The sequence below is a fragment of the Aegilops tauschii genome, chromosome 1, assembly GCF_002575655.3.
Source record: "Aegilops tauschii subsp. strangulata cultivar AL8/78 chromosome 1, Aet v6.0, whole genome shotgun sequence".
Lineage (NCBI taxonomy): Eukaryota > Viridiplantae > Streptophyta > Magnoliopsida > Poales > Poaceae > Aegilops > Aegilops tauschii.
The window spans coordinates 136587626-136658184 of NC_053035.3; the positions used below are offsets into that span (position 1 = coordinate 136587626).

At 44.6% G+C, this 70559-nt stretch overlaps 3 protein-coding genes across 14 annotated transcripts; 1 reads left to right on the forward strand and 2 right to left on the reverse strand.

Annotated features, from left to right (window-relative positions):
- Positions 1–15416: 15416 nt before the first annotated feature.
- Positions 15417–36764, reverse strand: LOC109751238 (peroxidase 42). 3 transcript variants are annotated; one of them, XM_020310129.4, is made up of 4 exons: positions 36485–36764; positions 16604–16987; positions 16338–16523; positions 15417–16255 (listed from the first exon to the last, which is right to left on the reverse strand). In XM_020310129.4, exons 2-4 carry the CDS (start codon positions 16865–16867, stop codon positions 15659–15661), a joined length of 1047 nt encoding a protein of 348 aa, XP_020165718.1. In that variant the 5' UTR covers positions 16868–16987; positions 36485–36764; the 3' UTR covers positions 15417–15658. The 3 variants fall into 3 exon arrangements, with proteins under 3 accessions (XP_020165718.1, XP_020165720.1, XP_020165717.1); XM_020310131.4 differs by having other exon boundaries at positions 16604–16927; positions 36485–36759; XM_020310128.4 differs by having other exon boundaries at positions 16604–16992; positions 36485–36749.
- Positions 36765–37145: 381 nt separating this feature from the next.
- Positions 37146–42134, forward strand: LOC109751250 (protein FAR1-RELATED SEQUENCE 5). Of its 2 annotated transcripts, XM_020310148.4 has the most exons (6): positions 37146–38332; positions 38418–38627; positions 38711–38782; positions 38869–38919; positions 39031–41741; positions 41846–42134. In XM_020310148.4, exons 5-6 carry the CDS (start codon positions 39920–39922, stop codon positions 41932–41934), a joined length of 1911 nt encoding a protein of 636 aa, XP_020165737.1. In that variant the 5' UTR covers positions 37146–38332; positions 38418–38627; positions 38711–38782; positions 38869–38919; positions 39031–39919; the 3' UTR covers positions 41935–42134. The 2 variants fall into 2 exon arrangements, with proteins under 2 accessions (XP_020165737.1, XP_020165739.1); XM_020310150.4 differs by lacking the exon at positions 41846–42134 and having other exon boundaries at positions 39031–40297.
- A 348-nt stretch (positions 42135–42482) lies between these two features.
- Positions 42483–51540, reverse strand: LOC109751239 (uncharacterized). 9 transcript variants are annotated; one of them, XM_073509940.1, is made up of 23 exons: positions 50957–51540; positions 48767–48934; positions 48607–48666; positions 47807–48484; positions 47563–47679; positions 47326–47445; positions 46967–47204; positions 46784–46875; positions 46578–46670; positions 46066–46347; positions 45836–45938; positions 45622–45702; positions 45280–45491; positions 45167–45197; positions 44895–45020; positions 44642–44755; positions 44363–44476; positions 43819–44253; positions 43564–43677; positions 43327–43459; positions 43116–43216; positions 42798–42985; positions 42483–42716 (listed from the first exon to the last, which is right to left on the reverse strand). In XM_073509940.1, exons 1-15 carry the CDS (start codon positions 51218–51220, stop codon positions 45016–45018), a joined length of 2544 nt encoding a protein of 847 aa, XP_073366041.1. In that variant the 5' UTR covers positions 51221–51540; the 3' UTR covers positions 42483–42716; positions 42798–42985; positions 43116–43216; positions 43327–43459; positions 43564–43677; positions 43819–44253; positions 44363–44476; positions 44642–44755; positions 44895–45015. The 9 variants fall into 9 exon arrangements, with proteins under 9 accessions (XP_073366041.1, XP_040256411.1, XP_020165728.1 ...); XM_040400477.3 differs by having other exon boundaries at positions 46572–46670; XM_020310139.4 differs by having other exon boundaries at positions 44363–44433; positions 45135–45197; positions 46572–46670; positions 50957–51539.
- Between the last annotated feature and the right edge of the window lie 19019 nt (positions 51541–70559).

Below are 70559 nucleotides of genomic sequence, written 5' to 3' on the forward strand. Positions count from 1 at the left end.
GGAGTCCAAACACCGCGAAACTTTTTGGAGATTTTGTATGGACTAGAACATCCAGGATGGGCCAGAGCAGCACCTGGGGGTGCCCTGAGGGGGGCACAACCCACCAGGGCGCGCTTGGGCCCCCCAGGCGCGTCCTAGTGGGTTGTGCCCACCTCGGTGGCCTCCTGCACCCCCTCTTTACCCTATAAATTCTCAAAAATTCCAAAAACCCTGCGGTTAACATAGGCCAGAAGTTCCGCCGCTGCAAGGCTCTGTAGCCACCGAAAACAAATCTAGACCCTTTCCAGCACCCTGCCGAAGGGGGGAATCGTCACCGGTGGCCATCTTCATCATCCCGGCGGCCACCATGATTAGAAGGGAGTAGTCCACCCTCGGGGCTGAGGGTTTGTACCAGTAACTATGTGTTTAATCTCTCTCTCTCTCTCTCTCTCTCTCGTGTTCTTGAGATGTCACGATCTTGATGTATCGCGAGCTTTGTTAATATAGTCAGATCATATGGTGTTCAACCCTCTCTATCTTGTTGTGATGAATTGAGTTTTTCCCTTTGAGATTTCGTTGTTATCGGATTGAATACTTTTATGGATTTGAGAACACTTGATATATGTCTTGCAATTGAATACTCATGGTAACAATGGGGTATCGTATTGATTCACTTGATATATGTTTTGGCACTCAACTCGCAGATTCCTGAGGTGACATTGGGGTAATCTATGCATAGGGGTTTATGCACGTTCTTGTCTTTGTTTCTCTGATAGAAATCTTGGGGAACCATTTGAAGTTCTTTGTGTTGGATTGAGTATTATGAATATGAATTTGCTTTGGTGTTATTTTAGTACTAACTTGGATAGATCGAACGGAAAAAATAGCTTTGTGTTATTTTAGTACGAACTCTTGAATAGATCGAACGGAAGAATAGCTTTGAGGTGGTTTCGTACCCTACAAACAATTTATTCTTATGTTCTCCGCTAGATAGGAACTTTGGAGTGATTCTTCATCGCACTATGAGGGATGATTATATGATCCAATTATATTAGCATTGTTGAGAGGTTGCACTAGCGAAAGTACGGACCCTAGGCCTCATTTTCAAGCATTGCAATACCGTTTGTGTGCCCGTTTACTATTTGCTACCTTGCTGTTTTTATTTATTCAGATTATAAAAATATATTTCTACCATCCATATTACACTTTTATCACCATCTCTTCGCCGAACTAGTGCACCTATACAATTTGTCATTGTATTGGGTGTGTTGGGGACACAAGAGATTTCTTGTATTTGGTTGCAGGGTCGTTTGAGAGAGACCATCTTCATCCTACACCTCTCATGGATTGATAAACCTTAGGTCATCCACTTGAGGGAAAATTGCTACTGTCCTACAAAACTCTCCGCTTGGAGGCCCAACACGTGTCTACAAGAATAAAGTTGCGTAGTAGACATCAGGGCCTGAACTCGTTAAACACAGAGTGTTACACATGCGCCGTAGCATACACCGTAGCTAGGCTCTGCCCCTCTTTCTTACCCCTAGTACTCATTGTCAGGATCGTATCCCCGACAGACGGAGATACGGTTCTTCTAGACATGGCGAGAGGTCAAGGGGAAGGCGGTGGGGTGGCCTCGGTGGTTCCGGCCATGGCGTGGAGAGTGGGCGAGAGGCGGGGAACAAGGGGAGAGTGAGAGGGTTGGGCTTGAGGACGTGTTTGGCATCCTTAGCCAGCTCTAGGAGGTCGGCGGCAAGTAGGAGGCGGTCAGGCGAGTGCCAGCGCGCCGCGGCCACACACTCATGTCCTCCTGGCACTATGGGCCAGTGGGCCGCACAGTGCTAGGCCAGGTAAGTTTTCTTCCTTTTTCTTTAATATTATGTTTTTCTAATTTTGCAGTCTGTTTTGATTTAGTTTTAAAACCAACCATTTTGTAATCTATAAATTATTGTGGATGCTTAGTGAGTTATTCCAGAGCCCTACATAAATTTCAGAATTATCAGAGCTATTAAATATTTTATTGTAATTTATAGCTCCAACTCAAATACTTACTGGACTAATTCAAAGCCCATTTATGTCTTGAAAAATATGCATCATTTTTGGTTTAGGTTTTCACCTTGTGCCATAAATCATGAACATTTTTAGGGACATTTTGGGTTCATTGAAAATTATTTTAGTTGAACCTAGTTTATTAATGCGGTGCTAGGGTTTATTTAATGGGAAACATTTACCTTTAGCCGACTGATCCTGTGTGAGCATTCGCCGCCTCCCTGTCCGTTGGATGCACTGTTGATCAGACGATGGAGAGAGCGCCCTTTCGTCTTCATGTTCTGCAACTGGTGCTTTGTTTCTGAAATGACGGTTGCAACTAGCCTCTTGTTACAAACCGAATAGAGCTAGATCCCGCATCGCAGGACTGTGAAGGGCAACAGCGGCCAAGCAGAGCGCCGCCGCATGTACGTTGTCATCATGTGCATCCATGTCGGATCTCCGTCGCCAAGCGCCACCTTGCCGACCAGATCGACGTATCCGGCGAGATCCGCCGTGTCCGTCGTGGAGCACCATGAACTTCGTCGCCCTCCTGTCACCACCAACACTGGCTGCAACCACATCATCGCGCACGTACGTCTAAGTCCACTACGTGCTCGGCCCTGAGTCGCTGTTTGCAACAACACTTCCTATACATGTTTTCTGCAACAACGGCGTTGTTGCGGAACGGTGATAGCGAATAACGACTATGCAAGTGCACGGCGCGGCCAGATATGTTGTTACAATTTTTGCAACAAGCGTCTTGTTCCAGAAAATTAGACGCTGTGGTGGGAAATGTTGTTGCAATTTTTGCAACAAAGATCTTATTGCAGAAAATTAGAGAAGTGGTTTTGCAACATGGGTCTTGTTGCAAGTAATTAGAGAGAGTAGGTTTTGTAATAAAAGTCTTGTTGCAGAAAATCAGAGAAGAAGACATTTTGCAACAAGGGTTTTCTTGTATTAATCCCCATTTCAAGTTTTAAACAAATTTAAATACGATGAACACATGAAAGGCTAGTCTAGTGCATACCAGAACTAGGGATGTGACAAGATAAATACTAACTGTTATCTCATCGATTACGATTAAGGTGTTGTAATCTCTTGTAACTCGATGGTGTTATGCCGTCTGATTCCTCTTTAAATAATCGCCCTCTCATACTTTTACAGAGAGGATCCTCCAGAATGCCAAGAAATTTTTACAAAGCATTTAAAAAAAAGATAACCCCAGCCACTGCATCATACAATAGAAAAAATCCTATACGACCGGGTCGTTCGCTGCGGCTCGAACGACCCCGTCTATGTAATGACGTGTGGCATGCCAATTTACAAGAAGACCCTACAATATAAGGAAATCCTTTTAGCGATCTACTCATCTACTAGTACATACTTATCCCGGTGAGGGAGACGCCACCGGCGAGCACGTTCACCACGGACAGGCAGAGCACCGTGAAGCGGCCAGCGCAGTCGCAGCAGACATCGTCCAAGCAATGGCAGCACTCGTCGCCAGACCAGGCGATGCGTAAGATGGCGAGGGCGTGAGATTCGCCATGAAGGGCATGTCTTGTTCAGCCGCAGGGCCAGCCATGTCGCCACCGCAGCTTACGCCGCCGGCGAGCGAAGTGCCAAGAAAAGAGCCGCAGGGCCAAGGAAAGGAACCGCCACCGCTGAGCTTTTCTCCATGGATTAAACAGTCAGGCCAACATCAACTCCTCGAGGTCGCCGGCGAGCTTCACGGTGCCATGGACAGCCTACCGGAGGTGACTCACGCGGGGGACGAGTACAAGCCGGTACGGCGAGCAGCTGCGGCGCAGGAACTAGTGATGGCCCGATGGGAAAGATGGGATTCAGTTGATTGCTTTGAGATTCAATAATCCGTGTCGTTCAATCCATAGGGTCGCACCATCCGTAGGTGAGACCCGGTCGTATAAGATTTATTTCCCTCATACAATGCACACAACCATTTTATTAATCATAAAGCACATCCATTCAGGTCATCAAGTATCAAAACGTTTACAGAATGACTAACTCACATCTAGATTTTTTTAAGGATGTCTCATCTAAGTTCTTAACCATTGGATCTACACGCTATAAACTTCGTGCAAACCCCCGATCTGGCGCTGTGTTTTCTGTCGTTCTCCCATATCTCTCGTTCTGTTTGCCCGCGTTTCCATTTTATTTTTTGTCGGCCCAATATGTCATTGCTGCATGAGGGGGCACGGCCCGTTTGTTTGTTTTCGTTGTGTCTTTTATGGGCTGGTGGACGTCATGCTGAGGATGTGGCGGGAACGATGGACTTGTGAGCGTCTATTTTTTCCTCTTTTTTTGTTTGAGCGTTTTTGTGTTTTCTGTTTATTTTTTGAATGTCTGTTTCTTTGTAAAAACTATTACTACATTCTTTCATCTTATTTTAAGTTTTTCATTATTTTCTCTATTATTCCTATCCGGTTTCCTTCCGTCTTTTTCTTTTTATATCCTTTTTCATTTTATTTCTTCCTTTTTCATTTTCATTCTGTATTTTTTAATTTTTATCAAAAAAATTAATAAATTTTCCATGAATAATTCTTTTTATAAATTTGGGAATGTTTTTTAAAGTTTGTGAACACCTTCTAAATTCATGAAATGTTTTTATACGGAATGATGTCTCATCTAAGTTTGCCACCGTTCGATAGTTTCTATAATTTTCAAGCGGTCGATCCTCCACCTTGTTGGTCGTTGTTTGTTTGTCGTGAATCCTTTTTGTTGTCCTATTTGGTTTCACTTTTATCAGCCCATTATCGCGGCACAAATTCACCACTGATACGCAACTAGGGCTGACCTATTTCGTGTCTAATTGCAAGTCCACCCTCGACACGTAACTAGGGATGGGTGACCCTTTTGTCCCAGTTGCAAATACACCCCTGACATGCAACTAGGCCCATTTTTTGTTTTAGTTGCAAGTCCACCCTCGAATACGCAACCAGGGCCTGACTCTTTTTGTCCTGGCTGCAAGTCAACTTTCGATATGCAAGTGGGGGCGAGCCTTTTCGTCGAAGTTGCAACTTCTCACATGATATGCAACTGGGCCCGTTTTTTTCATAGTTGCAAGTCCACCCTCGATTTTGCAACTGGGTCTCACCCATGTTTTTGTCCAGATTGCATGTCCACACCTTGACACCCAATTGGCGCACGCCCGCCCATTTTGCTTTGTCCTCTGCTAGTTACTGGGATCGATCTTTGTTCAAGCAAAGAAGTGATGGCGGTCAATGATGACGTAGTGAGTGTCTTGTCTCTTCATCATTATGATTCATTTCTGGTGCTACTAAGCAGTTGTTTGTTTGTCGAGGGTCCCCAGATGCATCTCGATAAGCAACTCGCAACTAGGGATGTGTGTGTGTGTGTGTCGAAAGGTGCCCAGTTGCGAGTCGATAACCGACTCGCAACCAGGGAGGTGTGAGTGTCTTTTTGTCAAGGGTTCCCAGTTGCATGTCAACCATCGACTCGCAACTAGGGGGTGTGTTTGTCGAAGGACCCCTAGTTGCAAGTTAAACATCGACTCGCAACTAGGGGGGTGCATGTGTGTGTGTTTTTGTCATGGCCCCCAGTTGCAAGCCGCCCATCGACGTGCAACTAACGATATGTGTATATGTGTGTTTGTCGCGGATCCCCAGATGCATCACGAATAACCAACGCGCAACTAGTGTGTGTGTGTTTTGTCGAGGGTGCCCATTTGCATGTCGATAACCGACTCGCAACTAGGGTGGGTGGGTGTGCGTCTTTTTGTCAAGGGTCCCCAGTTGCATGTCAACCATCGACTCGCAACTAGGGGGTGTGTCTGTTGAGGACCCCTAGTTGCAAGTTGACCATCGACTCGCAACTAGGGGGTGCGTGTGTGTGTTTTGTCGTGGCCCCCAGTTGCAAGTCGTCCATCGACTCGCAACTAAGGATATGTGTGTATGTGTGTTTGTCGAGGGTCCCCAGATGCATCTCGAATAACCAAGGCGCAACTAGTGTGTGTGTGTGTGTTGTCGTGGCCCCCAGTTGCATGTCAAGCATCGACTCGCAACTAGGGTTGGTGCGTGTGCGTGTTTTGTCGTCGCCCCCAGTTGCAAGTCGTCCATCAAGTCACAACTAAGGATGTGTGTGTGTGTGTGTCGAGGGTCCCCAGTTGCATGTCGATACCCCGACTCGCAACTAGGGGGTATGTGTTTGTTGAGGACCCAAAGTTGCAAGTTGACCATCGACTCGCAACTAGGGTGTGTGTGTGTGTGTGTGTGTGTGTTTGTTTTGTCGAGGGTGCCCATTTGCATGTCGATAACCGACTCGCAACTAGGGGGGTGGGTGTGCATCTTTTTGTCAAGGATCCCCAGTTGCATGTCAACCATCGACTCGCAACTAGGGGGTGTGTCTGTTGAGGACCCCTAGTTGCAAGTTGACCATCGACTCGCAACTAGGGGGTGCGTGTGTGTGTGTTTTGTCGTGGCCCCCAGTTGCAAGCCGTCCATCGACTCGCAACTAAGGATATGTGTGTATGTGTGTTTGTCGAGGGTCCCCAGATGCATCTCGAATAACCAAGGCGCAACTAGTGTGTGTGTTTGTTGTCGTGGCCCCCAGTTGCATGTCAACCATCGACTCGCAACTAGGGTTGGTGCGTGTGCGTGTTTTGTCGTCGCCCCAAGTTGCAAGTTGTCCATCGAGTCACAACTAAGGATGTGTGTGTGTGTCGAGGGTCCCCAGTTGCATGTCGATACCCCGACTCGCAACTAGGGGGTCTGTGTGTTTGTTGAGGACCCAAAGTTGCAAGTTGACCATCGACTCGCAACTAGGGGGTGTGTGTGCGTTTGTTTTGTCGAGGGTGTCCATTTGCATGTCGATAACCGACTCGCAACTAGGGGGTGGGTGTGCATCTTTTTGTCAAGGATCCCCAGTTGCATGTCAACCATCGACTCGCAACTAGGGGTCTATTCGTTGAGGACCCCTAGTTGCAAGTTGACCATCGACTGGCAACTAGGGGGGTGCGTGTGTGTGTGTTTTTTCATGGACCCCAGTTGCAAGTCGTCCATCGACTCGCAACTAAGGATATGTTTGTATGTGTGTTTGTCGAGGGTCCCTAGATGCATCTCGAATAACCAACGCGCAACTAGGGTGTGTGTGTGTGTGTGAGTGTGTGCGTGTGTGTTTTGTCGTGGCCCCCAGTTGCAAGCCGCCCATCGACTCGCAACTAAGTGTGTGTGTGTGTGTGTTTTGTCGTGGCCCCGAGTTGCAAGCCGCCCATCGACTCGCAACTAAGGGTGTGTGTGTGTGTGTGTGTGTGTGTGTGTGTGTGTGTGTGCGCGGGTGTGTTTGTGTTTGTCGAGGGTCCCTAGTTGCAAGTCAACCATCGACTCGCAACTAGGGGGTGTGTTTGTGGAGGACCCCTAGTTGCAAGTTGAACATCGACTCGCAACTAGGGGGGTTCGTATGTGTGTGTGTTTTGTCAAGGGTGCCTAGTTGCATGTCGATGACCGACTCGCAACTAGGGGTGTGTGTGTGCGCGCGCGCGTGTATGTGTGTTTTTGTCGAGGGTCCCCAATTGCATGTCGATAACCGGCTCGCAACTAGTGTGTGTGTGCGCGCGCCTTTTTATCAAGGTTCCCCAGTTGCATGTCAACCATGGACTCGCAACTACGGGGGTGTGTGTTTGTTGAGGACCCCCAGTTGCCAGTTGACCATTGACTCGCAACTAGGGGGTGCGTGTGTGTGTGTTTTGTCGTGGCCCCCAGTTGCAAGCTGACCATCGACTCACAACTAAGGATGTGTGTGTGTGTAGGATACCTAGATGCATGTCAACCATCGACTCGCAACTAGGGTGTGTGTGTTTGTCTAGGGTCCCCAGTTGCATGTCGATAACCGACTCGCAACTAGGGGGTGTGTGTTTGTCGAGGGTCCCTAATTGCATGTCTACCATCGACTCACAACTAGGGATGTGTGTGCATTTTTCGAGGGTCCCTAGTTGCATGTCCACCATCGACTCGCAACTAGGGGTGTGTGTGCGTTTCTCGAGGGTCCCTAGTTACATGTCCACCATCGAGGGTCATCTAAGGGATGTTTGTGTTTTGTCGAGGGTCCGCAGTTGCAAGCCGACCATCGGCTTGCAACTAAGGGGTGTTTGTGTTTTGTTGAGGGTCCCCAGTTGCATCTCAACCATCAACTCGCAATTAGGGTTGTGTCTGCTTTTGTTGTGGCACCTAGTTGCAAGCCAATCATCGGCTCGCAACTAAGGGGTGTTTGTGTTTTGTTGAGGGTCCCCAGTTGCATCTCGACCATCGACTCGTAACTAGGAGGGGAGTGTGTTTTTATCGAGGGTCCACAGTTGCATGTTGATAACCGACTCACAACTAGGGGTGTGTGTGTTTTGTCGAGCGCCCAGTTGCATGTCAACTAGGCGGGAGGAGTTTGTTTGTACAAGCCACAGTTGCTAGCCGAGCATCGACTCACAACTTAGGGGGGAGGGAAAACTTTGCTTTTGTACAACCCCCTATTTTTTTGCAAGTCAACCATCGAACTCGCAATTGAAGAGGTGCCGGTGTTTGTGTGTGTTTTTTGAGGAGCCCGATTCAACCAGTTGCAAGTCGTTGCTCGGCTTGCATTTTGCTACTATTCCATTTTTTGATAGAATTTTCTTGATGGAACAAAAGTTTACAAGGTACTTTTTCATGAAATCCATAATAGAAAAAAGGATTTCTACTTTGTTTTTAATATAACTGCAATTTTTAAAAAAAATATTTTTCCTAACCCCTATTGTTTGCTGTGGTCAATATTGTACAATCATTATTTTTTACACAAACAACCTAACTCTATTTTTGTAGGAGCATACAGGCCAGTTTTTTGAACTCAACCATATTGTCTATTTTTTTGAAGGGGTTTTCTGCAAAATGTCCAAAGCTTGCAACGGATAACACCAGGTTCAGGTTGTGCGGCTCTGCTTGTGTCTTTGGCTGCCACTGTTTGAATCGGTGGGAGGGAGAGCTGGGCAGAGACGGGGGCGAGTACATCAAAGACGATGGCCTGCGATGTCGCCGCCGACGAGCCACCTACCATCCCCACAGTACAGGAGCTTCACGCGCCCGACAAGCTACCCGTCATCCCCAGCGTACAGGAGCTTCGTGCGCCCGACAAGCCCCACGCCGTCTGCACCGTACAGGAGCTCCGCGCGGGCGACGCGTCCTCCGCCATCGGCAAGGCCCCCGATCTCTGCGCCGATGACGCAGGCCTCGCGGCACACAAGCGAGTAAGACCAAGTCAAGCTCACGCTATGTCATTTTTTCTCGTTTGTATGCGGAGTTCCACTTCGGTTCCCCTCTGTTCAACTCAGCACCACGAATCGAACTATAGAATGTGTCGGCTCGCTGGTGAAATTTTTGTGTAGGTCACGTTGGGGACTAGGGGGTTGGGCAGCAGGGGGTTGAGGATTTTGATTCATTGAGCCAGGAATTTTTATTGATACAGACTGTATGTATTAGAGAAATTTGTACAGTAAGACTGAATTTGTTAGATTCAGAGTACCATAGCATTTGTGAACTTCTTTTAGAGCGTGGTTATGTGGCAGGAGGAGGTGATTTTAGGTGTTTTTCCCTAGGAGGGGCTTTTTATAGTGAAGCTTTTGAGCAGGGGAGACACAGACTTCATTCATTTTTTCTGAATTTAAAAGTGTGCTTGTTGCACAGACTGAATTTGTTCATTCATGCACATTATAAACTACTCCCAGGGAGTTTTTTTGTTTGTCCCTGTGCTTTGCTGTTTTATATTGCTTGTCCCACATCCTCAGGAAGACCATGCATGCTTCTTCTTTTTTCTCAGTCAGCTTGGGGTATAACAAACAGTGCCAGCTTACTACTTCAGCTTCACCTTAACGCCCCACTTTTTTTGCCATCCTTTTTCTATCAGCTTGCTTTACAAGCAAAGTGGCCAGCCTTTTTTTAGACAAAAAATGCCCAGACCTGGAGTCGAACAAGGCCTGCATCTGGTATGAAGCTTCTTTTTTAGAACAAACAAATAAATTAAGCCCACAAACACAAGGCCTGGGCCCATGAAACTTGCAAGTGTGGGTGGGTGGTGGAGGAGGGAGACAGCCCAGCCCTGAAGCGTCCAATAAAAAAGGACGAGAAACGACAGGGGGAACGCCTGGGTTGACAAACAATCGAACGACAGAACGGCAGGGGCGATCGGGAGGGCTATAAATGACGTCATCTTAGATGTGACATAGTTATGTCACATCTAAATGTGTTTTAGACAGACCCAAACGTTTATCAGGTTTGCTATTTCACATCTATCTCACATCTAAATCCAGAACCGTTGATATTCTTTTTCTTTAATTTTTGCGCAAACATGATTGTCTCGCCTGGCGCACCCGTTCCCTTTGCGTTGTCTGCCACAGCGGCCTGTGTCCCGGCCATGCAAGTGGAGGTGGGTCGTGGCCGTTGTTGTTCCTTTTTAATTCGCGGACTCAGGCTGGCAGCCGTTGTTTGTCTCGATTGTGGACTCCTTTTTACGTATTGTTTGGACTGGATTGTCCGCGTATTTGTTGTCTGTATAATTTTTTGAAGCAATGTGATTTAGAGTGAAGAAAGGCAAGACAAGGTACTGGTAGGTCCGTGTTTTTTTATGTAGTTTCGTGAGTTACAGAACGCTAGGGTGCCAACTCGTATTTTTTGTTCGGTCTTTTGGAACATGACTCTTGTTTTTTTTTTGTTCTTTTGTTCTTTCCCAATTTTTCTTTTGGGTTTTAAATTTCTTTTTATTTTTTTATCATTTAAAATCCATGATTTTTAAAATTTTATAAGCATATTTTAAATTTCCAACTATTTCTTAAATGATGTCTCATCTAAATTTTCATCGCTTGATTTAGTTTTCATAATTTTTATGCAAGCCCTCTTTTTCGTCTTGCTTGTTGTTGTTTGTTTTTTGCGTATCCTGTTTGTTGGTCTAGGCCTATTTAGCCTCGCTTTTGTCGGCCCATTATCACAGCCCACTAGCAATCCGTTTCTTGTGTTGTTTTTAGTCGGTGACATAGAATTTGAAGAGACAATAAAATTAAAATATGCTCTATCGTCGTCGTCATCTTTCCGGATCATTTTGACACTATCCCCCCATTCCTTCTAAACTTCATAAAGATGAGATTTAGCAATGTCTCATCTAAGTTGTCGTCTGTTGGATAATTTTAACGCAAATTCTTGATCTCGCATCATCGGCTAATGTATTCATGCGTCGTATGTTCTATTTTCTCCACCTGTTGACCTGTTCGTGGTGCATGTCTGTTTTTTTTGTTGGACTTTTTTTTCTTGCACTCTTGTGGCCTTATTTTATATGTTCTGTGTTGTAGAAGTGTAAGAAACATGTTATGTCAGTTGTCATTGCCTATTTCTATTTTCTTTTAAGTTCGATGCCGATGATACATGCTTTGTAAAAAAGATAGGCTTTACCCTGCGGTCGATACACAATTAGGTCCGATCAATTTTTTTGTCCTAGTTTTAAGTCCATCTTGAACTCAAAATGGGCGCCACCAATTTGTTCTTCTACTTGGAACTCCAACACTAAAATGCATTTTTTTACCACCTTCGTTACGCAACTGGACCGATCCATTTTTGTCACCTTGGGGGCCTTTTTTCTTGTACCATTTTGCAAGTCCACCCATGGTACGAAATAGGCCCCGACCTCATTTTTTTCCCCATTTTGCATGTCCACTATTGGCACGCAACAGGGAGGCCAACCATTTAATTTTTTCGAGGTCTAACTCCACCCCGACATACAATTGAAGGGCCACTTCTTTTTGTCCTAGTTGCAAGTCCATTCTTGACTTGCAACCAGGGCCAATCTATTTTTGTCCCATTTTGCAAGTCGACCCTTGACGCGCAACTGGGCCACACCTTTTTGTCCCAGTTGCAAGTCCAGCATCGACTCGCAACTGAGACCCAACATTTTTTGGTCCCAATTGTGATCTCACCCTTGACTTGTAACTAGGCCTAGACATCTTTTTGCCTTAGCTGCAAGTCCAACCTCGACTCGCAACTGGGTCCCGGCCTCTTCCCTCCCAGTTGCAAGTCCACTCTCAACTCCGAACTCGGGTGTGTTGTTTTGTTTTGACCCCAGTTGTAAGTCCACCCCCAACTTGCAGCTCGAGGCATGTAATTTTTGTGATCGCCCCAGTTGCAAGCCAACCATATACTCGCAACTCAGGGATGTAGTTTTGTAGTTTCCCTAGTTGCAAGTCCACCCTCGACTCGCAACTCGGGGGGGGGGGTGTTATTGTTTCATGGTAGTTGCAATTAGACCCTCGACCTCCAACTAGAATGTTCTATCGGCCCAGTTGCAAGTCCACAATCGACTCGCAACTCGAGGGAATGTAGTTTGTAATCGCCCGAGTCGCAAGTCCGGCCCCAACTTGCAACTCGAGGCATGTAGATTTTGTAATCGCCCCAGTTGCAAGTCCACCCTCGACTCGCAACTCAGGGATGTAGTTTTGCAGTTGTCCTAGTGGCAAGTCCACCCCCGACTTGCAACTCGGGGGGGGGGGGGGGCTATTTTTTTGGTTCTTGTTTCATCATAGTTGCAATTGAGACCCTCGACCTGCAACTAGGGGTTTTTGTCGGCCCAGTTGCAAGTCCACAATCGACTCGCAACTCGAGGGAATGTAGTGTGTAATCGCCCCATGTTGCAAGTCAACCATGTGCTCACAGCTCCGGGGTGTAGTTTTTGTTTGCCCTAGTTGCAAGTCCACCCTCGACTCGCAACTCAGGGGGGCATTTTTTTCTTGTTTCATGGTAGTTGCAATTTTGACCCTCGAGCCACAACTAGGGTTTTTCTGTCGGCCCAGTTGGAAGTCCACCCTTGACTCGCAACTCGAGGTGTGTTATTTTTTTACCCTAGTTGGAGGTCCACCCCTACTTGCAACTCAAGACATGTAGTTTTTGTAGTCGCCGCAGTTGCCAGTCAACCATGTACTCGCAACTCAGGGATTTAGTTTCGTAGTTGCGCTAGTTGCAAGTCCGCCCTCGACTCGCAACTCGGGGGGTGTTTCTTTCTCATGCTAATTTCAATTAGACCCTCGGCCTGCAACTAGGGGTTTCTGTCTGCCCAGTTGCAAGTCCACAATCGACTCGCAACTCGAGGGAATGTAGTTTGTAATCGCCCCAGTTGCAAGTCAACCATGTGCTCACAACTCCGGGATCTAGTTTTGTAGTTTCCCTAGTTGCAAGTGCACCCTCAACTCGCAACTTGGTTTTTTTTTCTTGTTTTATGGTAGTTGAAATTTGACCCTCGACCTGCAACTAGAGTTTTCTGTCAACCCAGTTGCAAGTCCACCCTGACTTGCAACTCGAGGGATGTAGTTTTTGCAATAGCCTCAGTTGCAAGTTAACCATGTACTCGCAACTCGGGGTTGCATTTTTGTAGTTGCCCTAGTTGCAAGTCCATCCTCGACTCGCAACTCGGGGGGTGTTGTTTTGTTTTCACCCCCAGTTGCAAGTCCTCCCCCGACTTGCAACTCGAGCCATGTAGTTTTTGTAATCGCCCAAGTTGCAAGTCAACCATGTACTCGCAATTCGGGATGTCATTTTGTAGTTGACCTAGTTGCAAGTCCACCCTCGACTCAGAACTCGGGGGGGGGGGCAGGGGGTTCATTTGTTCTTGTTTCATGGTAGTTGCAATTAGACCCTCGACATGTAATTAGGGGTTTTTGTCGGCCCTGTTGAAAGTCCACAATCGACTCGCAACTCGAGGGAATGTAGTTTGTAATCGCCCCAGTTGCAAGTCAACCATGTGCTTGCAACTCGGGAATGTAGTTTTTGTAGTCGCCCTAGTTGCAAGTCCACCGTCAACTCACAACTCGGGGGGTGTTTTTTTCTTGTTTCATGGTAGTCGCAATTTTACCCTCGACCTGCAACTAGGGTTTTCTGTCGGCCCAAGTGCAAGTCCACCCCGGACTTGCAACTCGGGGATGTAGTTTTGTAGTTGCCCTAGTTGCAAGTGCACGCTCAACTCGCAACTCGGGGGGGGGGGGGGGGGGGGATGTATTTTCTATTCACTCCAGTTGCAAGTCCACAATCGACTCGCAAGTCGAGAGGATGTAGTTTGTAATCGCCCCTGTTGCAAGTCAACCATGTGCTCGCAACTCGAGATGTAGTTTTTGTAGTTGCCCTAGTTGCAAGCCACCCTCGACTCGCAACTTAGGTGGTGTTTTTTTTCTTGTTTCATGGTAGTTGCAATTTGACCCTCGACCCGCGACTAGGGTTTTTTGTCGGCCCAGTTGCAAGTCCACCCCCGACTTGCAACTCGAGGGATATAGTTTAAGTATTCGGCCCAGTTGCAAGTTAACCATGTGCTCGCAACTTGGGGATGTAGTTTAGTAGTTGCCCTAGTTGCAAGTCCACCCTCAACTCGCAACTTTGGGGGATGTAGTTTGTATTCACTCAAGTTAAAAGTCCACCCTCGACTCGCAACTCGGGGGTGTTGTTTTGTTTTCACCCTAGTTGCAAGTCCACCCCCGACTTGCAACTCGAGGCTTGTATTTTTTAGGGCCCAATTGCAAGTCAACCTTCGACTCGCAACTAGGGGGCATATATTTTGTAGGGGCCCCAATTACAAGTCAACCATCGACTCACAATTGTCCGTGTGCGGAGGGACCGGCCCAGGCACACTCATCCTCTATTGTATTTTTTTGGACAAACAAACAAGAGACTATACGTGGGATGATGTCATACTTAGATGTGACATAACAATTAAAAAAAATTGTCCGTGTTTTTGGGAAAGTGTTGGTGTTTCAGAAAATATTCAATTTTTAAAAAAATTAATTGCATTTTAAAAACTTTTTGAGATTTTTAAATTGTTCATGTTTTAAAAAATTGTTTGTGTTCTCAAAAATGTTTGCAACTACAAATATTGTTCACATTTTTATTAAATATTCTGCATCTATAAATTTGTTCAATTTTTTTAATAAATGTTCAAAAAAGTTTCAAAGTTGACAATGTAGTGAGTTCCTAAATATCCACGCTGATTAATTGTCACAAACATCCATTTGTTCTAGTGGCTAGAAGACACGCTTTAAGTAGTTGGAGCTTAGTAGTTCGATTCCTTCTTAACTGTGGCTTTTGTCTTGCAATTTTTCCTTGTCCTTTTCTAAGACGAAACAACACACGTAGGATTTTTTTTCCTGTGTGCTACAAACCAACAAGCTTCGGTGCCTGATTAAAAAAAAGAAACAAGCTTCGATGCCTAGCTGTGTATACCGGCCCAGTCTTGAGACGCACTCAGCTTGGTTAGCACCAACGGAGAAACTTGGCTGGACAACCATAAAAAGAAAAAAACGAACCAGCTGTAAAAAGTTGTCAATGAAAAAGCCACAAACAAAATGTGACATCATGTTAGATGTGAGATATTATCTCACATCTAGATGTGACATGGACAAACCCAACGTTTATATCAAAATAGGATATCTCGGTCGGAAATAAGATTACATACCTCATCCACGTAATCTCTCGATGGCCCGCCAGCCAAAAACAAAACCTGAGTGAACAAACCCCGTGCAACTGTTTCAAACGTGTTCTGAGCCATCATGAAAGAGGATTGAACGAAGCAGAGTACACACTAGCTTATACTCTTACTACAAGCAAACTAAACGAGGATCCCGTAGTGAGCGGTGAACTCAAGCAGAGGCTGCGACCCCCTCGTCACCGGCGGTGGCGGGAATGCTCCGTCCGTTGGGCGCGAAGCAGCTGTTGCGGCGGATCTCGCCCACGTTTCCTCCGGGTTGGTACTGACTCAGCTTCACCAAGGAGTCACGGAACTGGCTGTAGAACCAATATTTGTTCTCGGCGAGGCCTTTGACCGCCCAGTCGGTGCGCCCGTCGCTGATGAGCACTTGGTCGGAGGTGAACACCCCCTTTCCCTCCATCAGGTTTTTGAAGTACTGGTTGTCCAACACGATGGGGGTTTCCACGTCGAGGTCCTGCAGCCGGTTCGGGTCGCTGGAGCAGTTGGCGGCGAGCCTCCGGGCGAAGTCGGCGTCCTCGGAGAAGCGGTTGTTGAAGGAGCTGCACTGCGCCTTCCCGACGGTGTGCGCGCCAGAGAGCGCGACGAGGTCGATCGGCTCGAGGTTGCGGCTCTTGAAGGCGTTGATGAGCGTGTTGGCGTCGGCGGTGGACTGCGGGAGGTCGAAGACGGCGCTGCTATTAGCCGGCTCGAGGCTGTCAAACCGGCCGAGCGGCAGGTCGTAGAAGTAGAACATTTCGCTTTCCCCGGCCTGCATAGGTTCTTTCGCGAGTGAGGTAGGGAGAAGTTTCTGTTGTACAGTACAAACAGCATCGACCGACGTGTGCACGTACCACGAAGACGGCGTCGCGGGTGGCGAGGGCGATGATGTCGGCGCAGGAGACGGTGGCGCCGCAGGCGGCGTGTACCTTGACGCGGACGTCCTCGATGAGCTGCATCGCACGCGGCTGCAGCGTCTGGTTCGGCGGCAGGTCCCGCTCGCTGTTGGGTCCCGTCAGAAGGACGGACGCGTCGCAGCCCTGAAGTGCCGCCGGTTAGGCTGAAGCAGAAACACACAAATAACGAGCAGTTCAAAGTGGAATCAAGAGTCTCCCCCTACCTGAGGAAAGCAATCGTGGAAGAAGATACGGAGGAGGCCGGCGGCGATGGCCACCTCACCCAGGACCGCGCTCTCCACGATCGGCCACACGATGTCTTGCAGCTGTGGGCAGGAGTTGGCGTGGTAGCCGTAGGAGAGGCCGTTGGCCAGGGTCACAGGACTACTCACGTCGGCTGGCATGGAGATAAACGACCGCGTTGACAAGGCGGGGGACAGCACGGCGGCAAGGAGGCCCATGGCCAAGATCGCCCTGCTCGACGCCATGGATCTCAGCTAGCCTCGACCTGCAGTGTAAATTCGCTGCAGCTGCCGGAGTGTGGCTTCCTGGCGTCAACGAGATGCTGTCATGTATAAGACGAGCACACCTCTGCAGCTGATGCCGATCTGAGCTACAGAGCACATGCACTGGATCAAGTCGCTAGCAAGCTACAGAATGACCATGTGGTGATCCAAAAAATGTACCTCTACTGATTAATTAATGGTTGTGTGCCTGCAGTATTTCCATGACTGTGAGGGGAAGAAGTCTTGATTATTCCCGGTTTCCCTAAAGTCTACACGTGGTTTGTCGACAACCCATGTGCGTGGTAACTTTCGCCGATGGTGGTGCTGGTGGTCTAGTGCGATCCCCTCATTTCTACGATCTCAACACTAGTGGCAAGTCTTTAGGGAATCTCAAAGATTCCTAATGCGTAAGACCCTCAAAAAGGAGGTTGTAATTGCATACACTGCGACTTTCGTCGAATTCAGCAAAGATTGATCTTGGATAGAATTACATCGTTCATCTGATATTGTACACATTCTAGTTCTTTTGTAATCCAAGTGTATGCTCATCAGACATAATTTCTTTTGCTCTAATTCTGCTTCAGGTTTTGCCAAATTGTTTATAGCAGAAAGGAACGAGCAAATCCAAAGTGGCACTGTTGTATCATCCCTATAAGATAAGTAACCCAGCATTCTAAGGCCCTTCCAAGTGCTCCAACTCTGCATTTTTATTGAACCTTGAATGACAGTGAGAGAAAACTCTCACTGCCTTTATATTAAAAAAACTGAACCATGGAGATTACATACTTACATGGGTATAGCAGGTGGTTGGTTGTTGAGCTAGCCATTTTCTTGATGTGAAACTCCATTAATTACAGAAAAAAAAGGTTGTGGTGTCCATATTATCTTTTTGCAAGTTTGCCATAAATTGTTGCTGTATTTTTTATTCTATTAAGACAACACCCACAATGAGAGAAGGAGCAAGAAAAATATAATTGTACTTGTTGTTATTGCTGGTTGTCTAACATACAACCTCTCTTTTCTTTCTTATTTCTCTCTCATCCACGTAAGATTTTGCAGAGTTGGCACAAGTTATGGGACGTTGCCATGGCCTCATTGGAGTGCCCTTAGCATACTATTCTAGAACAAGAGGAGATTTACTGGTTACAACGCGGTCGAGCCAATTGGCTATTGCATGGGACCGTAACACCTCCTTCTTCCACAATGCGGCTAGTGCCAGAAAGAAAAGAAACCAGATAAAAAAGCTTTTGGATGACACAGGTGTTTGGTTGCAAGATACAGAATTAAAGGATCACATCAAGGGGTATTTTTCAAACTTATTTTCATCTGAAGTTACCCAACCGAGCCCGGAGGTTCTTTCTCTTGTGCGAAGGAAAGTGACTGATGAGATGAATACTGCTCTTCTCGCCCCCTATTCGTCCGAGGATGTTCGGAAAGCTCTCTTTGAGATTGATGATTCACTTTAAGCACTAGTATTCAGTTTCTGCACTGAATATATTCCGTTTCTACTCCGAAATGAGCATGTATTCAGTTTCTGCACTGAATATATTCAGTTTCTACTCCGAAATGAGGGGCGAACATTGGGAGAGATCTTCGGATTCAGAAGGCCTCCCTCCTCGAGGAGATCCGGGCTCTTAACCTCCGTGCAGATATCGCAGGGATCTCCGCTGAGGAATGGATGCATAGATATAATTTGGAGGATTCCCTCATGGAGATTTACTCCAAGGAGGAAGAGTTTTGGCGCCAACGCGGCTCCATTAACTGGGTGCTATTTGGGGATGCCAACACGGCTTACTTCCAGGCTATCGCCAATGGCCGTAGGCGACGTTGTTCCATCCCCCTCCTTTAGGAGGGTGGACAGTTGTTTCAAGACCCCCAGGCTATCCGCCTGCTAGTTGACGACTTTTACAAGTCACTATTTCAGGGGCGGCCGCAAAATGGTGTCGCCCTTGCCGACCACATCTGGTCGCGCGACCAACAGATTTCCCCCGAGGAAAATGCAACCCTGCTTGCCCCCTTCGATGCTGCGGAAGTTGAGACTTTTGTCAAAGCTATGAACCCGACCTCGGCCCCAGGCCCCGATGGCTTGCCGGTCCGTTTTTTCAGGCTTTCTGGCCGATGGTTAAGAATATCATTCTTGATCTTTTCAGCGAATTTTCTAGGGGAACCCTAGACGTGTCCCGACTTAACTACGGGATTATTTCCTTGATTCCCAAGGTACCGGGTGCGGCGGACATTAGACAATTCCGCCCTATCACAGTGCTCAATGTGATATTTCGGATCCTCGCGAAAGGGTACGCCACTAGGGCGGCCCTTATTGCTCCCCGGATTCATCATCCGAACCAGTCGGCCTTCACGAAAGGGAGATATATCTTGGATGGGATCCTTGCCCTCCATGAGATTATCCATGAGGTTAAGAGCAAACACCTCCGTGCGGTGTTCTTCAAGATCGATTTCCATAAAGCCTATGATACCGTTCATTGGTCCTTCCTTCGGAAAGTGTTGCTGAAGCGTGGCTTCGACCCTCACTGGGTGGCCCGGGTGATGCAGTTAGTTACGAGTGGCCGGACGGCTGTAAACATTAATGGGGAGGTTGGACCTTACTTCTTGACTGGCCAAGGGGTCCGACAGGGAGTCCCGATCTCCCCATTTCTCTTCAACCTTGTGGTTGATGCGCTCGCCTCGATTCTGGACTTGGCCAAGCGCGCGGGTCACATCAGGGGGATTTGCCCCCATTTGGTGGCCCATGGGAGTTTGACCCACCTCCAATATGCGGATGACACCATTATGATGGTGGAAGGGTCCGACGAAGATATTCAGAATCTCAAATTCCTCCTCCTCTGCTTCCAGGAAATGTCGGGCCTCAAGATAAACTTTGCCAAGAGCAAGGTAATGGTCTTGGGATATTCTCAAGGGGAGGCTCAGCGGATTGCTAACCATTTGAACTGCCGCTTGGGGTCCTTCCCGATGACCTATCTTGGCATGCCCCTCAGTGACGCACGGCTCCAGGAGAAGGACTTCCGTCCAATAATCGCCAAGCTCCAACCTAGAATGGAGCCTTGGCAAGGGAGATGGCTTTCCAAAGCCGCTCGAGTGATTCTAATGAACTCCTCCCTTATTAGCTTATTGATGTATATCATGGGATTCTATAGTCTACACGAATCCCTCCATCATGAAGTTACCAAACTACTCTCCCGATTCTTTTGGGCGGGCGAGAACAATAAACAGAAGTACCACATGGTCAAGTGGTCCGAGATCTGTAAACTGAAGGACCAGGGAGGCTTGGGGGTTATTTAATGAATATCGCCCTCCTGTCCAAATGGCTTTGGCGGATCCAGACTGAGGAGGGTGGCCTGTGGCTTCAGATTATCCGTGGGAAGTACCTTCGCGGCAACCGCTTGCGTTTGCATCTAGGTCTGGAGGTTCCCAATTCTGGCAATCGGTGATCCCTCTGTTACCGGTCCTGCGCATTGGGACCTCCATCCAGATAGGCTCCGGTGCTGCCACCCTATTTTGGCTGGACAGATGGGCGGGTTCCTGCCCCTTTGCAGATCGCTTTTTTGCGCTATTCTCTATCTGTGTAAGCCCACAGATCCCCGTGGCTGCGGCCCTAGTGAATCTAGGCGCGATTGCCTTCCGCCGCACCTTCGGGGCGGTTGAACTCGTGCAATGGGAGGAGTTACTTGAGTGTGTTGCCCTACACTCCCCCTCCCTGGAGCCGGATGCGCTTTCTTGGCACCTCGAGCCAAGCGGTAGATTTTCGACTAGATCTCTTTACCAGGCGATTGTTCCTCCTCCTAGTCCAGTGGAGCTCGCGGTGCTTTGGGAAATCAAACTCCCCCTGAAGATCCGTATATTCTTATGGCAATGGGTTAGAGGACGCCTCCCCTCAGGCACTGAGGTCCGTAAGCGTCATGGACCTGGGGATGGTCTCTGCCCCATTTGTCTGGTACCGGAAGATTGCAACCACATCTTCTTCCGGTGCCCGGCAGCTCAGTTCTTATGGAGTTGCTTCCGGGAGGTGGTTGGGGGCACATGGTGCCATGACAACCTCCCAGATTTGTTTGGGGAGGTCTTTAGGCTCCCCGGGTCTAGGCGCGCCCCCATTTGGGTCGCGCTAGGTACCCTTGCCTGGTCCCTTTGGTGTACCCGCAATAAATTAGTCATCGAACGAGTGATTCCGTCTCACGTGACTGATGTGATCTACAAAATGTGTGGCTTCTTGCAGCTCTGGAGATCGCTTAGTAAGCGGAGCGACCGAGGCGCCATCGACAACATCATGGCGGGTCTTCGTGCCTCGGCAACGTCTTTTGCTCCTCCTCCACCGCCACCACCTCCTCCTCCCGAGCCGGATTAGAGTCTCCTTTTAGCTTTATTTGGGGCTTGTCTTGCTGTGCCCCCAGCATGATTCTATAACTTATTGTACTTGACTTTGTGACTTTGGATGCTTGGTGGTATGCTTTATAATATAAAGCGGGGGGAAACCCTTTTTCTCATCAAATGAGCATGTATTCAGTTTCTGCACTGAATATTGCTCGATGTTTTTTTTCATTTTAAGCAGAGTGTAAGCATTCAGTTTTTGCACTGAATATGATCTCTCCTTCCGCCTGTAGGAACAGAGTGTAAAGGCATTTGATCATTGAAGTAGTGATCTAAGATATGTTAGATCACTAAAGTAGTGATCTAAACGTCTTATATATGTTTATAGAGGGATTAATCTGAATTTTGGCTAAATTTCCATATGCACATTTTTTGCCTAAAGTAGTAGAAGTAGAAGTTGGCGTAAGCATACGCGGTGCAGGAGCAGTTACGCTCACACTCAGGCCCTGTTTGGAACGAAGGTATGCAAAACAAAGGAATGGAAAAATGCGTAGGAATAGGATTAAGTTCGACCAGTGGTGTTCGAAACGCAGGAAGCCAGCATAGGAGATAGAATAAACTAATGGTTGTATTAAAAAATTAAGGGGAACCGGCCGTGCATGTCTCTTGATGAATCATTGCCACACGTGAACACAGACCACATGCACCACTACCTTTTTGCTTTGTGTCCTTGCGTGGTTCTCCTAAACCAGGTGCACCCCGCTTTTACAGTCAAGCACATCAAAACCTGCAGTCACGGAGCTGCACCTGTTTGCCTCGGGCCTACGCGAAAAATGAGCTCCGAGCGCATGTTCTACTTCCCGTAAAAAATGGAGGATGGGAAACATTACCGGAGGAATCGGTGTGGCTATTCCTGTGTACCGAACGCCTCTGAAGGAAAGATATCCATCGGAAAGAAAACCTCTACGAATCCTGTAAAATTCCTTTGTCCCGAACACAGCCTCAGCAGTGCACTCCTCGAAGCTTCTGGTCCTCACATACACAAACTTGTCAGGCACCTTCATCCCAGGCAAGGCCGAGAAATGGTAGCCATGACATGTCAGCGCCTCCTTTCTCACGCATCCTCTGGAGAAGTTGGCGCTGAAGCCGTCCGCCGGCTTGAACCCATCAAGGCACTTGCACTCCCTGGTGGGCATGCTGCAGTAGCCAAACGGACCACACGAGCCGTATTGGCGGCAGCCATCATCTGGGCGCTTGAACAGAACCACCCATGACTGGCCACTCCAGATACTGAGTATCAAATCGCCTGTGTAGTCCAGCTTCCAGTGCGATCTCCGGGAGGAGCTGTTGCCCGTGTTATACGTCGAGTAGATGGTTTCCCCGTCATCGACGTTCTGGGACCACATGTATCCATTCTTGTCCGAGGCTTCTGCACCGTTCCACAGTCCGCTGCGCCAGTATTTGCTTGTCCCGCGCCAGGTGAGGATCTGGAGGCCCGTACTAGGGTCACGGCTGAGGAGGAATTTCCCGGTGGACGGGTCTTGAGGACTCTTGTTATGTGGTTGTTAGAAGGAGGGCGCGAGAGGGCCGGCCGGAGGCCTTTTTGCCCATGGCCGGGCAAGAGGGAACGGATTTCCTTCTTAATTCTTGCTTGATTAGATTAATACATCTCCTCCCCTTATAGAGAGGTTTACTTGACTCCTCAGCAAGGCTTACTTGACCCCTAAGCAAGCGACTCTTATCTCTAATTAACCCTAAGACTAACGGGCTATACCGCTAGCCCAGGCCCATTAGGCCCATTACGTACTCTAACACTACACCCCACCTGGACATGCAGCTTATCCTCGAACTACAACCTAATCAACCGTTAGTCTAGGCCATTAGGCCCATTACGTACTCTAACACTCATGAACTTGCCAGATTAGCTAGATTTTCTGAGACAAGGGGTTGGATTGAGGAGCCTTTGGTCGAAATTGTACAACCTCTAATAGACGATGTAACCCTTATTTCTAATTAATAAAGGTGGTTATTTTTCAAGAAAAAACAGCTTAGGCACGTTAATTAATTTATTGTTGGCATAGTCGCTTTGAGCCTAATTAAATGAAGTACCCTTTAGATACAACACTACCCTAAGACATAAAACATTAGGGTCTACTATCTATCTTTCAGTTGACTGAGAAATAAGAAAAACTCTATTTGTCAATCAACATAGTTACACATAATTATTAAAAAAGTTACACATCAGTTTTGAATGTTACTATTAACTTTCCAAAGTTGAAAACAAATTTTTTCTTAGTTATTTGTAACTTTTTTAACTTGTGCATGGTTTTTGTTTTTGCTAACGTTACTAGTAACTCAAAAATCAGAAAACAGAAAACAAAAATGTTATACCAAAAATAGAAAATTCCATGAATTTTGATGCGGATGCGGAGGCTATTCCTAAAAATAATGCACTTTCCTTATTTCTTACATGCCTAAGAAATAGTAAAACAGAAAATATTATGCGTTGATGAGGTGATTTCAAAACATGTACCATGCACTAACAAATCATGATAGGAAACTATGCAAATGGAGAGGCCCAAAGGATTCAGCTTACAATTGTAAGTGTCTCAAACCATTGATTGGATGTCTCAATCATACAACCAGGAATATGAGTAAATATAAAACAAAGGGGGGGGGGGGGGGGGGGGGGGGCGGGCAAAACATGGTTATAGGTGCTCCACTTTGCATTGGGCCTTAAGAGTGTCCAGCTAGCCATTTTCTTGATGTGGAACTCCAATTAATTACGAAAAAAAGGTTGTGGTGTCCACCACATTATCTTTATGCAAGTTTGTCAATAAATTGTTGTCGTATTTTTTTTATTCTATTCAGACCACACCTACAATGAGAGGAGCAAGGAAAATGTAAATATTTGTTATATTGTTGGTTGTCTAACATACAACCTCTCTTTTCTTTCTTTGGCGAAAAAACCTCTCTTTTCTTTCTTATTTCTCTCTCATCCACGTAAGATTTTACAGAGTTGGCACAAGTTATGGGACATTGCCATGGCCTCATTGGAGTGCCCTTAGCATACTATCCTTACACAACAGCTTAGGCACGTTAATTAATTTATTGTTGGCATACTCGCTTTGAGCCTAAATTTATTAAATGAAGTACCCTTTAGATACAACACTACCCTAAGACATAAAACATTAGGGTCTACTATCTATCTTTCAGTTAACCGAGAAATAAGAAAAACTATTTATTTGTCAGTCAATATAGTTACATATAATTATTAAAAAAGTTACACATAAGTTTTGAATGTTACTGTTAACTTTCCAAAGTTGAAAACACATTTTTTTCTAACAGTTATTTGTAACTTTTTAAACTTGCACACGGTTTTTGATTTTGTTAAAGTTACTTATAGTAACTCAAAAATCAGAAAACAGAAAACAAAAATGTTATACCAAAAATAGAAAATTCCATGAATTTTGATGCGGATGCCGAGGCTATTCTAGAAATAGTGCACTTTCCTTATTTCTTAGATGCCTAAGAAATAGCAAAACAGAAAATATTATGCGTTGATGAGGTCATTTCAAAACATGTACCATGCACTAACAAATCATGATAGGAAACTACGGAAATGGAGAAGCCCAAAGGATTCAGCTTACAATTGTTAGTGTCTCAAACCATTGATTGGATGTCTCAATCACACAACCGGGAATACGAGTAACTATAAAACAATGGGGGTGCGGGGGGGGGGGGGGGGGGGGCAAAACATGGGTATATGTGCTCCACTTTGAATTGTGCCTTAGAATGTCCAGCTAGCCATTTTCTTGATGTGGACCCGTGTTGTCAGGACCAGAACCAAGGTACTACTGAAGAGAAGACAGAAGCAGAAGTTTCAGCTATCCAACGGCTCAGGTGCAAGAAGATCGACGGCTCGGATGAATCCTCGCGTCTCCTACCAGACTAAACGCAACCACTGTTTTGTAACCGTTACAACAGTAACAGCCGCTGAGCTGGCTCTCCGTCCTTATAACCTGTAGCTCGAGAAGCCTCGGATAAGTCGATATTTTCCCCAATTCATAGCTTAGCTTAGAACCCTAGACTCTGTACTGCTAAGTCGGGGTATCTTACCTCCGATCTACCTCGAACTTGTACCAAATATTCATGATTTTGTCTCTGTGAGTGAAGAAAGAGTAGATCGATCAATTTCCCTTATTTTGGTTCTTACAAAGGTATCCAGAGCAACAGGTTTGTCCTCGGCGAAGGAGGACGGCGGCGATTCGAGCAGCGGAGAGCAGGAGGTTGGGATCTCTCGTAAAATCCCTCCCGTCCCTCCCTGTTCGCGGCGGCGGTGTGTTCCGGTGGCGGCGACGCAGCGGTGGTGAAATTCGGGCGCAGATCCTTGAGTCCGAGACGGTTGCTAGGAGAAATTCTCCTGGTGGTAAAATTCCGGTCTCTGCAGGGATCCGTGCGTCAAGGAGTCGCAGGAGGTGATTCGAATCGGCAGGCGTCGGTAACAGGTCAAAACCATGGCAGACACAAGAGCGAAGGTGCAGATCACCGTTGACAGAGTGGAGAAAGAAGTGGCCGATCTGCGGGCTGACATAGCAGGACTCCAAGATCTTCGACAGGAAGTAAACCAGTTGCGGGCAGAGATGGTGACAATGCCTAAAGTGGAGGCCAAGCTGTCTGATATGAATTCAGAGATTCAGCAAACACTACAGCAAATTCTTCAGAAACTGTCTTTGGGAATACAGAAAACAGAGGTAGTGTACCAACTGTTCCACCACCAGTGTGTACAGGGACAGCGAGGGCCAGTATATCTCCTGTCATCCCTATATCAGATACAGCAAGTGAGGATCAACAGCCAGTGAACAGAAACTTGCATCACGAATTCAACAGCAAAGCAAGTGTTCCAATGAGCAAACTATCAGAAGTAGCAGCTGGTATACCTCACACAAAACTGTTCACAGAGAGCACAAGAGTACACACAGAGAAACAACAGGAAGTACAGGGACAGCAACAATTCAGGTTAAACTCCAGAAAGTACAAGCGTAGCAGTTCAGGCACATACCTTGGGATATTCTGGTAATAGTGGATATTTTGCTCCCATAAATGCCCCACTGTACAACCCAATTCCAACATACAATCCTATCACAGGACAGTACATCAACATGTCAACTTCTGGGTGCTCTCAACCACCAGTATACCAAGCAGTGGGCAACTTATATGATGCTCAGAGAAATCAGCATGCCACTCAGCTGGGAGGACCTTCTTATTTTGCTGAAGCTGTGTTAAAAGGACCTAGGTTGGAAACACCACTGTTTAGTGGGGAAGATCCAATTGGATGGTTAATTGCTTGTGAAAAGTTCTACGACATGTCTGGCACTCCCTATGATCAGTGGGTCAATTTGGCTACAGGTCATTTGCAAGGGAGAGCATCCAACTGGTTAAAGAACATTTGTGTTCCATGGCAGATGATCACATGGCAACAATTTTGCCAGATGATAGCTGACAGGTTCTCTGAAGCAAGTGTGCATGAAGCAGTGGAACTCCTCAAGAATATACAACAACACACAACAGTTGCTCAGTATATAGATGAATTTGAGCACTGTGTGGCACTGGTTAAGAGAGATCACCCTTGTTTGCAGGAATTTTTTTTACTCAGCTGTTTTATTGGAGGATTAAAAGCTGACATCAAACACGAGGTTTGTGGACAAAAACCAACAGGCATTATTGAAGCTTATTGGTATGCCAAAGTGTATGAGAAAGCTGCAGCAGCAAGAAAAGTGTCTTCTTATTCAGGATATAAATCAAGATCATATTCAAACAATGCCAGACAGCCAAACCCTCCACTACAAGTGCAAGTTCCTAATCAGGAAAAGTACTCAGTACCTTTTCCTAAAGATGCAAGAGCATGTTGGTACTGTAGAGAACCTTGGTCAAGACAGCATAAATGCAAAATTGGGAAAACTCTGCACATACTACAAGAAGTAGATTATGAAGCTGATAGTGATGACACTGAAGAGGTACAGGTTACTGAACAAGCTTATCATACAGCCCCAAACACACCAGATAAAGAGAAAAATCCTGAGAGCAGCATACCAAAAGCTTCACAAGCTATGCATATCTCTGGAAATGCTGCAGAGGGGACTACAGGACCAAATACTTTTTCTCTCATTGTGGAAATTGCTGGAAAGAAAGCTACAGCATTGTTTGACAGTGGCTCTTCAGATACCTTTATGAGCAAAGAGTTTGCAATTAAAGGCAATTGTTACCAGCAACCAATGCAACCAAGGAAAGTGACTGTAGCAGGAGGAGGGCAACTGTTGTCACTATCCAAAGTGCCAGAGTTAAGTTTTAAAATTCAGGGCCACACCTTCAGCAGTAGTTTCAAAGTGTTAGACCTTGCTTCTTATGACATTATCATAGGAGCAGATTGGATATATCAATATAGTCCAATCTGTTTGAACTTGGTGGAAAGGATTTTAATTGTAACCAAACAAGGACAGCCAGTGACCTTGTTTGACTATACAATTCCCAAGAAGAAGTGTATTGTATCAGCAGCAAAAATGGAGAAGTTATTACAAAAGGGAGTAATGGGATATATCCTACAAGTACAGGAGATTGAGACAGAACAAAACAAAAATCCTGAACCTCCTCCCAGAGCACTACAACCTTTGTTACATACTTTTGCAGATGTGTTTGAAGAATCACAAAAACTGCCCCCAAAAAGGGATTGTGATCACAGAATCATTCTGCAAGAAGGAGCAAAACCTCCAAACCTAAGACCCTACAGAGTTCCACATTACCAGAAAGCTGCTATGGAGGAGATTATAAAGCAGCTCATTAAAAAAGGAGAAATCCAAGAAAGTTTCAGTCCTTTTTCCTCTCCAGCTATCATGGTCAGAAAGAAAGATGGGGGTTGGAGATTATGTGTGGATTACAGAGAACTAAATGCTGTGACTGTTAAGAACAAGTTTCCAATGCCAATAATTGAAGATTTGTTGGATGAAATGCATGGAGCAAGAATATTCTCCAAACTAGATCTGAGATCAGGGTACCATCAAATTCGAATGGCTCCTGAAGATATCCACAAAACAGCGTTTAGAACTCACATGGGCCACTATGAGTATACAGTAGTTCCTTTTGGGTTATCATGTGGCCCAGGCACATTTCAGGGACTCATGAACAAAGTAGCTGAGGAAGTTAATGAAACAGAAAAACCCAAGTTTCTATTGGTCTTCTTTGATGATATGTTGATTTTCAGTAAATCAATGGAAGACCACATCAGACATGTCGAAAAGACTCTTACAGCACTAAGAAAACATCAGTTATATGCCAAGCTGTCAAAATGTACTTTTGCTACTGATCAAGTAGCATATCTAGGACACATCATTTCAGCTGAAGGAGTAGCAACAGACCCTGGAAAAATCCAAGCAGTTTTGGACTGGGAGGAACCTGAAAATGTGTCCCAACTAAGAGGATTTTTGGGCTTAACTGGGTATCACAGAAGGTTTGTAAAGAACTATGGGCAAATCTGCAGACCACTACATGATATGCTGAAGAAAGATGCATTTCAGTGGGGTACTACACAAAAGCAAGCCTTTCAGCTGTTGAAACAGACAATGACAAGCTGCCCAGTTTTAGCAATGCCAGATTTTTCTCTGCCCTTCACCATTGAAGCTGATGCATGTGCAACAGGGCTTGGAGCAGTACTCATGCAGAAAGGAAGGCCACTTGCTTTTCTCAGCAGAAGTTTAGGACCCAAATCTGCTGCTCAATCTATTTATGAAAAAGAAGCTATGGCTATATTGGAAGCTCTCAAAAAGTGGAGGCATTATATCTGGGGAAATTCCTTAATAATTAAGACAGACCAACACTCTCTTAAGTACATGACAACTCAAAGGTTGACAGAAGGAGTCCAACACAAGCTGCTACTAAAACTGTTGGAATATGATTATACCATAGAATACAAGAAAGGGAAAGAGAATGTAGTAGCTGATGCTTTGTCCAGGAAAGGATTTCCTAGCAGCTCTTGTTGCTCCAGCATGACTGTGCTAGTCCCAACATGGACTGAAGATGTTAAAAAGAGCTACCAACAAGATCAGGACAGTGCAAACTTGTTAAAGAAGGTAGCTGCTGATACAGGACCAACTCCCAAGTTTGCTGTTCAAAATGATCTCATTAAATACAACAACAGAATCTATGTAGGAGCTAGCAACAATTTCAGGCACCAATTGTTACAAACATTCCATACTTCTGCTCTAGGAGGCCACTCTGGAATTAAGGCTACATACTACAGACTTAAAAGAGTGTTCTACTGGCCAAACATGAGAAAGGACATAGAACAGTTTGTGTCACAATGCCCTGTGTGTCAACTGAACAAAGTGGAACATATACATCCACCTGGCCTATTACAACCACTACCTGTACCAGACATGGCTTGGGCTCATATCACCATGGATTTCATCACTGCCTTACCCAAATCACAAGGGAAAGAGGTCATACTGGTGGTGGTCGATCGTTTCACCAAGTATTCTCATTTCATTCCTCTAGCTCATCCATTTACAGTACAGATTGTATTTGAAGCACTCATGGATAATGTGGTGAAGCTACATGGTCTTCCTATCTGTATCATCTCTGACAGGGACACCATCTTTACAAGCAAATTATATCAGGAATTATTTGCAGCTTTTGGAGTGAAGATCAGGTTCAGCACAGCCTCTCACCCACAAACAGATGGGCAAACGGAGCGAGTGAATCAGTGCTTAGAAGCTTACCTCCGAGGCATGGTTTTCCAAGAACCTAAGAAGTGGATCAAGTGGCTACCTCTAGCTGAGCTCTGGTACAACACAAGCTACCATTCTTCACTAAAATGCACTCCTTTTCAAGCACTCTATGGGTACAAACCTCCACAGATTGGTGAGTTTGCAGTGGATGCATCTCTCTCTCCTGAAGCAGCACTCACTATATCTGAAAGAGAGCACATGATCCAGCGGCTGAAAGCAAACCTGGAACATGCTCAAAGCAGAATTAAACATTTTGCTAACCAAAATAGAACTGAAAGAGCCTTCCAGGTGGGAGACAATGTGTATCTGAAAATCCAACCTTACAGACAAAATACTTTTGGGCTGAGGGGATCGTTGAAGCTCAGATCAAAGTTCTATGGGCCATACAAGATCATAGAGAAGATTGGAGAGGTATCTTATAAACTTCTGTTGCCTGAAGGATCTAACATACATCCAGTATTCCACATCAGTCAACTAAAGAAGCATATTGGCCATCAAGCAGTTCCTCTCCCACATGTACCACTGGTCACTCCGGAGGGCTACATTAAAACAATCCCAGTGGCAGTTCTAGACAGGCGTGTTATACAGAGGAACAAGAACCCGGTAGGGCAGTGCCTAGTGCAATGGGAAAGTTTGGCTCCGGATGATGCAACATGGGAAGACGCAGCTTTTCTCAACAAAACGTTCCCAGGACACAAGCTGTTTCGCCTTGAGGACAAGGCGCTCGTCATGGCGGCGGCATTGTCAGGACCAGAACCAAGGTACTACTGAAGAGAAGACAGAAGCAGAAGTTTCAGCTATCCAACGGCTCAGGTGCAAGAAGATCGACGGCTCGGATGAATCCTCGCGTCTCCTACCAGACTAAACGCAACCACTGTTTTGTAACTGTTACAACAGTAACAGCCGCTGAGCTGGCTCTCCGTCCTTATAACCTGTAGCTCGAGAAGCCTCGGGATAAGTCGATATTTTCCCCAATTCATAGCTTAGCTTAGAACCCTAGACTCTGTACTGCTAAGTCGGGGTATCTTACCTCCGATCTACCTCGAACTTGTACCAAATATTCATGATTTTGTCTCTGTGAGTGAAGAAAGAGTAGATCGATCAATTTCCCTTATTTTGGTTCTTACACGTGTTCTGATGTATGCACTTGGACATTGATTTGTGCCTTAGGGTTAAATCTTGTGATTTATTCTACTTGCACATTTCCACAACCACTTAAAGATGCAGTGGCTAACATAATTCCCCATGATGTGTTTGTACACCTGTCTGGATGAGTATTGAGTCTTGTGCCATTTGTAGAACCACAAATCCTTCTCATCAGTGAGATTGATCTGAGTGAGGGCCTGTTGCAGAGTGATGAATTGGGAATGAGCATGGATTGACAAAGGTCTGTGGAACTTATCTGCAAGCTCCTGGCCATTGGCCATATCAGCCACTGAGTTGTTATTGCTAATAGCAAAAGGGTGAAGCTCAGGGTATTGGATTGCTAGTGGCTGATCTTTCCAACTATCTTCCCAGAAAAGTATTGTCTTCCTCGGGTCATTGGCTATCGATATCATCGCCACAGATTTGGGGGTGGTGTGCTACTACGACTCCCTGAGGCGCCAAAAACGAGATGATAAACCGCCATCGACGCAGCATGGGATGTTGCGACAAAGGCCCGAGGATGCACGCAGTTCTTCAAAGGCAAGATGCATCATTACTTCAACTTCCCGTGTAGGCAACAGCCGGAGGGTAGCGACCTGTGCGCCTTCTTTGTCTTGGCCGCCATGGATGATTGGGTTCGCCTATCAAACCCTGCATGGACTACCAGAACAGACTTCGAGAAGCATTGCATGCATGTTTGCAATGATGAACATTATGATTTCAGGAAGGACTTCCATCGCATCCAAAACATGCTCTGCCGTCTAATCAATACTCAGGTGATCAGGGATATAGGCGAATTCCATAGCGGATGGGATGATTTTGCAACGGCGCCGATGGAGAAGAAGGCGAACTAGCGCTACTTGTAATTGACTTCATTTCAATATAAATGGATCGATGTAATTACACCGTTGATGGTTTCATATGAATGAATGAATTGAATGTCAACATTTTCATTTATTGCTGTTCAAAAAATAATTTTGATATTTTATCATTTTTTATGATTTTAGTATTTCTTTTTTACTGCAAAACTAATGTATGTGACGGGCAGAAAATATGGGCCCGTCACATGTGGGTTACTACTCCCTCCGTTCCCAAATATTTGTCTTTCTAGGGATTTTAACAAGTGACTACATACGAAGCAAAATGAGTGAATCTACTCTAAAATATATCTATATACATCCGTATGTTGTGGCCATTTGAAATGTCTAGAAAGACAAATATTTGGGAACGGAGGGAGTAGATATGTGACGGGCGGTCCAAACGTACCCATGACGGGGCCGCAGTGACGGGCCTAGGGCCCATCACATATGTACCATTTGGGACCGTCACCTATGACCTTTTCTGTGGTAGCGTCTCGTTGTTGTGCTCCGTTACCCTATCCAAGCCACCGCCCTCTTGCTCTACCTCGTCACGGCTGGCCTCAGCGTGCTGCTGCCTCCCGCTGGGAAGAAGGGATAGGGCAAGTTGCTGGCGTGCGCCTGGACGGATTTCCTCGGCCGGATAAGAGCTTGGGAGGTGGAGGCACCGTGCCACAGTGAAGCCAGTAGCCTTGCAGTCAAGGATGATGCGCCGCCGCTGTCCCGGAGCCGGTGTTGATGGCGCCGCACCGGAGCGACCAGGGGGGGGGGAGGCGGGGGCGAGGGCCGGGGGGGTGTGGGGGGGCTGTTGTGGCCTACGTGTCAATGGCCATGCGCGAGTGAGGCTCGAGCGGCTGCTCGACGGACGGCATCTCTCAATTCCTCTTCCCCACTCCCTCTCACGCGCAAATCTGCCTCCGGCAGCTGCCATTGCTGCTTGTCAGCCGGCATCGCTCATGGTGCTCGCGTATGGACATGGTTTGGTGGCGCGAAATGGGCAGAGAAGGCAGAAGCCTGGCGAGGAGCGGTCGAACGGAAGGGAAGAAGGTATTGGGAGGCGAGCGGTTGGTCGGAAATTTCTCACCGCACATTGGGAGATATAGAGTGCACACAAAATTTTGGTTTTGAAACTTCATATTTGAAGTTTCAAAAAGGTGTTTTAAAGTGCACCCAATTTTTTTACTATTGAGGATGATATTGGTTTTCTGCTAAAGTGGATTTTTTTTACCTGTTTATGTGCTTATTAGTGTCTGCTATAGTTGCCCTCGTTAGGGGTGACATAAAAAGGAACCATTTGAACACAACAAGAGAGGAGATGCTAAGTGCATCCTTTCTCATCTTATAAGCATGCCTTGCAAATATAATTTCTGGGAAAACATAGGCATCTCGTACAAAATTCATATTCCGATGAATCAGTACACCTATTCTCTTCTCTCGAACTTTTTTTCCCGGGGACTCTTCTCTCGAACTCGTGCTCAAAGAGGGCCCTTGGGAGGAAGGAGGGGATGCGGACAATGTGTGGATGAAGATGGCGACTTGCATTCGTAAGGTGGCCTCGGAGGAGTTTGGAGTGTCCAGGGGAAGGAGAAGCGAAGATGGGGGATACCTGGTGGTGGAATGATGATGTGCAGAAGGCGATTAAAGAGAAGAAAGATTGCTTCAGACGCCTATACCTGGATAGGGTGCAGACTACATAGAGAAGTACAAGATGGCGAAGAAGGCCGCAAAGTGAGCTGTCAGTGAAGCAAGGGGTCGGGCATATGAGGACCTCTACCAACGGTTAGGCACGAAGGAAGGCGAAAGGGACATTTATAAGATGGCCACGATCCAGAGAGGAAGACGAGGGATATTGGCCAAGTCAAATGCATCAAGGACGGAGCAGACCAACTCTTGGTGAAGGACGAGGAGATTAAGCATAGATGGCGGGAGTACTTCGACAAGTTGTTCAATGGGGAGAATGAGAGTTCTACCATTGAACTGGACGACTCCTTTGATGAGACCAGGATGCGTTTTGTGCGGCGAATCCAGGGGTATGAGGTCAAGGAAGCTTTAAAAATGATGAAAGGAGGCAAGGCGATGGGCCCTGATTGTATCCCCATTGAGGTGTGGAAAAGCCTTGGGGACATAGCGATAGTATGGCTAACCAAGCTTTTCAACCTCATTTTTCGGGCAAACAAGATGCCAGAAGAATGGAGACGGAGTATATTAGTACCAATCTTCAAGAACAAGGGGGATATTTAGAGTTGTACTAATTACCGTGGAATTAAGCTGATGAGCCATACAATGAAGCTATGGGAGAGAGTCATTGAGCACCGCTTAAGAAGAATGACAAGCGTGACCAAAAATCAGTTTGGTTTCATGCCTGGGAGGTCAACCATGGAAGCCATTTTCTTGGTACGACAACTTATGGGGAGATACAGGGAGCAAAAGAAGGACTTGCATATGGTGTTCATTGACTTGGAGAAGGCCTATGATAAGATACCGCAGAATGTCATGTGGTGGGCCTTGGAGAAACAGAAAGTCCCAGCAAAGTACATTACCCTCATCAAGGACATGTACGATAATGTTGTGACAAGTGTTCGAACAAGTGATGTCGACAGTAATGACTTCCTGATTAAGATAGGACTGCATCAGGGTCAGCTTTGAGCCCTTATCTTTTTGCCTTAGTGGTGGATGAGGTCACAAGGGATATACAAGGAGATATCCCATGGTGTATGCTCTTTGCGGATGATGTGGTGCTAGTTGACGATAGTCGGACGGGGGTAAATAGGAAGTTAGAGTTATGGAGACAAACCTTGGAATCGAAAGGGTTTAGGCTTAGTAGAAGTAAAACCGAGTACATGATGTGCGGTTTCAATACTACTAGGTGTGAGGAGGAGGAGGTTAGCCTTGATGGGCAGGTGGTACCTCAGAAGGACACCTTTCGATATTTGGGGTCAATGCTGCAGGAGGATGGGGGTATTGATGAAGATGTGAACCATCGAATCAAAGCCGGATGGATGAAGTGGCGCCAAGCTTCGGGCATTCTCTGTGACAAGAGAGTGCCACAAAAGCTAAAAGGCAAGTTCTACAGGACGGCGGTTCGACCTGCAATATTGTATGGCGCTGAGTGTTGGCCGACTAAAAGGCGACATGTTCAACATCAGGTATGGCGGAGATGCGTATGTTGAGATGGATGTGTGGCCACACGAGGAAGGATCAAGTCCGGAATGATGATATACGAGATAGAGTTGGGGTAGCACCAATTGAAGAGAAGCTTGTCCAACATCGTCTGAGATGGTTTGGGCATATTCAGCGCAGGCCTCCAGAAGCTCCAGTGCATAGCGGACGGCTAAAGCGTGCGGAGAATGTCAAGAGAGGGCGGGGTAGACCGAATTTGACATGGGAGGAGTCCGTTAAGAGAGACCTGAAGGATTGGAGTATCACCAAAGAACTAGCTATGGACAGGGGTGCGTGGAAGCTTGCTATCCATGTGCCAGAGCCATGAGTTGGTCGCGAGATCTTATGGGTTCCACCTCTAGCCTACCCAACTTGTTTCGGACTAACTTATAACTCCAAACTGTTTTTGTATTTCATTAGCATCTTGATTTGCTAGACAACATTGTCGATATTATAGCAACAAATGTAACTGGAATCTCATTTCCTATTTGTATTATTTTCCATCTCTTTCTTCATAAACCAACCTCAACCTCATATAGAAGTTTTATTTTAGAAATACCAAATTGGCTATGGCTGTTGCTTGCCAGATTGCATACAAGCCTCCCAAAAGGGGAATTTCCAAAAATATTTATTTTGTATGACACATGTTGGAACCACACGTTTGTGTTTTTATGAACCGAACATTGAATACAAAAAAACAGACAATCTAGAATGAACCGAACATTTCACTGCAGTGAACAGAACATTTTTCAACATGTGATTGCAACACACCAAATATTTGACTATGTTAAATAAAAAAAATTGTGACCGCAGAACAAAAAGATGGCCAAATTCAGCAACAGAAATTCGTGACTATAGTGAACCAAAATTTCTGATTACGGAACAAAAGATATATCCATACTTCACCTTTTTATGAAAAAAAATCATATGCATCAAAGTAATGCTAAAGAACAGAAAAAATACCGGAAAATATTGATGACATTTTTCTTTTGAGGTAGAGATTTTGATGACATAGTAAAATCATTACATAGTGTAATGCTGACATCATTAAGGACTTGCTGTCATATCGCACTCCTGGAGTGTATGACATCCCGGCATAGGAGCATATTGTCAAACATCTTGCGAGCACACAGGATATCAATGCTAAACAGTGGACCTTCCATCTAATCGACTCACTGTCGGAGGAAGAGTTTGTGAAAATAGTAGTCATGATGTGGGATTGGTTCAGCGATCCACGAAAGAGGCATATCAAAGTCCAATGTCAACTTACGGATTGGTTCAGCGATTTCTATAAGAACAATCAACTACATCACAGAAGAGGGGCAACGAATTGGTACCTGCTGCTCGTGCGAGTCGGACGAAGTGGATCCCGCCCCCTATGGCTGTGTGAAGGTCAATGCCGATGCTGCTCCTGCGAAGAAGCAGGCTCGAGGGGCGGTAGCGGCGGACGTCAGCTTCTTGGGAGCGTCCCGCGTAATCGACGCTGGCTTCACCGATAACGATGGAGGCAATTGCTTGCCGGAAGGCACTAGCTCTTGCCGAAGATTTGGGGGAAAGAAGGCTTCGGGTGGCTGCTGATTGCTGGAGGTGACGATAAGCTCGTACTTTGGCTAGAAGTGGTACGTGGAGCCCCATGACGTCGACTGTCTAGCCATTTTTTCACTCGACCCAGCGGGCTGCGCCGGGTCACCGTCATTGGGCGGCGTCAGGCGCGCCCGTGAGCGAGCCCCAGCTGGCGCGAGTCACCTAGTCGTGTTCCATGGGTGAACCGCGGGCGTGGCCGGTCACCGTCATGGGTGGTTTCGGTTGCGCCCTCTCGCGCACTGCGCCGTGCGAGTCGTGTTCGCCTGTCGGCGTCCTCGTCAGCTGGGCCTGGTCGGTTTGTCAGCGCTGCTGGCCGGTCAACACGAAGCTTGCCCGTGGGGATTTCTGTTCGGCCGGCTGTTCGGGCCTATTTGGCTTTGCAGGCGTCGGTTATTTCTTTGGTCTGTTGCATCTCACATCTAGGTGTGACGTCACCTATGAAAACAAAGACAAAACACTCCTGATTCCGATCCCCGCGCGTGACTTGTTTGTTTTGTTCTCGGTCTGCATTGTTTGTTTGTCCCACCCAACTCACCCAGTCCAGCTACCTGTCTGCTGGGCCTTGTTTGTGGCCTTTGTTTGTTCTGGGCCTTGTTTGTTGCTTTTTTTTCTGCCAACACAGCCAGCCCAACTACCCCGCCTCCTACTTTTTTGCCTATTTGTTTGTTCTGAGCCTTGTTTGTTGCTGTAGAAAAAGGTTGCTAGCTTGGAGAAGAAGCTAAACCCAGACAGCGTTTATGCAGCTTCGTGCCTGCTTTACAGCTGGCCAACGCACCCCACCCTCCTCTTCCCTTCGTCCTCCACCCCGCAGATCACTAGCTAATCCATCCCATCTATTCCCCCCACCCCTCCTCCCCTTCCCCCACAGCCGCCATGGATGAACAAGACTGAAGAAAGTAGGAGAAAAAGCAGAGGAAAAAGGCAAAAATTCCAGAAGTAATCATGACGGGCATGGAAGACAAGCAGGTGTTGTTGTATATCCTTGTAGCCTCTCTCTTTTCCATCTGTTGATTGGAGAAACAAAACAGAGGCTGGTCTGTAGTAAAAACACCATATCATGAGTTGGCTGTAAAAAAAAATTTGAAAATCTGTTGTGTTGTTCTCTGAATCAAGAAACATGGGTGAAAAAAAAAGAGCAGAGCATGTGTATGACATTCAGTCAAAATTTGGTGTGTGCCAAATGTGTGTTTGTAGTGTGCCAAATCAATAAACAAGGATTTCTGTGAATCAAGAAACAAGTTCAAGTCAGTGTGTTTGTAGTGTGAGAATGTTTGATGTAGGGAGGAAGTTGATTTGAAGAAAGAATGCATGCTGGCAAAATTTGGTCTGTGTGCCAATTAACAAGTACCAACTCTGCTAGAATCCCACTGTTGTAGTTTTCATGTTGATAGAAAAAATAGAGAAGAAAATCAAAAGTATATTGTGGTTTCAACTTTTAGTGTTGATCATACAGAAAACTCATGACACCTACACACTTTCAGTCTATGCATGCAAAAAATCATAAAGCATCAGGTTTTTGAATCATCTATTGGAGCGAAAAAAAACATTGAATTTTTGCAGCAAATGAATTGTCCTATGCAGGGGACTACATTGGAACTCAGGTACGATTGTGCTTCTAAAAAAATCTGATTCAAGACAGAAAGCAAAAAATGAAGTTTAAAGCTTACTTGTATGTTTTGATTGCAGCCAGTGCGCTCCCATTACCCGTGGTTTGGCCCAAGGATTTCTCAAATGCAAGGCGACAGGGTTAATTTCCTACAGATGATCCCGCCTTACTCATTGGCCTATCCGGGCCATCAGTTTGGAACATCGACACATCCTCTTGTTGTTGTGAGTAACAATTCCGTTCCGGTGACTGGACAACATGCTACCCCAGTTGTCAAACATAAAGAAAATGTGAGTATCTTGTGAGTATCCAAATTGATATAAAAACTGTATGTGCGTGAAAAATTTAACAGGGCAAAACAAATAATATGCAGGCATTAGTGTTGAGTCCAGGCTTTGGCATGAACATGTCATACACACAAATGTTGCTTGCAGCTGAATCGGAGGTTTGAACTGCTCTGTTGTTCATAAAAAAAGAGTATGATAGTTGGTTTGAGGATATTTGGCTTGAACTTTGCTTTTTATTTTGCAGGATCCTCTATTTGGTTCACCACACACAGAGTACTATCCTGTTGGGGCTGAGGTACGATCGCAAACTGAATTTTATAAAAAACATGAAAAACATGCACAGACACATATATGTTGAATAAGAGGGAGAAGTCTTATACATGTTTTTTCTCAACAAAAAATGCAGAACAAGACATTTATGGTAACTGGACGGAACACAAGGTTGAGCGAGCTAGCTGACATGGACAATCCAGAATCAAGCAACTACATTGAACAAGATGATCCTAGCAATTGGATTAACAGCCAGAGAGATTTCCAGGAGGCTGATTTAGCATTGCAAACTGTCACATGGGATGATGGCGTCCCAGCTCCTGGTGCAGAGCTTTTGCAGGCTCTAGGCATTTGTCCTGGAGACAATCAAAATGAAGACGATACATGCAGTGAACATTCAGACACCGATCCAGGTGCATTTAACAGAGAGCTAGTTGTTGCTGAAGAAGATGCTAATCAGGTAGTTGCTGGACATGGTGATGAACATGGTGATAACGAATCTGTGGACGATGACGTTAACCAATTCTCACCAGATGACATTGACAATTTCCTCGAGAATGATTCGGTTCTCGCTGCTCAAACTTGTAGCCAAGAGGTTCGCAGCCGCCATGTCCCGCAGATGGGTATGGACTTCGAAACATCGAAAGCAGCACAAGCATTCTACAAGAGCTATTCTTGCTTGTGTGGATTTGCTGTGCGAAAAGCATCAAACTACTGTGGCCAAACTAGCACAGGGGGTGGTGAGTCCCGATGTATTTTCAGATGCAACAGGTCAGGGAAGGTGCTTGATGAGGAACAAAAGGAGGCTAAGAGGAAACAAAGGAAGGAGAGGTGGCAAGAGCGAACTGGAAAGCTAGCACCAGAGACAAGGAAGAGGAAAAGGAATGTCATTGATGTCACAGGGTGTCAAGCTAAACTGGTAGTCAGCAAAAAATGGCAGATGGTTTATCACAGATATCAACCTCGAGCACAACCACGAGTTGAGTCCACCGGATGAATCAAAGTTTTTGAGATCGCATAAGCAAATGACGGATGAAGAAAAGTTGTTAGTGAGAACATTGAACTTAGCAAAACTGCCAACAAGAAAAATAATGGACATACTATCGTTTTTAAGGCATGGCCCGCTTCCATACACGAAGAAATATGTGACGAATGTGAGGGCATCGATCAGGAAAGAGAATGATGGCTACGATATGATGCAGCTGCCGGACTACTTCAGGAACAAGCAAGCAGAAGATCCAAGATACTACTACAAGTTTAAGGTTCATCCGCAAAAACCAAGCAAAGTGTTGTGCATTTTCTGGGCTGATGGCTACTCAAGGAAAATGTATGATCTGTATGGAGACAGCCTAAGTTTCGACACAACCTACAAAACTAACAAATACAATCTGCCATTTGCCCCATTTGTTGGTGTGTCCGGGCATGGACAGAACTGCTTGTTTGCATGTGCTATCATTCAGGATGAGACGATCAACACGTTCATTTGGCTCTTTCAGACATTCCTAGAGTGTATGGGCAGGAAGCAGCCAAGGACCGTTATCACGGACCAAGACACGTCCATGAAGGAGGCTGTCCCTGAGGTGTTCAACCTCTCCAAGCACAGAAACTGTCTGTTTCATGTGAAGAAAAAAGCTGAAGAGAAATGCTGCAGGACTTTTGTCACAAAAGGTGATCTCCATGCTGATTTCACAGACATTGTGCACAACTCCCTCACAGTTGCAGAGTTTGAAAAGTTGTGGCAAGAGATGGTGCAGAAGTATGACATTGGTGTTGTTAACTATTTCAAGATTATGTGGAAAGAGAGGAGAAGGTGGACACCTGTCTACTTCAAGACAGATTTTCTCCCACTCTTACACTCAACATCAAGGAGCGAAGGCATGAATGCCATATTCAAGGACAATGTAGCGTCGACCGACAATGTGATTAGTTTCATGACAGAATATGAGAAGATATCTGAACGCATACAAGACATGGAGAGGGAGCAAGACTCGTTGACAAGGACAACGAAACCAACATTCTGGGTGCACAATGAGCTTGAGATTAAGGCATCACGAATGTACAACCGGCAGATTTTTTACCGATTTCAGAAACAAATGAAGTTTGCTGCCCAACTGCATGTGGATGTTGTTGAAAATGGATTAAGGTTTGAGGTTTACAAGTCGAGCATGCTTGCGGAAAAAGATTTCAGGACACGACGTTACCTTGTACTAGCAAACCTGAAGCAAGAAAAATTTGCTTGCATCTGTGGGAAGTTTCAAAAGGATGGCATTGTGTGTGCACACATACTGTGTGTGCTTGTCAACCTGAACATGGCCGTCCTACCAGACAAGTATTATATTCAGAGATGGAAACCACAAGACAGAAAATATGTAAGAGACAAGCAGTTCAATGTTCCCATGGAACTGACTGAGGCAAGCAGACATTTGAGATATTCACAGCTATCAACAATTCTCAATGAGATGGCTTCCGATGGGGCAAGAACGAATCAAAAGTACTTGTATGTTGTGAACGAAAGTGAGAGAATATTTGCTGGGCTTGATGAGATGACCAAGGCAGATGAGTTGAGGGAGCTTCAGGCAAGAGGAGTTGCTGTGGAAAAAGAACCTCCAATACAAATGCAAGTACCCCACCCTGATGGCTATGACAACCTACAAGACCCAGATGTTGTTGTATCTAAAGGTCGACCAAAAAGTCGTTATCTAACAGCTAGAGAGAAGTTCCTCACAAAAAAACAAAGTAAATGCAGCCACTGCAGGAGCCAAGACCATAATATTGCTACTTGTCACAATCTGCATATTGATAAGTCTGAGTTTGAGAAGAAGAAACCAGCAACTAAAAAACCTACAGGTATTTATTTGTTTCCTATCATTTGCTTTTTTGTCATTAAAAATAAATAAGTCCATATTTGAAGAAAAGATCAAACTAGTAACTAACCAAAAAGAAAAAAACAGGTCCTTCTGATTCATCAACTAGCAAACAGAATGGAGCTAAGCGTCAACGAAGGAAGGCACCTGCCACACAGGTTGAAGGAGTGCTGTAGTTCAGGCAGAAGATTTTTGAAGAAAGTGAATCGAAAAGAAGACAAGTAACACCTAGGCAGTGCGGGAAACCTTGAAAAAAAGAAACATGTACCCAAAGCGGGAGAAAAATACTTCATTGTAAGAAATACGAGAGAAAAAATAAAACTTTGGTTGGTAATGTTTGTACCTGGATATAATACTTTGCACATATTATTTCTTCTATATTGCTTGAGGTGTTTCGTAATTTCATTTGCATTGCACTTTCTTCGCCCACCCCCCTCTCCTGTAGACATGTTTGAAAAAATCCGCTGTCTAGTGTATAAGGAGAAGAGACATAGCAGAAAAGAAAAAGGAAAGGTTAGAAATTTCTTGAATGATAAATGGCAAAAAAAAATTCATTGTTGATTGAAATCCAGTGAGCAGAAAAATTAAAAATGAGGTTTTACCTGCATTTGCTTCTCCTTTTCTTTTTGTCTTTGCGAAGTAGTTTCACCAAAAAAAATGATGCAATATATTCTTTAAAAATAGAAAAAGGAAAGAAGGTTCGAATAAGAAAAGCATTGGCACAGAAGACAAAACAAATACTTTCCATTACCCTTCACTGTAAAAATGTTTTTCATCCGAACAAAAAATTCTTTGCATTACTTTGGTATATCCGTTGATTTTCCCAAGATACTCATCGAGCGAACACAAAAAACATGTACAAAAAAAGAGAAAGACATCTAAAAAATCTAGAGTATTTATTTAGTTCTTCATTCTTTTTGCCCCTCCCCCCTTGTAGATCAATGCTGTCCTCAACTCCCTGAGAGAAAGTTTGTATGTTAGTTTATTGTCTTTCCTCTATATGTGAAGAAACGGGAATAAATTTGTTGCTGTAAAATACCAGTTTATTGACGAAAGTACTTGACAAGTCTTTTGGCATCATCATCAGTGTTATGATTGCTGAAGAGGATATCAACAGCAAGTCTGACCCTTGCATCTGCCACGTCCTTCATCCTGAATTGGGGCTGGAGAGGATTCCGCGAAGCAAAAGTTTGCATCCACTTGAGCACAAAAATCCCGCAAGCATCTCTGTGTTTTATGCAGAAAAGAAATGATTAAAAACAACATGAACATACATTGATCACAGAAAAGAAAATGAAAAACAAGCATCTTTGGATGTGTTTTTGTGTTTCCCACAAAAAAAAGAGTGGAAATGTACCTTCCAATTTGCTTAGGCATGTTTGGGTATTCTATACCAAAGTTTCTGAACCCCATTCTCCTGAGTCTCGACTCTTCCCATGTTTTGATAAAATTGTTTATCTATGAAAAGTTGAAGAATGGAACACGTAAATGGCTAATTTGTTGCAGTACCAAAATCAAGAGAAAGGACAACTAAAAAATATAACAGTCTCAAAAAACATTGCTCTTACCATCAAATCTTTTACCTCCATGTGAAAGGGTGACTCGCCATAATAAACTGAATCTAGGAAAATGAATTTTCTTGCAACAATATCAACAATAAACAATATCCAGTGCTCGTGATGTACTGATGGAAAAAAACAGCTGCAAAATTTGGGAACAGATTGTGAGGGTATGAAAAAAAAGAAAAACAGAAATAGAAAGACAAACTTGTAAGCTGTCGGGTTAATATCAATTTTGCACCATACACGTTCACTTTCATGTAGAGGCAATGTTGTTCCTGCTCCACTAAAACTTATAAGTGCTCTCCTTCTCATTAATATCCTTCCTTCTTCAGTAGTCCATGCTTGAAGAAAATAATCCTATTTTGAGGCAAAAAAAAATTAAAAATGTCAAACTTCCACATAAAAAAGTGCGTTAATTGTTGTACGAACAAAATTAATAACTTCAGAAAGATGTTTTGAGTTGAAAAAACGTTTTAGTTGACCTGAAATTGTACTTACATCGATAGTAGTGAAGAAGTAGTGCTTCTTTGATTGCCTTGGATGGTTATCACGAAAGAGCAACCGGCAGAAAACATTGAAAACATAAGCTTCCACATGTCCGTTGGTGTCGAATGAATTGCCGAGTTGTCCAAGGGATAGACTGGTTTTATCGACCAACACTGCCCTTCTATCAGGTTCAATTTTGCTTAGTGCCACAATGTTGCTGTGTAGCTGCTTCTCAAGTGGCGTGAGAGGGCCTCTCAGATCGTTATCGAAAGGTGAGCATTGATACTTGCTTGGGCGTACAAGCCTTTTGGGAGGCAGATTTTCCTTGCCACTTGAGTAACTGCCTAATGTAAGGTTGCTGTTTTACAGATTGTCTGCTGTGTTTACCATGTTAGAGCATGAACCATTGAATACTCTCTCCCCCAGAATTTGAACGTCCGGAGATAACTACAAAACATACAAAAAATAGCAGAACATTAATGATTAGCTTGTGTTGTATTAATAAAACATAAAAGAAAGTTATTGGTACACAGAAAAGACGGAAACACAGATTTACTTGCAACTCATCGATGACAGGGATTGGTTGATCTTTGGTCCCATCTTGGTCATCTTCTTCGATGACCTCGTCTGTAAAAAGCCTCTTGCCAATAAATGGTGTTGTCAAGTAACTCTGCAAATTTGGACAAAATGTTGAAAGGGATGTGTTCAGTAACTAACCAAAAAAGAGCACCACAAACAGAAAAAAACATTTAAAATACCCCCAAAAATAAACATCACAGAAGCAAATATAGTAACGTAAAAAAAAGAAAAAGGTTGAAGGCAATTGGATTTATACCTTCTTGTTCTTTTGTGATGAGCTTACATAATTCTCATAGTTCCGTGTTCTCATTGGGTAATAACACGTTTTTGCATTGTCCCATGTCTTTGGTGTGTGTGCGGCAGGAGATGTCTGAAAAAAAAAGTGTGGCATTTTAAAATCAATCACAAAAAAGGGTGAGTGTGCTTTTGGGTATCTAAAAGGAATTTGCTTATAAACGAAAGGTAGCAACGACAAAAAGAAAGGGAAGAAAAGTCAGAAAAAAACATACCAAGTCAATAATGTCGTCTATTTCTTCGAACCCAGGAAGAAAGTTTCTGTACTTGCACATTTCTGTTGTCGCAGGCTCTTTCTGCGCACAATGTATGGATGAATCACCCTGTGCTGTTTGCTCATGCTAGAAAAGACAAGGAATAAAAACAGAAACAAAAAGAAAACACTTAGAGATGGCTTTTGCAGATGGTAAGAGGGTTTTTCATACACTAGTACATTTGATAAAAAGAGATAGCACCTGTGAGCTAAATCCTTTGATTATGTCCTTACTTGTATTCGATTTATATTTTTTCTTAGCTTCCTGAAATGAATAAAAAATTGAGTGGGTGAATTTTGTAGCAAAAAAGGTGAAGTCAAAAAAAATGCGTGTGGACAATAATTACCTCTATTTGGACTTCATATGCATTCGAGTCCATGTCTAGATCGCGCCACAGTTCTGGCTCTGTTATTTCGTTCCCACAATCATCATGGTCAACAAAAATTCTGCAGCTAGGTGCCATATCATCAAAAAAGAAATACTTTTGTCTTGCAATGTCCAATGGATGCATAGTGTGTTGGAAATCTTCCACATGTTTATGCTTGTCATCTATACCGCCTTCACATATGAAAAAAGAAAAAAAAGAAAAAAGTTAAAACAACTGACAAAAATCGGTTGTTACCGGTAACATGAAGAAAAATGATTGACATGTGTACTGAATGAAAAAGAGAAGAGTTGTTGGAAGTACTATTTGATAGTGGTATGTTGATATCAATATCAAGTCCTGCATGTTTCCCCTGCTCCCTGACTTCATTGAAACGAAAATCATCTGGCACAAAAAGAAAAAGAGGCATGAACAATAAAAATTAAAAAGAAACTGCAAATCTTCAGTAAAAGAAAATGTCTATAGGAGTAAGCTCATTTTGGAGACATGGGTCTGAATGTTTTTTGTTGGAAAAAACCTTGGTTATTGTTGTCTTGTGGGAAGGCAGTGGTATCTAATTCCACACACTCAATTGCTGCTGCTTTGTTTGCTTGATACATTGTCTTGCTTTCGGTGCAATGCTGAGTTTTAAAAAAAGAAGAAGAAAAAGGTTGAGTTACATGTAAACAAAAAAAACACAGATCAAACAAACTATCAAAAAAATGATGGTGCTAAGAGAAGCTCAAAGAAATTCCTTGGAGGGTGTACCTCAGATTGATTACTGTTAACAGCGTTATGTTGGAAACCTGAGAAAGTTGGTGGTACATGTGTGCTGGCTTCATCCTTTGAATTCATATCTTGTTCTGTCGTTTCGAGTGCTCTTGCCAATCTAGCTGATAACAACATGTAGTTCAGGCTAGTGCTCTTTTCAGGTGCTTCTTTTTGAGTCGAACAATCACTAGCATTGCACTTGGGAAAATTGGTATCTGCATCAAGCATATTCATCTCTGGTTGTTGTGTTGCGACGTTGCTATTCTGCATGGTTTGTTCCTAACCCACAAACATGCCCAAAAAAAGCATGGTTGTCAGAGATATTTGTAGAATTCTTGGTGCAATAGAATGCTTTAACATTTGTTGTTCATATATATCTACATTTTTTAACAATTCCACAATTCACTCCCTCGCAGGTTAGTTTGCAGGAAAAAGGTGCATGGTAAGGGACAATTTCTTTTAAAAGAAGATGTGACTATAAGGGGTTTTAAAAAAACAATAACCATTACAACTTCTTTTTGGAGCTCTTTCGTGTGACCATTGCCCGGTACTGACTGCATTTCAGCTTCCCCTCCTTCCACAGCTGCTTCAAGTCTGCTTCCCTGTGAAAATTATTGAGAGAAAAATTCAGAATATCGCAAAAAAAATGTGCTGAACATTGCACATGCAAAAAACATGGGTTTTGAAAAAAAAATTACAAAAAGGAGAAAAATACCTTTATTTTAACTTCCAATATATTGTCCTTAGTTGTTGAAGTTTCTGACTGCTGTGTACTAGTCTTCATTCTCTTCTTCCTGCCTCTTCCATCTGTCAACAATATAGGGGGGTTGTCATGTAAATTAAAAAACAAACAAAGAATTAGAAGAAAAAGAATGAAAAAAATGATTCAAAAACACACCACTGTTTATCTCAATCCCATTGGAATCAACTCTAATAGTACTTCCAGACCCATTATCTTCGTTAGTTGGCATATACAAATGGTCGGAGGACTCTAACTTCTCGGTATGTTGAGAGCCATCGAAAGAAGAAGAAACAATGTTCAAAGTGTCTAGCAGCACTTGTTTTGCTATCAGACATGTGGACAGGTTTTGATCTTTTACGCGCTCCTGGAAATTGAGGAATATATCTTCTTTGATCTGACAAGCAGAAAAAGATTCCACAAGAAAATCAAAAAATATAGAAAAAAAGAAAGGGAAACCAAAATAGCTAAAATTAGGTGTTGAAGTTGCTGTCTGCATCAAGTCTGATACATTTTACCTTCTCTGGAAAAGAGTTGCCTAAGACCCTATGTATAGCTTTTCTGATGTTAGAGTTCTTGGAGGTGCTTGCCCATGCACCATCAGTTTGTGCATAGCAAGTTTCTGCCTCATCTTTGATCTGCCAACAAAAAGTAAAAGAGTAAACAAACCAACATAAATAGGAGTAGATGTGAACAAACAGAAGGTACACATTAAAAGACAAGAGGGAAAATTAAAAACAGATTATGATATTTACTTGGAGAGCTCCATAGAGTCCATCTTTCCCGAGGAGCATATCACTGAAATGTTTAATGGTTTGTAGTGCTGGAGGGATTGTTATTGATCCAAAATTGTTGAAGTCTAGACACCGAACCTGCAAATAAACAACAAAATACAAATGAAAAACCTTCAGTATGTTTGATGAGAACACAGTGCTCCTAAAAAAATAAAAAATAAGTTAACAAAAAAGTTACATATAAACAAAAGAGAAAGGAGCATACTGCTAGCTGATATATGCAGCCTCCCAAAGTTGTTGTTATCCGTTTCTCCTTCAGCTTGTCTGATTGATATTTCTTGACATAAGAGATATTCCATGTATGGACGAAAGAGCACCAATAAAGATCTTTATACTTTGACACATCAACAAGGGCTCCCAAATATTTGGTGCTTGGCTTTGTGTTGGATGTGGGACACAGGAAGGTTGCTAGTGCGACAGTCAAGAAGCAGCGAAGATAAACGTCGTCAGGCAGCTCTTCCTTCATAAGCTTATTTCTGAAGAAACTTATTGATGGAAGATCTGTTAGCCCAAACAGTGATAGAAACTCCGCTTTCCCGGACTCCTCGTCGAGCACTCTGATCTTTGTTCTTCCTGCTGGTATACCAAGAACTAATGATACGGCTTCAGGGTTGAGAGGGACTGATTTGCCACCAAGTACAATTGCTTCCTCTTTTGTGGATATGTTGTCTGCGACCCATTGAGCAAAAGGCCTTGGAACATAACAATCTTCTAGCTCGAGCAAGTATCCAAAACCGCCGTTCCTCACAACCTCCATCCTATGATTGCTTTGGCACACAACATCAACAATCTTCGCGAAATATCCAATGCTAAACCTGCTGTATGCAGTTGCTCTTCCTTTGTTCATGTGCCCTTTGGCTTTTCCTTTCTCTGGCCTTGTCCTCTGAAAATGAAACAAATAGCAAGCATTAAAATGGCCGAGGAGCATTATTCTCTAGAAATAAGATATGTGGTTTTGGCTCAGAAATGTTAACAATGTGAAAACTATGAAAAGCACAAAGTTACCTTCTTCCTTTTCTCTTTCAAAGCACTCCTCTCCTGCTTCCTCTCTTGTCTTTTCTGTAACTGTAGAAATAAAGGAAAGTTTCTGTCAAAGAATTGAACTTATGAAAAACAACACAAGAAAACAAAAAACAGTAGCTTCTTCTAGTTCAAAACACATTACAAATGTTCTCAGGCCATCGATCAGGATGCCGTCTGATGCATCTGATTCTGTCATATCAACTATACTTTGCTCCTCTTGCTCATCCATGCTATCATCCCCTGAACCATCATTTTTACTGTTGTTGTTTGACTCCAAAGGCTCGGGAATTGTATCTTTGTTTAAAAGCTCCTGTTTTAAAAAAACACAAAAAAAGAACCTGAGTTAAAAAAAAGTTATGGTGTACATTGAGAAAAACTACAGTACTAATTAAACCAGAGCATTGACTATTTACAAAGCTGAGACTACTACTAGGAAAGGAAAAAAAGATCAAGTCATCCTCTCTAAGCATTTACTCATGAGTTGAAAAACTCTGAACATTGACTGATGGTCAACTCTCTGATAAAAAAACAGATTACTGAATATTACTGAAAATCATGTTTCAAACTATCTGAACATTGACTGATCCTCCTCGTTTGTTAGCTGGCTGAAATGATTCTGTAGAGTTACTGGTCTCTATATGCTGCACTGATGGTGCACTTATAGTTGGGCAGGCAAAAGCATTAGACATAAATAGCTTGAGGAAATAAAAAATAAAAAAACATGATCCTCTCTGAATACTAACTGGTGAGACGCACTCTCTGAATATAAAAATGCATGCTCTCTGAACAAAATAGAAAAACCGAAAAACACATGATGTATGCTCTGGAAAAAAAATTAGTTTATCGGGCAAGAACAATGATGTTAGACACAAAAAAGGACTAGGATTTGTTTGACGGGCAGATAACAGTTTGCTGGCTTGATTTACAGAGTCAACTCTGAAAACTTACAAAATCAATTTACAGTGACTTAAATTACAGAGTCAGCTCTGAAAAATTAAATACTCAACAAACTACATATCATCATTGTTCATCAACTAAACACCTCTGCCATCCCCACCCCCACCCCCACCCCCTAGCACAAAAAATGTTTCGGATAAGAAACAACAACCACAAGCTAGGCTGAAGTAATCACTTTAGGAAGCTAGCTTCGAAAACACACTATATGATTTGGTTGTTGCTCACTTCAAACAAAACAACAAACCCAAAAATCAACATATATGCGTACTGCCATTCGTTTGTTAGGTGTTGCAAACAACCCCCTGTTGGCTCAACGGGCTCTTTACTCTGAATAATATTGAATAATACTAATAAGAAGTATACTAAATAATACTAATAAGAAGTATAACAAACTATGTCAGAGGAGGCGTGCCCACTACTTCATGTCTGAAGTCTAAAAAAACAGAACAAATCTGTATTCAGTCAATAAAAATAACATCAAAACCAGCCATCTCTTCCACTCCATGTAAGTAAAACAGTATCCCATTCCGCAAATAACATGCTTACAGCCAAACCCAGGCATGTGATATGCCTCTGTCGACAACTGTTGGGATTTGACATACACAACACAAAAGATCAGTTAAAACAGAAAGGCAAACAGAAAGACACTCTTATATTTTCATGATGTTAGCACTTTACTTGGGCAGGCAAAAAATGGCATTAGACGTACTAGGTTAAGGAAACTGACAAAATACTGAAGATACACGCAATATTGATGTGTAGCGAGCTGAACAATGAAAAAAGACGACCCTCTCTAAAGATTGACTGGTTAGAAACACTCTCTGAACATTGGTACATGCTCTCTGAAGCTGATGCATGCTCTCTGAACAAAAATTACAAAAACTAAAAAATACTTGATGTATGGTCTCTGAAAACTTGCAAATCAACTCTACCGTGGACTTAATTACAGACTCAACTCTGAAAAAATTACATACTCAACAACATGCATAACAAACATCTTCACGCGCCCAAAAATCAAACATATATGCCTGCTACCATTCATTGTTGGGTGATGGAAAAACAAACCTACCATTCAGTAGCATCACCTAATAAAAACCTACCATGTTCAGTATAACATCGCGCCTACCATTCATTCAGTATTGCATCCTGCTGTAGGATCCTTCAAGTACCCAGCAGAACAGAGCATCACATACATACACAAACAACTAACAGCTACCACCCCTCACCTCCCTTACTTAGCCTTCAAGGACCCCACGAGCCAGGACAAAATTTCAGGAAAATCGAGTTGGATGGCCACAATTTTGACTAATTTTGACGGTGTGAAGCAACAAAATCAAGCAGGTTGGAGGGATGGAGGAGGAGGTGTGCTGCTCACTGGATTGGGTAGCTCCTCGGCTACGGGGAACTCCGGGACTGTGGGGACGACCCGCGGAGTTGGCTTGTTGGCGGCGCACAGGTCGTCGACGGTGGGGACGGTGCGCGACGGTCGCTTGTCGGTGGTGCAGAGGTCGTAGACGGTCGTCATGCCGCGACCCTCGCCTCCCGCGCGGTGCTCGTCCGCCATGTCTGTGGCGAGTGCCTCGCCCGTCGCGCGGAGGTGCACTACGGGGGGGTCGTCGGCGGCCAGCTCAGTCGCCATCGCCTTCGAGGTAGTCGCCCCCGTCTCCTCCTCCTCTGCTCCACCTCCACGATTTCAAACAGTGCCACGCGAAAAAATGCACAGAGTAAATGTGTCGGTGTGGATAATTATGAGAGATCCGTTGCTGCTTTGGTATATCTTGTAGAAATCCCCTGGAAAAACTTAAAAACTATTTCAATTACAAAAATGATGCTTCCCTCTCTAGTAGCAAAAAAACTTCTTGTTTGTGGTTTGAACTAGCAAGTAGGCAGTGAGGAAAAACTTCAAAAATTTGCAAGACAAACATGACAAAATAAATTCGAACATTGAAAACAAACTAAAAAAACGTTGAGTTAAAAAAACAAGTTGTTGTTGAGCTTTTTGAGCTGTTACAAAAACTAAATGGTCAACCTGCATAAAAAGACCACCGTGGGTGCATGTGACACTCGACCATGACTTTTCCACCTACGTTAGGCTCGGCATGCTGACAAAAAAACACCGGCGTCTTCTTTGTACAACAGCCAACAAATTGCCCGCCATGCTAGTGTCGTTTATCTGTGCAAAAAAAGGGCATGGTGAACGACATCTTGGGCCCTGTCTGCCATCAAAGATAGCCTGATACCTACGAAGGTCACCAGCAAAATATTGTCCACTACCAAACCGTGACATAAACTCCATGTTCAATAAGGGAATGGTCAACAAAAAGATGTTGGTGGGGGTCAACAAGAACAGTAGCAAGACCAACACACAACAACAACAACAACAACAAACAAAAAAACATAAAAAACATCTCAAAAAGCTTGAGGCTTGACTATGAACTAGGGCAACTACAAAAAGTACACCTGCTCGAGTTGTGAAACACAAAAACATCTTGAGTTGCGACTCGGGGGGTGGAGTTGCAACTGGGACGAATACAAAACGTCTTTTGCGAGTCGGGGGGTGGAGTTGCAACTAGGGCGAATATAAAATGTCTTGAGTTGCGAGTCGGGGGTGGAGTTGCAACTACGATGAAACACAAAACATCTTGAGTTGCGATTCGGGGGTGGAGTTGCAACTGGGATGAAACACAACAACATCTCGAGTTGCGACTCGGGGTGGTGTTGCAACTAGGGCGAATACAAAATGTCTTGAGTTGCAAGTTGGGGGGTGGAGTTGCAACTAGGCGAATATAAAAACGTCTTGAGTTGCGAGTCGGGGTGGAGTTGCAATTGGGGTGAAACACAAACAACATCTCGAGTTGCGACTCGGGGGTGGTGTTGCAACTGGGACGAATACAAAACGTCTTGAGTTGCGAGTCGGGGATGGAGTTGCAACTACGGTGAAACACAAAAACATCTTGAGTTTGCGACTCGGGGTGGAGTTGCAACTATGGTGAAACACAAAAACATCTTGAGTTGCGACTCGGGGGTGGAGTTGCAACTGGGGTGAAACACAAAACATTTCGAGTTGCGACTCAGGGGTGGAGTTGCAACTGGGACGAACACAAAACATCTTGAGTTGCGAGTCGGGGGTGGAGTTGCAACTATGGTGAAACACAAAAACAACTATGGTGGAGTTGCAACTGGGTTGAATACAAAAACAAAAAATGCAACCCTTCGAGATGCAAGTAGAGTGCTGGAGAGTAGCATGTCAAGGGCCTAATGGCAAGCCCCATGAAAACAAAAAGAAAAAACAGAGCATCCTCCCCCCCCCCTTACCTGAGTTGCAACTTGAGGCTTGAGTTGCAACTAGGGCAACTACAAAAAGTACACCCGCTCGAGTTGCGCCTCGGGGGTTGGAGTTGCAACTGGGGTGAAACACAACAACATCTTGAGTTTGCGACTCGGTGGTGGTGTTGCAACTGGGGCGAAACACAAAAAACATCTCGAGTTGCGACTCGAGGATGGAGTTGCAACTGAGGTGAAACACAACAACATCTCGAGTTACGACTCCGGTGTGGAGTTGCAACTAGGGGGAAACACAACAACATTCTCGAGTTGCGACTCGGGGGTGGAGTTGCAACTGGGGCGAAACAGAAAACATGTTGAGTTACAACTCGGGGGTTGAGTTTCAACTGGGGTGAAACACAAAAACATCTCGAGTTGCGACTCGGGAGTTGAATTGCAACTGAGGTGAAACACAACAACATCTCGATTTGCAACTCGGCGGTGGTGTTGCAACTGGGACGAATACAGAACGTCTTGAGTTGCGAGTCAGGGGTGGAGTTGCAATTACGGTGAAACACAAAACATCTTGATTTTGCGACTCGGGGGTGGAGTTGCAACTATGGTGAAACACAAAAACATCTTGAGTTGCGACTCGGGGGTTGAGTTGCAACTGGGGAGAAACACACAACATCTCGAGTTGCAACTCAGGGGTGGAGTTGCAACTAGGACGAACACAAAACGTCTTGGATTGCGAGTCAGAGGTGGAGTTGCAACTACGGTGAAACACAAAGACACCTCGAGTTGCGACTCGGGGGTGGAGTTGCAACTGGGGTGAACACAAAACGAAAAATGCAAACCCTTCGAGTTGCAAGTCGAGGGCAGGGAGTAGCATGGCAAGGCCCTAATTGCAAAGCCCCATTAAAACAAAAAGAACAAAAAAACAGAGCCCCCTGAGTTGCAACTTGAGGCTTGAGTTGCAACTAGGGCAACTACAAAAAGTACACCCCCGCTCGAGTTGCGACTCAGGGGTGGAGTTGCAACTTGGGTGAAAACACAACAAACATCTCGAGTTGCAACTCGGGGGTGGTGTTGCAACTGGCGCGAATACAAAGACATCTCGAGTTGCGAGTCGGGGATGGAGTTGGAACTACGGTGAAAACACAAAACATCTCTAGTTGCGGGCTCAGGGCTGAAGTTGCAACTGGGGGTGAACACAAAAAATGCAACACTATGAGTTTCCAAGTCGAGGGTGGGCGAGTAGCATGTGAAGGGCCTAATTGCAAAACCCCCATGAAAAATAAAAAGAAAAAAACAGAGGCTTCCTCCCCCCTGAGTTGCGACTTGAGGTTTGAGTTGCAACAATGGCAACTGCAAAAAGTACAGACGCTCGAGTTGCGACTTGGGGGTGAAGTTGCAACTGAGGTGAAACACAAACAACATCTTCAAGTTATGACTCGGGTGTGGTGTTGCAACTAGGGTGAATATAAAACGTCTTGATTGCGAGTCAGGGGGTGGAGTTGCAACTACGGTGAAACACAAAACATCTCGAGTTGCGACTCGGGGGGTGGAGAGTAGCAACTCTCCACCACCTAAAATTGCAAGTCGATGGTTGGAGAGTAGCATCTCAAGGGCCTAAAATTGCAAAAACCAATGAAAACAAAAAGAAAAAAAACAGAGCCTCCTCCCCCCACCTGAGTTGCAACTAGACCAACTACAAAAAGTACACCCCACTCGAGTTGCGACTTGGGGGCGGAGTTGAAACTACGGTGAAACACAAAACATCTCGAGTTGTGACTCGGGGGTGGAGTTGCAACTGGCGTGAATACAAAAACAAAAAAATGCAACTCTTCGAGTTGCAAAGTCGAGGGTGGGAGAGTAGCATATCAAGGGCCTAATTGCAAACAACCATGAAAAAAAAGAAAATAAAAGAGCCTCCTCCTCCCCCCCCCCCTACCTGAGTTGCGACTTGAGGCTTGAGTGCAACTAGGGCAACTTCAAAAAGTACACCCCGTCTCAAGTTACGGTCTCGGGGGGTGAGTTGCAGCTGGGGCGAAACACAAAAACATCTCGAGTTGCGAGTCAGGGGTGGAGTTGCAACTGGGGCGAAACACAAAAAACATCTCGAGTTACGACTCGAGGGTGGAGTTGTAATTGGGGTGAACTTGAGTTGCGACTCGGGGGTGGAGTTGCAACTGGGGGTGAAACACAACAACATCTCGAGTTGCGACTCGGTGGTGGAGTTGCAACTGGGGTGAAACACACCAACATCTCGAGTTGCGACTCGGGGTGGAGTTGCAACTGGGGCGAAACACAACAAAACTCAGAGTTGCGACTCGGGGGTGGTGTTGCAACTGGGTTTAAACACAAAACATCACGAGTTGCGACTCAGCGGGTTGAGTTGCAAATGGGGTGAAACACAAAACATCTCGAGTTGCGACTCGGGGATGGAGTTGCAACTGGGGCGAAACACAAACAACATCTCAGAGTTGCGACTCGGGGGTGGTGTCGCAACTGGGGCGAAACACAAAATGTCTTGAGTTGCGACCCATGTGTTGGAGTTGCAACTGGGGGAAACACAACAACATCTCGAGTTGCGACTCAGGGGTGGAGTTGCAACTGGGTATGAACACAAAGACATCATGATTTGCGACTTGGAGGTTGAGTTGCAACTGGCGTGAAACACAAAACATCTCGAGTTGCGACTCGGTGGTGGAGTTGCAACTCGGGTGAAACACAAACAACATCTCGAGTTGCGACTCGGGTGGTGGTGTTACAACTCGGGTGAAACACAAAGCGTCTTGAGTTGCGAGTCAGGGGGTGGAGTTGCAACTAGGGCGAATACAAAAACGTCTTGAGTTGCAAGTCGGGGGTGGCGTTGCAACTACGGTGAAACACAAAACATCCTGAATTTCAAGTCGGGGATGTGGAGTTGCAAACTGGGGCAAAACACAAAAACATCTCGAGTTGCGACTCGGGGGGTGGAGTTCCAACTGGGGTGAACTTGAGTTGCAACTCGGGGGTGGAGTGGCAACTGGGTTTAAACACAAAAACATCACGAGTTGCGACTCGGGGGTTGAGTTGCAAATGGGGTGAAACACAAAACATCTCGAGTTGCGACTCGAGTGTGTAGTTGCAACTGGGGCGAAACACAACAACAACTCAGAGTTGCGAGTCAGGGGGTGGAGTTGCAACTGGGGCGAATACAAAAACGTCTTGAGTTGGGTGTTGGAGTTGCAACTACGGTGAAACACAAAACATCTCGAGTTGCGAGTCGGGGGTGGAGTTGCAACTACAGTGAACCACAAGACATCACGAGTTGCGACTCGGGGGTTGAGTTGCAACTGGGGTGAAACACAAAACATCTCGAGTTGCAACTCAGTGGTGGAGTTGCAACTGGGGGGAAACACAACAACATCTCGAGTTGTGAGTCAGGGGTGGAGTTGTAAATGGGGTGAAACACAAAATATCTCGAGTTGCAACTCAGGGGTGGAGTTGCAACTGGGGGGAAACACAACAACACCTCGAGTTGCGACTCGGGGGTGGAGTTGCAATTGGGGCGAAACACAACATCATCTCAGAGTTGCGACTCGGAGGTGGTGTTGCAACTGGGATGAAAGGCAAAACATCTTGAGTTGCGAGTCGGGGGGTGGAGTTGCAACTGGGGCGAATACAAAACGTCTTGAGTTGCGACTCGGGGGTGGCGTTGCAGCTGGGGTGAAACACAAAAACATCTCGAGTTGCGACTCGAGGGTGGAGTTACAATTCGGGTGAAACACAACAACATCTTAGAGTTGCGACTCGGGGGTGGTGTTGCAACTGAGGCGAATACAAAACGTCTTGAGTTGCGAGTCGGGGGTGGAGTTGCAGCTGGGGGAAACACAACAACATCTCAAGTTGCGACTCGGGGGTGGAGTAGCAACTGGGACAAATACAAAAATGTCTTGAGTCGGGGGTTGGAGTTGCAACTGGGGGAAACACAACAACATCTCAGCTTGCAAACTCAGGGGGTGGAGTTGCAACTGGGAAGAAAGACAAAACATCTCGAGTTGCGAGTCAGGGGGTGGACTTGCAACTGGGCGAATACAAAAACGTCTTGACTTGCGAGTCGGGGGTTGGAGTTGCAACTGGGGGAAACACAACAACATCTGGAGTTGCGACTCAGGGGTGGAGTTGCAACTGGGGTTAAACACAAAACATCTTGAGTTGCGACTCGGGGGTTGAGTTGCAACTGGGGTGAAACACAAAATATCTCGAGTTGCGACTCAGGGGTGGAGTTGCAACTGGGGTCAAACACAACAAACATTCTGGAATTGCGACTCGGGTGTGGTGTTGCAACTGGGGTGAATACAAAAACGTCTTGAGTTGCGAGTCGGGGGGCGTGGGGGTGGAGTTGCAACTAGGGCGAATACAAAACGTCTTGAGTTGCAACTCGGGGGTGGCGTTGCAGCTGGGGTGAAACACAAAAACATCTCGAGTTGCGACTCGAGGGTGGAGTTACAATTCGGGTGAAACACAATAACATCTCATAGTTGCGACTCGGGGGTGGTGTTGCAACTGAGGCGAATACAAAACGTCTTGAGTTGCAAGTCGGGGGGGTGGAGTTGCAACTGGGGGAAACACAACAACATCTCAAGTTGCGACTCAGGGGTGGAGTAGCAACTGGGACGAATACAAAAATGTCTTGAGTCGGGGGTTGGAGTTGCAACTGGGGGAAACACAAACAACATCTCAGCTTGCAAACTCGGGGGGTGGAGTTGCAACTGGGAAGAAAGACAAAACATCTCGAGTTGCGAGTCGGGGGGTGGAGTTGCAACTGGGGCGAATACAAAAACGTCTTGACTTGCGAGTCAGGGGTTGGAGTTGCAACTGGGGGAAACAGAACAACATCTGGAGTTGCGACTCGGGGGTGGAGTTGCAACTGGGGTTAAACACAAAACATCTCGAGTTGCGACTCGGGGGTTGAGTTGCAACTGGGGTGAAACACAAAATATCTCTCGGGGGTGGAGTTGCAACTGGGGTCAAACACAACAAACATTCTCGAATTGCGACTCGGGGTGTGGTGTTGCAACTGGGGCGAATACAAAAACGTCTCGAATTGCGAGTCGGGGGGTGTGGGGGTGGAGTTGCAACTGGGGCGAATACAAAACGTCTTGAGTTGCGACTCGGGGGTGGCGTTGCAGCTGGGGTGAAACACAAAAACATCTCGAGTTGCGACTCGAGGGTGGAGTTGCAATTCGGGTGAAACACAACAACATCTCAGAGTTGCGACTCGGGGTGGTGTTGCAACTGGGGCGAATACAAAACGTCTTGAGTTGCGAGTCGGGGGGGGTGGAGTTGCAACTGGGGGAAACACAACAACATTTCAAGTTGCGACTCAGGGGTGGAGTAGCAACTGGGACAAATACAAAAATGTCTTGAGTCGGGGGTTGGAGTTGCAGCTGGGATGAAACACAAAACATCTCGAGTTGCGACTCGGGGGTGGAGTTGCAACTGGGGCGAAACACAACAACATCTCGAGTTGCGACTCGGGGGTGGAGTTGCAACTGGGGCGAAACACAACAACATCTTGAGTTGCCAGTCGGGGGTTGGAGTTGCAACTGGGGGAAACACAAACAACATCTTCAAGTTGCGACTCAGGGGTGGAGTTGCACCTGGGGGTGAAACACAAAACATCTCGAGTTGCGACTCGAGGTGGTGTAGCAACTGGGGTGAAACACAACAACATCTCGAGTTGCGACTCGGGGGTGGTGTTGCAACTGGGGTGAATACAAAACGTCTTGAGTTTCGAGTCGGGGGGTCGAGTTGCAATTGGGGTGAAACACAAACAACATTTTGAGTTGTGACTCGGGGGGTGTTGTTGCGACTGGGCCGAAACACAACAACATCTCGACATAGACATGAAACGTATTTAAAACTTAAAAAAAAATTCTCACCACTAAAAATACTCCTATATCCCTGATACACTTGAACATATACTTCCCTATATGCTATATAATTCTAACCACCACAAAAAAATAAAAAATGAATATAAAAAGAAAAATCCAATTATATTCACCCTCTTATAAGCACCAAAAAAAAAGATGAGATACTTCCATACTATTGCTGATATTGCATACTAAAAGACTGAATGCCTCACATTCCAAAAAAATAAAGCCACATGGGCCAGCTGGGGGTAGCATAGATTCCATGACGGACGATGTTCAAATTCTACACCATAAAGTGCATTTCAACCATAAGTAAAAGCAAAAACTCCATCAAAGTTCATATAAAAAACAGGCATGGCGCGCAGGCCAGCAAATGAAGATGGCGAGCAAAACAATGCAGGCTGTGTGTGACATTTGATAAGCTCATATGCTCAGGATGTCAACAACACAGACCACATCAAAGGGGGCAACATTGCTCCTACGGAAGGTGAACACAGCAACACTCCCTACTTGCAAGTTGTAGGTTGACACAAAAACTCCCCACTCCTTATTGAACACCATGCGTCCATCCTTGGCTGTTTTGGATGCAACCCTTGAGAGCGGGCCTTCTCCCAAGCGAACTCCAATAAATCCTTCAGCTCCAATATTCAGGAGCACACACACTTGGTTTGGGATTTTCTATGCAAAAAAGAAAGAACAAACAAAAATGAGATATAAAAGAGAAAAAAACAAAAAATGTTGATGTATACTTAGGTAATTAGGTAGTTTGATCCTGGCTGATATGATGATTGGAGGTTAAAATGTTGATCTATACAAGTAAAAAAAACAGATCTGATTCCTAAAACAAAAGATGTTTATCTCCTACTAATGTACAAAAATGTTACAAAAAGAAACATACCATTGACTTCTTCGTGATGTTGGTGATTGTGAACCGATGAACAAACCGTGAAGCAATGTTCCCCTGCTCAATGTCAATCATCATGGCAAGACGGCCTTCCTCCTCCAAATCCAAACTTACACCCATGCTGTATATGATGCCTATGGGTGCTTCTCCCATGATCTCTCCGTCAATCCCCTCCTCATCCACCTGTCCCTCTTCGTCAGCACCTCCTTGCTCTTCCTCTTGTTGTGCTACTTCAGCTCCACCTCCATCAATAAAGCACCGAAGGAGCAGACAAATGCTTTTGCAATGCGCCCAGTCATCACAAAAACAACAAGCTGCCCAAGCCCCAAGTTGAAGTCCTTCATGAACTTCGACAAGTCATCGCCACCGATACAGATGCTGTGTACACATAAACAATGTACCGGTGGCCATGAGCTCGAAAGTTCAGAAAGTCACCAGCAAAGTGCTTGGGGAAACGCTCTGTCATAGAGCATGGCAGTAGTTGAAAGAGAAAAGAATGAAAACATGAGTCAAAATAAACAACTACAAAAATAGAAAAAGGTTACAAAAACACACTGAGCGCATGTCAGCACACATTACCACAAGTCTTTCGTTCGGATCCCGGAAAAACATGCCGAATGTCGTGTCGTTGTCCGACACGCAATGAGAGAAGCAAACTGGGCACAACATCCTGGTTGCAAATCCTGAATAAAATAGTGAAAACTCCGTTAGCTGACAGCACTGCTAACTGACAAAAACTGATTACAGAACAAATACACATGGGATACTGAATCTACAAAAAAAGAACACATGCTTGCTTGCAGAAAAGAAAGCTTAGGTGGCTGGGAAAAGGTTGCAAAAAAACTGACAAATGTTTGTGAATCTTTTCTATTGCACTTACAACTCTGATGGAAATGTCTATGGCCACCCCACACCGCCCTACAGTACCCTTCATCCTCCACCCCCATTAACCCTTTTCTTACCCCAAATTAGTCCTAAATTTTGTCTATATAGCAAAATATTTATGTGTTCTCTAGAAAAAAAACATCGGACAAAAAAATTGCATCACATACATACACAGGAGAAACAGAGCATTCCATCAGAGTAATGCTAGACAAAAAAATCCTACTCTAGAAAGGATGGCGGCTTAATTTTACTGGGCATAACATCAGTCACATATAAAAACCAGTCATGCCCTTCAAAACTAATGAACAGAGTTGCTTGTGCAAAACTACTGGTTTTTGCGGGATAGAGCATCTTCTGAAAGTTGCACACCTCTCAAAGATTGCAAGAAAAGAAAAGACAACTTAAAATAACCTTCTTAGAGAAATTGAAATTGAAGACAGCTTAAATCACAAGAACCCACATATGCAAAAACAAAAATTAAGTGGAAACGTTCTTTTTTTATTAGCATATCTGAAACAGAGAACACAAAAAAATGGGACAAACTATCATACAAACCTAATCATGCCCTACGACACATGGCCGCTTAAATTAGCATCTCCCTCTTGCTGTCCATGTACAACCAACAGAAAATTGAAACAAAAGAGAAACATAACTTCTAAAGATGACATGCACAAAAACTGAACTATGCTATCCTCCAAACTGCAGCTAACCAATCATAAAGACGCATGATATACAAAGGCATAAACACGAGCCATCGCATACACACAAAAACACACACGAATAGTACTTCAGACCAGCATGCACAAGCAGATCGAACAGTACCTGGGCAGGAATCAGCAACGAACAAGAGAGATGTGCTGCTGGTCGCCGGCCTGCCGCTCATCCCTGTCCTCCTTCGCGCTGCAGCTCAGAGAGGAAATACAGATCATTTCATAAATTAATTCAGTATACACACCCTTTAAATCAAAAAAGATGAACACCACATGGACAGCAAAAAGACAAAAACAAAAAATCAGCAGATCATATAAAACCTGAATCACAACATTCAATCTTTCTGAATCTGTATCTACTGTGAATTTAGCAGAGCATATAAAATCTGAATCACAACACTGAATCTTTCTAAACATTTATGTTTCTGAATCTGTATCTACTGGGGATTTAGCAGAGCATGTAAAAATCGGCACCATTAAACAAACTACACACGACATGGCACTGAAAAGATCTTTCTGAAACATCCGTGAGTCTATCAGAGAGATTGAACAAAAAATCTGATCCCCCACCTACCAAAAAAAGAGGCTATAATCTATACAAAAATGAGCAGTGACACACTCAAATCTTTCATCAATCCTTTATCTACACCCGAAATCCCCACCTCACCAGCAGAACCACTCCAGCCACCACTAGATAGATCGAAAAACACAGACAGAAAAAAGGAGCCTCGTGCTTCTAACATTCAGGGGGATTGCGAGCGGGCAAAAAACCTTTCCTAAAATCGATGGACACACAAACAAAAAGAAACAAACTCATGGAGGCATTGGAAGCACGAACCCTAGATTCGATTAACACACAAAAACAACCCATAAACTAGATACTAGATCTGTGAGCAAACCACATACAAGAAGAAATAAGAGAAGAAGGGGGAGAACAACAGATGCAACTCACTCCAATGCGTCTCTCTCTTCTTGTAGCTCTCTGGAAGTCGCCGTCGCCTCCAGGCGCAACTGACGAAGAGAAGAATGGGGAACGGGGCGAAATGAATGCCTCGGGAAGGAGAAGGATGTGAAGAGGACAAAAATGAATCGCCGCCATCTAATTCACGAACCTGCTCCCACATAGACAAAAAACGGCCCGCCAGCCCAACAAACAACGGCCCGCTACACAAGATCCACGGGAAAACGGGCCGCAAGACAGGCAACGGCACCAGCGACGCGAGCGCGCACGATGCGGAACGAACAAAGTTGTACGTGCGAATCTCAAAGACAGGACAAAATCCAATGGCTATGCATTTAGATGTGAGATATTATATCTCATCTAGATGTGAAATAGCAATCCTGTATTTCTTTTTGTGCAAACTGGCGCCTTCGCTGGTACGCACTATCCATCAGGTCATCGCCCCGCTAGTGCAAATCTACTTTCCTTCTTTCTTTTATTTAGTTCTTCAGTTCGTTTTGTTCTTTTATCCCTTTCTATTCATTCTTTTTTTCTTTAATGCGTGATTTTTTATCAAATTTCATCAACCTTTTTTCTAAATTGATGAAAAAAATTAATTAGATTATTTCTAAAAATTGATAAACTTTTTTTACAAATTCGATGAATTATTTTCAAATTTTATGAACTTCTACAAAATTTGATGATTTTTTTCAAAATTGGTGAAATTTTTAAAATTTGATGAACTTATTTTCAAATTCAATGAATTTTTTAAATCAATGAACATTTTCCAAATTCGATGAACTTTTTTTGAAAATCGATGAACTTTTTCCAAAATCCGATGAACTTTTTCAAATTGGATGGACTTTTTTTCTAATCGTTGAACTTTTGTTTCAAATTTGATGAGCTTTTGTTTAGAATTGATGAATTTTTTTCGAAATTTTATAACTTTTTTTTTTAAATCAACTTTTCCAAAAAATGTATAGTTCAAAAATGTGTTATAAATAGCGCAGCTCTTACGGTTGTTAAAGCGTTTGTGTTTGCTATAAATCATTAGTTTTTTGGTGGTGTAGTGGCTAGCTGAACAATCCTGCAATTTAGAGGCGCGGGTTCGAGTCATCGTTTGTCCGTGGGCCGGCTAACTAGGTGTTGCCAATAGGGGTTGGTTCTCTTCCACGGCGCTGAATGCGCTGAACAGGAGCTCCCGGCTGTTCGTTTGCAACGGTTGTGGTTGTCTGGCTCGCGCAAGCCGGGCTACCCTGCGGAGAGTTTCATTCGCGCGAGTTGGCCGTTGTAGGGCAGCCTCGCACGCGTGAAACTTGCCGTTCGAATTCCAAGTTCTTTAAAAATTTACAAACATCTTTAGTACGCAGGGGATCCATCAGGTTTCACAGGCTGATATTTGAACACAGCACGTGGGACTGGGCTGTGGCACTCCAAGCCTGGTTGTAAATTGGTAAAGAGATGAGCGATGGATTTGGGTCTTCAAGAATAGTTAAGTGTAGGGACATCGATCGCGAGAAGCTTCTCCCATGCCATCCCTCTAACCCATATACTACATATCACTAAAGAAAACCGCCTACCAACATTGGTTTACAAGAGACCCACAAAAAAATTTCATGGACAGTTTCTTTAGGAAAATCGATCCATACCAGACATATGAATGGAATTTTGTTCCATCTATAGGGAGATCTAGGGGATTCTTTGTGGAGTGAAAAAAGAGAGATTTGAAGGGGTAATATGGAAGAAGGGCAGATTTATTCTGCAAGCTTCTTTTTATGATAACAAAGAAAAAAAGAAATGGACATCATGCACTGTTTATGGTGCTGCCCATGACAAGGATAAAGAGGATTTTTAACTGAACTTTCTGACTTTTGTAGTCATATATCAACTCCGTTGCTTATTGGAGGATATTTTAATATTCTCAGACATGCTGGAGAAAAGAACAAACCATGGCAACATTCCACTTATTCTGATCTATTTAATTCTGTGATTAATGCTATGTGTTTGAGTGAGATCTATATGAGTGGAGGGATGTACACTTGGACCAATGGCTAGTCCCACCCAACTCTGGAGAAATTAGATCGTGTCCTTATGAGTAGTGATTGGGAAAACATTTTCCCTCAAGTTAACATTAGAAAGCTGGTCAAAGATGTGTCAGACCACAATGCCCTCTTGCTGTCCTCTGACAATCATGTTGTCAGAACTCCACAGACAAGAGAGTTTAGCTTTGAACTTAGCTGGTTGAAATCAGATGAGTTTCTCCCTTTGGTGGAGAAAATCTGGAACCAGTATGTGAAAGCTACAGACCCAATTGATATTTTAAATATCAAATTAAAACGATTTAAGAATTTTTTGAAAGGATGGGGCTCGAATAAATTTGGGCATGAAAAGATCAGGAAGAGGGAAATCAGAGAGGAGTTGAGATAGATTGAGGAGGAGGAAGAGAGGGGAAAACTAGACCCTGATATTTTTTGCAGAAAAATTGAGTTGCTAGTGGAGTTGAATGAAATCCTAGTTAATGAGGAATTATTCCTGTTGCAACAATCTAAAGAGCGGTGGTTGCTTAAAGGAGATAGTAACACAGCTTATTAAAGGAGACAATAACACGGCTTATTATCAAAAGATTGCAAATCGGAATAAAAGGAAAAATACTATTCACTCAATGAATGTTGGGGATGTCACTATTGAAGGGGCTGATAACCTTCTGAGACATGCACCGACTTCTATAAATCCCTGTTTGGGCCAGCTCCTAGGAATTTACTCTTGCTTGATCCTGAGATTTGGGGGGATAATGAGAGATTAGACGAGGCTGATAATTTGATTTTGACTAGACCTTTTTCGGAGGAGGAAGTCAAAACATCCTTGTTCTCAATGAACAGTAACAGAGCCCCGGGGCCCGACAATATACCTACTGAATTCTATCAGCATTGTTGGGAGATTGTTAAGAAGGATATAATGAATCTATTTCTAGCATTTTATGAGGGGAGATTGGATGTGCATAGATTGAACTATGGTATTATTACTTTGCTCCCAAAAATTAATGGGGCTAATAAGATTCAACAATTTATACCCATCTGCTTGCTTAGATGCCCCTAAAAATTGATTACTAAGGTACTTGATAACAGAGTGGCCCCTATGCTGATGTTTTATTCAGTAAGCATCAGAATGCTTTCATTAAAAACAGGCATATCATGGATGGGATTATGTCCCTCCATGAGATCCTACATTATACCCATGTTAGGAAGAAAGTGGGGATTGTCATTAAGCTAGATTTCGAGAAAGCTTATGACAAGGTGAATTGGGAGTTTCTGATGCAATGCTTAGAGAACAGAGGTTTTGGTAGCACTTGGTGCGGATGGATGAAGAAAATTATCCAAAATGGAACGGTCAGTGTTAAATTAAATAACACTTTGGGACCGTATTTCCAGAGTTTCAAAGGAGTGAGGCAAGGGGATTCTATCTCTCCATTCCTGTCTAATATTGCAGCTGAATGTTTGTGTAAGATGGTGCTTCAAGCACAGAAACATGGACTGATCACTGGATTGGCGCCTAAACTAGTGGAAAATGGTGTGGCCATCCTACAGTATGCAGATGATACGGTGCTCTGCATCGAACATGACCCCGAGAAAGCCCTAAATATGAAACTATTGCTCTATATGTTTGAATTAATGTCGGGTCTAAAAATCAACTTCCAAAAAAGTGAGATTTTGAGTGTTGGGGGGGGGATGATAATATTCTGGCAACATATGCTGATATGTTTAATTGCCAGATTGGGCACTTCCCCATGAAGTATCTAGGTGTTCCAGTGAGCTACTCTTCTTTAAGAGGAGTGGACTGGGAATTTTTGGAAGAAAGATATATAAAAAGATGTGAGTCCGGTTTAGGGAGCAATGCCTCTTCAGGAGGTAGATTGACCCTGCTTAATGCTAACATCTCGAGCATTGCTTTTTATTACATGTCCATGTTCTTGCTTTCAAAAACCGTGATAGCAAGACTAGATAAATATAGAAGGAGGTTTTTCTGGCAAGTCACTAAGAACAAGAAGAGATATTATTTGGTCAAATGGACCAGGAGCTGTCGGTCCAAAAGTAAAGGGGGGTTGGGAGTCAAGGATCTTCATAAACATAATTTGAGTTTACTCACTAAATGGTGGTGTAAACTGGAGACAAAAAGTCGTTTGTGGCAAGATATTATTAAGGCCAAATATTTTCGAAGAGATACTATTGCTTCAGTTAAGGGAAAAATCAGCGACTCCCCATGCTGGAAAGCAATAATGAAAGTAAAAGATCTGTACATGGCTGGAAGGCGTGTGGTGATCCAATCTGGCAATATTGCCAGGCTTTGGATGGATCCTGTTGGGGATCAATTACCTTTTAGTGAACAATTCCCTAGATTGTTCTCTATATGCAATTATCCTGACTGCACTGTCAACTCTTGCCTGGTGGCTGACCCCTCATCTTTCTTTCGAAGAAGATTAAATCATGAACCAGGGGAACAATGGCATCAGATGGTGGATGCAGTTAGTAATGCTTGTATTTCTAACGAAAGTGACAAAATCAAATGGGGTCTGGGCACTAAAACTTGCTTTACTACTCGATCAGTTTATGCATTCCTGGAGAGAAATATCTCGGGATGTGGCTCTAAATGGATATGGAAAGCGAGCATGCCTTTGAAGATACAAATCTTTATGTGGCAATTGTCGCAGAATGCGATTCTAACCAGGGATGTGATGAAGCACAGAGGGTGGAAAAAAGATCCTAAATGTTCCTTCTGTGCTGAAAAAGAAACATCTCAACATCTTTTCTTTACCTGTCCAGTGGCCAGGGTAACTTGGAGAGCGGTGGCCTGTATGTTTGGGACTGACCTATGCCCAAACAACATGTGGCAAGTGTATTCGTGGTGTCATTCTTTCTTCCCAGATGGGGAGGTGTTCTATACTATGGGCATCACAGCCACATGCTGGGCGGTTTGGACGTGTCGCAATAGAGCTACATTTGAATTTATTCCTCTTAGAAGTCCATTCGAATGCACTTTCTCCACTTGTGCTCTTCTATGTTACTGGGCAGGGCTGATGAAGCAACAAAGGGATGCGGATGACCTGAGGACTGGAGCGACCATGCTGAAGAGCAATGCCTCAAGGCTGATGCAGATCTATGCCACAGCGTACCAGGAAGATGGAGCTCGCTGAAGAAATCAGGCCAGAGCAAAAAAAGAGTCTCCAGTTCGATCCAGGGAGTGAAGTCTGCTGCCATGCAGGAAGGGGATGCTGTTTTGCTGGTCGTGTGTGGGCATGATGCCTAGGGCCTTTGTCTTTGGCTCGTAAACTAGTCTGTCTTGCGGTTATTTTGGTTGATGATGTGATGTAATGGTGTCGTCGGGTTTTCACCCTGCAGTGAGTTATCTCGATGGTGAGTGCTCACAGTGGGTTTCCCGACGATGCTTGAACTCGCTTTCCTCTTTCCCGTCTCATTTTTTGGACATTTGATGTATTTCCATTATGTCGCAGTAATGGAAAGGGGTAATGCCCGGTTCAAAAAAAAACATGGTCTCTCATTCAAGCTTTTAGTTAACCAAATTTTTTAACAGCATGCGAAACGGAAGCTGCCGCTTCCAGTGACTATTTTTTGACTCAAAAACACCTAGTGGGCTATTGTTCAGTTGAAATATGTAAAATGTTCCATAAGAAAAAGAAACATGTAGAATGTAATGAATTTGGTCCGGTTTCAATGAAAATCATCCGATTTGCATGAAATTCGTCTGTGAAACCAAAAGAGGGCTGTCCATATAGAGGCTAACGGTACGGGCCCAGCAGGTCCATAGTTGTACGCAAGCAAGTGCATACAATTATCTCCTGTTATTCTCCAGCGACGACAGCCTCATACTGCAACCCAACTAGTAAATCCTCGTATTCACCTCGTGTGGGCATCCACTGTCGAGTTTTCCCCGGCTCCAGGTCTTTCCCTCCCTAGGCCTCGCCGTCGTCCACCGTCTTGGTACTCTCGGTGCAACGTCGTCAATGTGGTCAATGAACGACAGCCACCGAAAGAGGATTGTACGTGGAGAGGCTGACAGCTGGGACCCATGAGGTCCATGGTCACACATGGAAGGGCTTCCAAATTACCCGCAAGAAAAATGATTTCCCCCGCTAGTTGGGACCCACCAGATTTGGAGGCTGACTTGTGGGCCTACTAAGTTGACACGTACGCAGGGCTTTGTCAACTTAGCCAACAACGATTCTAGCAGCAGTGATCGTTGGGTGTTAATTCAACGGTCATGCTGCTTCTTCAACCTCTGATCTTCTTCCTCCAGCCGCCCAAACCAGCGCCAGTAGGACCGCCTGCTCCTGCCTCCCGTGACCGGCTGTGCTGCCGCGCAAGCCTCACCGCCCCACCCTAATCCCATCGCTGGCCTGGCCATCCCTCCACTCACCCACACCTCATGTTATTCTCCCATGACGACAGCCTCACACTATAGTCGAACTAGTAAACCCTCGTACTCCCCTCTGCATGGGCAACCACTGAGTGTCTTCCCCGGCTCCGAGTCGTTCCCTTCCTAGGCCTTGTTGTCGTCCACCGCCTTGGTGCTCTCGATACGGCGTCGTCAACACGGTCAACGAATGACAACCATCAAAAAAGGACTGTATGTGGAGAGACTGACAACCGGGATTCATGAGGTCCGTGGTCGCACGCAAGGAAGTGACTCCTTATTACGCGGGAAAAAAGTTTCCTCGCCCAGATAGCTAGGACCCACAAACTACATCTTCGCACGCAAGGAAGTGTCTCCTTATTACACGTAAAAAAAATAATTCCTCCTCCTAACAGCTGGGACCCACCGGTTATATCTTGCACACAAGGAATTGCATCCTTACCACCCCCCCTTGACAGTTGGTACCCACTAGGTCGAAGCGTACGCTGCGTTATCTGTCTGGTCACAAACATGTACGTACATACTGGTTGATCGGTCTCTCTGCCACGATGAACCGTGGCCGAGTAAGGAGCGTTAGCAGTTCAAGCAGTCCCTTCTAAATTGTGAACACATAAGTACAACCATGCTGCAAAAAATACGACCACGTACATACATATTGGCGGGATCTCGAACGCGTACATCAACGACATCCTATTCATCGGCAACCAATCAGCTGGGTTAGAACGAGGAAACAATATCGTGTTCATCGGGAGGCAAGCGACTGGGTCGGAATGCGTCCTATTCATTGGGAGCCAACCGACTTGGATGAAACAGGCGAAACGAGGTCCTACTCATCGACCCCCACCGGCTCGGGGTCTGGCGTACCGCAAAACGGACGAAACAGAATTCTCTTCTGAAGGAAATATGCCCTAGAGGCAATAATAAAGTTGTTATTTATATTTTCTTATATCATGATAAATGTTTATTATTCATGCTAGAATTGTATTAACCGGAAACTTAGTACATGTGTGGATACATAGACAAACAGAGTGCCACTAGTATGCCTCTACTAGACTAGCTCGTTGAATCAAAGATGGTTAAGTTTCCTAGCCATGGACATGAGTAGTCATTTGATTAACGGGAGCACATCATTAGAGAATGATGTGATTGACTTGACCCATTCCGTTAGCTTAGCACTTGATCGTTTAGTATATTGCTATTGCTTTCTTCATGACTTATACATGTTCCTATGACTATGAGATTATGCAACTCCCGAATACCGGAGGAACACTTTGTGTGCCACCAAACGTCACAACGTAATTGGGTGATCATAAAGGTGCTCTACAGGTGTCTCTAATGGTACTTGTTGAGTTGGTATAGATCGAGATTAGGATTTGTCACTCCGATTGTCGGAGAGGTATCTCTGGGCCCTCTCGGTAATGCACATCACTATAAGCCTTGCAAGCAATGTGACTAATGAATTAGTTGCGGGATGATGCATTACGGAACGAGTAAAGAGACTTGCCGGTAACGAGATTGAACTAGGTATTGAGATACCGACGATCGAATCTTGGGCAAGTAACATACCGATGACAAAGGGAACAACGTATGTTGTTATGCGGTTTGACCGATAAAGATCTTCGTAGAATATGTGGGAGCCAATATGAACATCCAGGTTCCGCTATTGGTTATTGACCGAAGACGTGTCTCGGTCATGTCTACATAGTTCTCGAACCCGTAGGGTCCGCACGCTTAACGTTCGGCGACGATCGGTATTATGTGTTTATGTGTTTTGATGTACCGAAGGTAGTTCGGAGTCCCAGATATGATCACGGACATGACGAGGAGTCTCGAAATGGTCGATACATAAAGATCGATATATTGGATGACTATGTTTGGACATCGGGAGGAGTCTCGAAATGGTCGATACATAAAGATCGATATAT

What these genes read in the sequence shown, in the direction of transcription:
- LOC109751250 (XM_020310148.4), top strand. Translation starts at nt 39,920, where the DNA reads ATGACGGATGAAGAAAAGTTGTTAGTGAGAACATTGAACTTAGCAAAA. An exon ending in AGCAACTAAAAAACCTACAG is followed by an intron (nt 41,742 to 41,845) that starts GTATTTATTTGT and finishes AGAAAAAAACAG; the next exon opens with GTCCTTCTGATTCATCAACT.
- LOC109751239 (XM_020310132.4), bottom strand. Translation starts at nt 51,220, where the DNA reads ATGGCGACTGAGCTGGCCGCCGACGACCCCCCCGTAGTGCACCTCCGC. An exon ending in GCTGCATATATCAGCTAGCA is followed by an intron (nt 47,680 to 47,806) that starts GTATGCTCCTTT and finishes GTTTATTTGCAG; the next exon opens with GTTCGGTGTCTAGACTTCAA. An exon ending in GCAACTCTTTTCCAGAGAAG is followed by an intron (nt 47,205 to 47,325) that starts GTAAAATGTATC and finishes TCTGCTTGTCAG; the next exon opens with ATCAAAGAAGATATATTCCT.
- LOC109751238 (XM_020310129.4), bottom strand. Translation starts at nt 16,867, where the DNA reads ATGGCGTCGAGCAGGGCGATCTTGGCCATGGGCCTCCTTGCCGCCGTG. An exon ending in TCCACGATTGCTTTCCTCAG is followed by an intron (nt 16,524 to 16,603) that starts GTAGGGGGAGAC and finishes GCGGCACTTCAG; the next exon opens with GGCTGCGACGCGTCCGTCCT. An exon ending in CCCGCGACGCCGTCTTCGTG is followed by an intron (nt 16,256 to 16,337) that starts GTACGTGCACAC and finishes GAACCTATGCAG; the next exon opens with GCCGGGGAAAGCGAAATGTT.